Source organism: Nicotiana tomentosiformis, chromosome 3 (genome assembly GCF_000390325.3).
Source record: "Nicotiana tomentosiformis chromosome 3, ASM39032v3, whole genome shotgun sequence".
Classification (NCBI taxonomy): Eukaryota; Viridiplantae; Streptophyta; class Magnoliopsida; order Solanales; family Solanaceae; genus Nicotiana; species Nicotiana tomentosiformis.
In genome coordinates, this window is record NC_090814.1 from 91,573,854 (window position 1) to 91,645,942 (window position 72,089).

The following is a 72,089-nucleotide window of genomic DNA, read 5'->3' on the forward strand; positions in this document are numbered from 1 at the left end:
TATTCATTGATGTAGTACATAGAGCAGTAATCTTCACCCTCCAAGTTTTTTTACCTCAATACTGCCCACGCATGCGGACATGGTATTTGATCTAACTGAAATCTTCTACAACTACATGTCATTTCCCTAAGGCAAATGATGAACAACCTTCCATTGTCAATAACTGAATGTAAGTTTTCATTAGATGGCCTCACCTATATTTTTTAGAAAAGCAATATTAGTCAAGACTTTATGTAACTAATATAAAAGATTAACCCAATAGATTATTAAGTGTTTCTGTAGACAAATATGAATATGGAATAAGGAACATGTTATATTGTAACGACCCGGCCGCTCGTTTTGAGTATTACAGCTCATTCCCACATTTACTGCTTATCCTTTGTTCAATTATAAATATGTGACTTGTCGAAGAGGTTTCAGAATGAATTTGGAACACTTAGTTCCAAGATTTAAGGCTTAAGTTGAAATAGTTGATCGGATGTCGACTTATGTGTAAACGACTACGGAATAAAGTTTTGATAATTTCAATTGTTCCGTGTGGTAATTTTGGACTTAGGAGTATGTCCAGAAAATTATTTGAAAGTCCGTAGTTAAATTAGGCTTGAAATGGCGGAAATAAGAAGTTTAAGTTTGGAAGTTTGACCGGGGAGTTGACTTTTTGATATCGGGATCGTAATCCAATTCTAAAAATTTTTATAGGTCTGTTATGTCATTTATGACTTCTGTGCAAAATTTGAGATCAATCGGACTTGATTTGATAGGTATCGGCATTGAATGTAGAAGTTGAAATGTTTTAGTTTCATTAAGCTTGAATTGGGGTATGATTCGTGTTTTTAGCGTTGTTTAATGTGATTTGAGGCTTCTAATAAGTTTGTATGATATTTTGGGACTTATTGGTATAATTGGTTGAGGTCCTGAGGGCCTCGGTTGAGTTTCAGATGGTTAACGGATAGAAATTTGGACTTAAACAGCTGCTGGAAATTTTGGCCTTCTGGTTCAATCGAACATGTGGAATTTAGCTCGCATGTGCAAGCTCGCAAAAGCAAGCATGGTTGCATAGAAGCTGAATTGGCTTGGCAAGCGCAGAGGTCATAGGTGCGCACGCAGGACCGCAGAAGCGGACTCGCACCTGCGACGAGTTTATCACAGAAGCGGAAGTGAGAGGGGAGGGGCCTCTTCGCAGAAGCGGCTTGGGCAACCGCAAATGTGAGGCCGCAGAAGCAGACCTCTTGTCCACAGAAGCGAACGAAGCCACAGAAGCGGGGAGGACCTCGCATCTGCGAGACCGCGGATGCGGTTAAGTACTCCGTAGAAGCAAAAACGCTGGGCAGGCTACAAAAACATAAGGGTCCGACATTTTTGTCATTTTGGACATTTCCAACACGGGTTGAGGCGATGTTTGAGCGAGAATTCACGAAAAATCTTGAGGTAAGTCACTTGTTATCATTGTTAGTTAATAATATTAAATTATCATTGAGTATTCCCACTAGATTATATATTTTTGAGGCGTAATTTGAGGATTTGGGCGTAATTTGAGGATTTGGGCCTAGGGATTCAAAAAATAGATTTGAGGATTTGAAGGTCGAGTTGTTGTCAGAATTTGGTAAATTTGGTATGGTTGGACTCGTGGTTGAATGGGCGTTCATATTTTGTAACTTTTGTCGGGTTCCGAGATATGGTCCCCACTGACAATTTTGAGTGAAATTTCGAATTTTGTTGGAAAATTAGTAATTTCATATGGAACTCATTCCTATAAATTGTTTTGACTCAATCGAATTAATTGTGACTAGATTCGAGGTATTCGGAGGCCGATTGGCGAGGCAAAGGCATATTGAAATAGAGAATTACACGGTTTGAGATAAGCAACACTTCTAAACTTGGTTCTGAGGGTATGAATCCTTGAATTATGTGTTGTATGAATTGTATGAAGGTGACACACATGCTAGGGGACGGGCGTGTGAGCGTGCACCAAAGAAATTGTGACTTAAATAAATTTTGTGGAGTTGTAAAATTAAAGAATCATGTCAATATCCATATATCCTCCACGTGTTAGAGAAATTGAGCTGAGGATCGTATTAAATATCATGTTTAGGCTACGTACTGATATTTTGGGACCCATAGGGTCGTGTTGCTAAAATGTACATTTCATACTCAGTCATGTTCATCCATTATGAGGATATTTGTGGGATCGAGTTGCGCGCCGCAGCAGGCCATATTAGGTTTATGTATGTTATTATTATATGGATCGGGGCTACACGCCGCAGCAGGCCTTATAAGCTTTATTATTATGGGATCGGATTGCACGCCGCAGTATGCCATATCGGCTTTATATAGCTCTTGGGCTGAAGGAACCCCTCAGGAGTCTGCACATTCCCCCCCCCCTCCCCCCTAGAGTGAGCGCAAATGATGTTTATATTTGGGATAGACTTCCTAGGGCTTGGATTTGCCTTATTTATTTATTTATTTTAGGGATGGATCTTCCCTAGGCATGTAGATATAGAGATGTCATATTCCTCACATCATGCAGAGTTTATCTATTTTACTTGTACTGAGTTTAATTGTTAAACTTGGAAGCATGCCTATATTTCTATACTGTTATTTCTATACTGGACTGTACATGTTGAGCTCGTCACTACTTTCAGCCCAAAGGTTAGTCTTGTTACTTATTGAGTCGGTTGTACTCATACTGCACTCTGCACCTCTTGTGCAGTTCCAGGTACTTCCGGATACGGTGGTTCCCAGATTTGAGGATTTATCTGTTGTAGACTATCAAGGTAGTTGCTTGGTGTCCGCAGACCTTGACTCTCTTCCCTTTCAACTATTATAGTGTTCTATATTTTCAAGTCATGAGCAAGTTTAGTAGAGTCTTGTGGATCGGTACGAAGACGTCTGTACTTATCTTCGAGAGGCTGCCGAACCCTTAGGAAAATTTTACTTTATTGTATTATGTCGTACGAAATTGTTGATTCCGAAAACTAAACTTTTGTTATTATATTCTCTCACAGATGGTGAGGATACGTACTACCAGATCGTATGGTCAGCCACCAGTGCCACTTGTTAGGGCAGCGAGAGGCCGGGGCAGTGGTTGAGGTCGAGGTGTAGCTCGTATAGCAGTTGGAGCAGCACATGTAGAACCACCAGTTGCTCCAGCTCAGGAACAGGTTCCAAATATAGTTGAGCCGGCGGGACCAGCTCAGGCATCAGCTGTGCCTATTGTGATTCCAGGCCTTCAGGAGGCTCTAGCACAGATATTGACTGTTTGTACTGGCCTTGCTCAGGTGGTCAGGTGGTTTCGGTCTCAGGCCGCACCATCCACTTCTCAGACTGGGGGGGAGGGGTAATCATAGCCCAATCGCCCGTACTCCAAAGCAGGTAGTGCATGGACTAAAGATATTGGGGGCACTACCAGTCCAGCCGGTTGTAGCTGCTCAGGCCCATATGGGTCCTATTATCAATGACGAGGATCATAAGAGATTAGAGATATTTCAGAGACTCTATCCTCCATCTTTCAGTGGAACTGAGTCAGAAGATGCTCAGGATCTCTTGGACAGATGCCAGCAAATGCTTCGTACAACGTCTATTTTGGAGACCAGTGGGGTCTCATTTACTATTTTTCAGCTGACTGGAGCAGCCTTCAGATAGTGGAAGACTTATGAGAGGAGCAGACCAGTTGGTGCAGCACCACTTTCATGGTATGAGTTCTCCGTATTATTTTCTGGAGAAGTTTGTGCCACAGACCCGCAGAGAGGAACTGCGCAGGCAGTTCGAGTATTTACGACAGGAGGACTTGTCCGTGAATCAGTATGAGATGCGATTTTCAGAATTGGCTCATCATGCAGTTTGGTTGGTCCCTACTGAGAGAGAGAAGAACAGGAGGTTCATTAATGGACTCAACCATCAGTTCCGTTTTGTTATGACTCTAGGGAATGTAGCAGGTGCTAAATTCGATGAGGTGGTTGACAGTGCTCGGCAGCTAGAAATGGTTCGTACTCAAAAGCGTGAGAATAGGGAGGCCAAGAGGTCTCGTGGTCCAGGTAATTCCAGCGGTGTTCTTTCTAGGGGACAGCCTTATCACAGCAGGGGTCGACCTTATAGGCCAGCTCAGATGGCTCGTCCATCTCATCGTGGTGCATCAGCTAGCCATGGTTCATACAGTGCTCGACCGAGTCAGTCTTCTCTTGGGGAACTTCCAACTCAGAGTTCATCTTGTGCACCATCAGTTCAGGGTTCATCTGTACCAGGTTCTTCTAGTAGTTATTCCGGTTCTTGAGGTCCGCCTCAGAACTTGCCACCATTCTTCGAGAGGGATTGCTATGAGTGTGGAGAGCTGGGTCATGTGAGGAAATATTGTCCCTTCCTTTTGTGAGGTCCAGTTCAGTAGAGGAGTCAGGCTACGACTCCTGCACCAGCTGCTACGCCACCCGCCCAGGCAACTCAGGGTGGGGTTCAGGCAGTCAGAGGTCGCCCAAGAGGAGGAGGCCGATCAGGTGGCGGTCAGGCCCGATTTTATGCTATTCCTGCTAGGCCAGATGTCGTTGCTTCAGATGCAGTGATCATAGGTATTGTCTCAATACACTACAGGGAAGCTTCTATATTATTTGACCCTGGTTCCACAGGTATTCATATGTATAATCATATTTTGCTTTATATGGATATGCCCCGTGAGTCCTTAGTTTCACCTGTTCTTGTATCTATGCCGGTGGGCGATACTATTATTGTGAACCGTGTATACCGGTGTTATGTGGTAACTATTGGGGGACTAGAGACTAGTGTTGATATTTTATTGCATAGTATGGTTGATTTTTATGTAATCTTGGGTATGGATGGTTGTCTCCATGTCATGCTATTCTGGACTATCACGCAAAAATTGTGACATTGGCGATATCGGGATTGCCGAAGGTTGAGTGGAGAGGTTCTCTAGATTATGTTCCCAGCAGAGTAATTTCTTACTTGAAGGCCCAACGGATGGTTGGAAAGGGGTGTTTGTCATATTTGGCCTTTATGAGAGATGTTGATGCAGACACGCCTATTATTGATTTTGTACCGATAGTGTGAGACTTTCCGGATGTATTTCCTACAGACTTGTCGGGTATGCCACCCGACAGGGATATTGATTTTGGTATTAACTTGGTGCCGGGCACTCAGCCCATTTCTATTCCTCCGTATCGTATGGCACCAGCTGAATTGAAAGAACTGAAAGAGCAACTTCAGGAACTTCTTGATGAAGGGTTTATTAGGCCTAGTGTGTCGCCTTGGGGTGCACCAGTTCTGTTCGTGAAAAAGAAAGATGGTAATATGCGGATGTGCATTGACTACAGGCAGTTGAACAAAGTTACAATCAAGAACAAGTATCCTCTACCTCGTATTGATGATTTATTTTATCAGCTTCAGGGAGCGAGGGTGTTCTCCAAGATTGATTTGAGATCTGGGTACCACCAGTTAAAAATTCGAGACTCGGATATTCTAAAGATGACATTAAGGACTTGTTATGGTTACTATGAATTTCTCGTGATGTCTTTTGGGCTGACCAACACCCCAGCAGCATTTATGCACTTGATGAATAGTGTATTTCAGACGTATATTGATTTGTTTGTTGTAGTATTTATTGATGATATCCTGGTGTACTCACGTAGCCAGGAGGAACATGCACAATATTTGAGTATTGTACTACAGAGGCTGAGGGAGGAGAAACTTTATGCCAAATTCTCTAAGTGTGAGTTCTGGCTTAGTTTGGTGGCATTCTTAGGGCACGTGGTGTCCAATGAGGGGATTCAGGTAGATCCGACGAAGATAGAGGCAGTTTAGAGTTGGCCCAGACCATCTTCAGCAACTAGAATTCGGAGTTTTCTCGGCTTGGACGGGTATTATCGTCGCTTTGTAGAGGGCTTCTCGTCTATTGCGGCGCCTATGACTAAATTGACCCAGAAAGGTGCTCTATTCAGGTGGTCAGATGCGTGTGAAGAGAGCTTTCAGAAGCTCAAGACTACTTTGACCACAGCTCCAATTCTAGTTTGCCTTCAGCTTCAGGCTCTTATACAGTGTATTGTGATGCTTCTCAGATCGGTATTGGGTGTGTCTTAGTGCAGGAGGGTAGAGTGATTGCTTATGCTTCATGCCAGTTGAAGCCACATGAAAAGAACTACCCTGTTCATGATTTAGAGTTGGCAGCTATTGTTCATGCATTAACGATTTGTAGGCACTATCTCTACGGTGTGTCTTGTAAGGTATTTACAGATCATTGGAGTCTTTGGCATTTATTCAAATAAAAATATCTAAATTTGAGACAGCAGAGATTTTGGAGCTGCTAAAGAACTATGATATTACTATTCTGTACTATCCCGTAAAGGCCAATGTGGTGGCCGATGCCTTGAGTAGAAAGGCGGTGAGTATGGATAGCCTTGCATTCATTCCTGTTGGTGAGAGGCCTCTTGCAGTTGATGTTCAGGCCTTGGCTAACCAGTTCGTGAGATTAGATGTTTCGGAGCCCAGTCGGGTTCTAGCTTGTGTGGTTTCTCGGTCTTTCTTATATGATCGCATCAGAGAGCGCCAGTATGATGATCCCCATTTGATTGTCCTGAAGGACACAGTTCAGAACGGTACTGCCAAAGATGTTACTATTAGAGATTATGGGGTGTTAAGGATGCAGGGTCGGATTTGTGTGCCAAATTTAGATGGACTGCGTGAGTTAATTCTTGAGAAAGCACACAGATCGCGGTATTCCATTCATCCGGGTGCCGCAAAGATGTATCAAGACTTGAGACAGCACTACTAGTGGAGAAAAATGAAGAAAGATATAGTGGGGTATGTAGCTCGGTGTTTAAATTGTCAGCAGGTGAAATACTAGCATCAGAGACCGGGCGGATTACTCCAGAGACTTGAAATTCCGGAGTGGAAGTGGGAGCGTATTACCATGGACTTTGTAGTTGGACTCCCACGTCCATCATTTCAGATTGGGCACGCAGTTTACATCACAATTTTGGAAGGAAGTACAGTGAGAGTTAGGCACACAGGTACAATTGAGTACATGATTTCACTCTCAGGTAGACGAACAGTCCGAGCGCACTATTCAGATATTGGAAGATATGTTACGCTCTTGTGTTATAGATTTTGGGGGTTCTTGGGATCAGTTTCTGCCACTTGCAGAGTTTGCCTATAATAACAGCTACCAATCGAGCATTCAGATGGCTCCATACGAGGCTTTATATGGGAGACAATGTCGGTCTCCGGTAGGTTGGTTTGAACATGGTGAGGCTAGGTTATTGGGTACTGATTTAGTTCAGGATGCTTTGGAAAAGGTTAAATTGATTCAGGATCGACTTCGCATGGTGCAGCCTAGACAGAAAAGTTATGCCGACGGGAAGGTTCGCGATGTTGCTTACATGGTAGGAGAGAAGGTACTACTCCAAGTTTCACCTACGAATGGTGTTATGAGATTCGAGAAGAAGGGCAAGTTGAGCCCTAGGTATATTGGGCCTTTTGAAATACTTAAGAAGATTGGAGATGTGGCTTATGAACTTGCATTGCCGCCTAGTCTATCGGGTGTTCATCCAGTATTTTATGTATCTATGCTCCGAAAGTATGTTGTAGATCCATCTCATGTTTTGGATTTCAGTACTTTGCAGTTAGATGGTAATTTGACTTATGATGTAGAGCCGGTAGCCATTTTGGACCGGAAGGTTCCAAAGTTGAGATCAAAGGACATAGTTTCAGTGAAAGTGCAGTGGTGAGGCCAGCCAGTCGGAGAAGCTACTTGGGAGACTGAGCGGGAGATGCGGAGTAAATATCCATACCTATTTGAGACTCCAGGTTTAATTCTAAACTAGTTCGAGGACGAACGTTTATTTAAAATGGGGAGAATGTAACGACTCGTCCGGTCGTTTCGAGTATTATAGCTCGTTCCCCTATTTACTGCTTATCATGTGTTCAATTATAAATATGTGACTTGTCGGAGAGGTTTCAAAATGAATTTGGAATAATTAGTTCCAAGATTTAAGGCTTAAGTTGAAATAGTTGGCCGAATGTCGACTTATGTGTAAACGACTACGGAATAGAGTTTTGATGATTCCAATAGCTTCGTATGGTAATTTTGGACTTAGGAGTGTGTCCAAAAAATTATTTGAAGTCCGTAGTTAAATTAGGCTTGAAATGGTGGAAATAGAAAGTTTAAGTTTGGAAGTTTGATTGGGAAGTTCACTTTTTATATCGGGATCGGAATCCAGTTCTAAAAAAAATCATAGGTTTGTTATGTCATTTATAACTTGTGTGCAAAATTTGAGGTCAATCGGACTTGATTTGATAGGTTTCGGCATCGAATGTAGAAGTTGAAATTTCTTAGTTTCATTAAGCTTGAATTGGGGTATGTTCGTGTTTTTAGTGTTGTTTGATGTGATTTGAGGCTTCGACTAAGTTCGTATGATACTTTGGGACTTATTGGTACAATTGGTTGAGGTTCCGGGGGCCTCGGGTGAGTTTCGGATGGTTAACGGATCGAAATTTGGACTTAAATAGTTGCTGGAAATTTTGGCCTTCTGGTGCAATCGCATTTGCGGAATTTAGCTCGCAGGTGCGAGCTCACAAAAGCGAGCTTGGTTGCGCATAAGCGAAATTGGCTTGGCAAGGGCAGAAGTCGAAGTTGCGCATGCTGGACTGCAGAAGCAGACTCGCACCTGCGACGAGTTTATCAAAGAAGCGGAAGTGAGAGGGGAGGGGCCTCACGCAGAAGTGACTTGGGCAACCGCAAATATGAAGCCGCAAAAGCGGACCTCTTATCCACAGAAGCGAATGAAGCAATAGACGCGGGGAGGATTTTGCATCTGTGAGACTGCAGATGCAGTTAATTACTCCGCAGAAGCGGAAATGCTGGGCAGGCTACAAAAACAGAAGGCTCCGACATTTTTGTCATTTTGGACATTTCCAACACGGTTTGAGGCAATGTTTGAGCGAGAACTCACGGGAAATTTTGAGGTAAGTCACTTGTGATCATTGTTAGTCAATAATATTGAATTATCATTGAATATTCCGACTAGATTACGTGTTTTTGAGATGTAATTTGAGGATTTGGGCCTAGGGATTTGAAAAATAGATTTGAGGATTTGAAGGTCGAGTTGTTGTCAGAATTTGGTAAATTTGGTATGGTTGGACTCGTGGTTGAATAGGCATTCATATTTTATAACTTTTGTCGGGTTCTGAGACGTGGGCCCCACTGACAATTTTGAGTGGAGTTTCGGATTTTGTTGGGAAAATAGTAATTTCATATGGAGTTAATTCCTATAAATTCTTTTGACTAAATCGAATTAATTGTGACTAGATTCGAGGCGTTCGGATGCCGATTCGCGAGGCAAAGGCATATTGGAATAGAGAATTACATGGTTTGAGGTAAGTAACACTTCTAAACTTGGTTCTAAGGGTATGAATCTCTGAATTACGTATTGTATGAATTGTATGAAGGTGACGCACATGCTAGGCGAAGAGCGTGTGGGCATGCACCATAGAAATTGTGACTTAAATAAATTTTGTGGAGTTGTAAAATTAAAGAATCATGTCAATATCCACATATCCTCCACGTGTTAGAGAAATTGAGTTGAGGCTCGTATTAAAGATCATGTTTAGGCTACGTGCTGATATTTTGGTACCCATAGGGTCGTGTTGCTATTGAATTAAATGTTTTAAAAATGTACATTTCATACTGAGTCATGTTCATCTATTGTGAGGATATTTATGGGATCGAGTTGCGCACCGCAGCAAGCCATATTGGCTTTATATATGTCATTATTATATGGATCGGGGCTGCACGCCACAGCAGGCCTTATAGGCTTTATTATTATGGGATCAGACTGCACGCCGCAGTAGGCCATATCAGCTTTATATAACGCTTGGGCTGAAGGAGCCCCTCCGGAGTTTGCATCCCCCACAGTGAGCCGGATGATGTTTATATTTGGGATGGACTTTCCAGGGCATGGATTTTCCTTATTTATTTATTTATCTTAGGGATGGATCTTCCCTGGGCATGGATCTTGCTCGAAGCATTTATATTTTGGGCTGGATTGGCCATATACAGTACTGAGTGATTGAGTAATCTGAGAGTGTGAGTACACGACATACAACATATATTTTGGCATGTTGATATAGAGATGTCATATTCCTCACATCATGCAGAGTTTATCTATTTTACTTGTACTGAGTTTAACTGTTGAACTTGGAAGCATGCCTACATTTCTGTACTATTATTTCTATATTGGACTATACCTGTTGAGATCTTCACTACTTTCAGCCCAAAGGTTAGACTTGTTACTTATTGAGTTGGTTGTACTCATACTACACTCTGCACCTCGTGTGCAGATCCAGGCACTTCAGGATACGGCGGTTGCCAGACTTGAGGATTTATCTGTTGGAGACTATCAAGGTAGTTGCTTGGAGTCTGCAGACCTTCACTCTCTTCCCTTTCAGTTATTGTACTATTCTATATTTGCAAATAGTGTTCTTATCAGTCAGACTTTGTTACTATTTAGATGCTCATGTACTCGGTGACACCGGGTTTTGGGAGTGTTTTATATCAGTATTTGTAAGATTTGTATATTGAATGTAAATATTATGTTTTCAAACTTAAGAGAAATTATGGTTTATTGAGAGTGTCGGCTTGCTTAGTATTGAGATAGACGTCATCACGACATGTGGATTTTGGGTCGTGACATATATAATATAAACATACCATCATATGCTAAGATGCATCAAGATTTTCATCCAGTATAGCATTGTATTTTATGGTAAGCTTTGTAAATGTCGCGTGTGCAGTGTTTCGATTTGTGTAGTTCCACCTCCTGATCAACATTCGAATTTCTTCCACTAATTGTTGTACAGGAAGATCCCTCGTGTCGCGCCCCATTTTTCTTCGCGAAATCGGGCTTCGACACGTGACAACTCTTTTAAGGAGGTATTAAAAGAGGAGAGTCGCCACCTAACGATTTTTAAGGTGCGTTAGGGAACCTATTATGCAAATAACTCTGTTTTAGCTAGTCAACGCCACCAAAGATCGGGTAAGGGCTCAAGTTACCTCAAAGAGAAGGTGTTAGGCACTCCTCGAGGTCCACAACTGTGGGTCCCGATCGAACTTAAATTATATGGATTAGTCTATATGATCAAGTAAGCAAAGATAGTACAAAATCTAAGAATTTTATTACAAAGAGATCTTGAATAGGGAGGTGCAACTATTTTTCCGTTCTAATAGGGGGGGTCCTAAGTTTTTTAGCCTAAAGGATTACCCCGTACAACATAAATAATACTTCGCAACTCCCTTAGAATAGGGAGTTACTCATATTATTCAGCGGGCACAGACTATCATCTCCTGCTACCCGATTACTATGTTAAAGTTATTACCTAAAAGCGTTCTAATTCAATTCTAAGTCGTACCTTATATGTGTATTACCCGTCCCATACCTATGGTCCAGGAGGAATTGGACCTCTATTTTAGGGTGGTTCTAGACCTTACTTAGGCTGCTCAAAATGATAAAACTAGGCGACATTCAAAACACATATTGGACTTCAAGTATGGCAGTTAAGGGCTCAAGTTTGCCTCCGCACTTAAGCAACAAATGCACGCAAGACAAATTTCAGGTTAAGCAATTCAGAATTAAGAAACTTAAATCCCTATAGACATGATTTCTATGTGACAAGGCATCAAGGCATGCAAGAAGTTTTCAGAGGCCAAGCGTTACTTATCTCCAAATTATACAATTATTGCATGCTAATTTGAGATTTGCAGGTTTCCAGTTATTTAACCTATAGATACTCTATCTAGGTGTAAATGAATAAGTGACAATGAAACCTATTGGAGGAAAGCCTAGAATTATTCATGCTTTCTAACAATAGCATACGTGAAACAATGTTTGAGCGATTTAACATTAACAAATTATGGCGAGTAATTATATCCTATAGGCAGGATCTCTAACGTTCAACACTTAGAGCTGATTTTATATCCATACTTTAATCTTATAGGCATAACTTCTAGTGAATAACTGAAGCGAATTGAAGGAAAATCCATTGACATTTATTTCTATAGGCAGGTTTCTAATGTATTTGAAAGTAGTCATGCAGATTGAAGGAGTGTTTACTTCCTATAGGCATGTTGTCTATAAATACGTAGCAGTAGACATAGTATTTTAACTCATGATTAATGGTAAACAAGTAGTGTGTGTGTGTGCTTCTCCTAATATCATGGTTTCTATAGTGCTCATGTAATCGAACAAAGCATATAGCAAATACATTATTAAGTCCTATAGGCATGTTATCTACCCGTTGCATGTAGATATTAAACTCTACCCATTCCCTTTTTACTAACACCCCAATTGTTTGTACAAAGGTTATTACAGGCCCAATAATGAGTAAAAGTAATAAATGTTACATAACAGTGATAATAGACCCATAGCAGGCCCAAACAAACAAATATCCAGCATTGCCTGGACCTTCAATAACTCTTACACGGCGTATCCAGGCCTTCAACAAAGATCCACATTCAATATACAACTCAGGGATCCATAGAGGAGTCCAAAAATAGTTTACTTAACCACAGCACCAAGTGTTGCATCACTTGAAGCAATTAATTCAAGTACACAACACACGACAGGGGAAACAGAGTGAATAGGAACAGTTTTGAGATTAAGGGGGTGTCTAAGGACCAAGCCCTAGTATGTCAGAGTTCACAAGGGCCTCAACTGGACCCCGAGCAGTGCTCACACTAGGGAGGCCAATAATAGAACCTAGATAGCCTTGGCTTTCAGCCGGCTAAGAATAAAGGATTCAGAATAGCATAAGTAGCAAGTAAGGAAGGTAGATAGTGATGGAGGGACAGAAGTTAGGTGATACACTTATACTTAAAATAAACATAGCCAAGTTAAGCATACAAAACAACTAATCAAGCAGATCACAAGACTTTGTTCAGTAGAACTTCAACATTTAGCAAAGTAGCACATAACAAACCCATATTGGGGAAATTAGAGGGAGGAACATGTTTGTAAAGTTTGACAAAAGTTAACACAAACAAGTTGAGACCTACAAAGTCCAATTTAGGTTACGTATACATCTTAGCATCAATAAGATAGACATATTAATTCTCATCAGGAAATAGGACTATATTGAGACATGATAGGGAGCACACATTATGGCAAAACCACATATAGGAAGGGTCAGGGGAGAAACAAGTTTGCAGTCACAGATGCACAATCCAAACAAGTTAAAACCTAAGAGATTATGCTAAACATGTATCCTAGTGTCATGTTAATCAGTATTTAGACATGATGGGGGATGCGCATTGTGACCAGCCAAATAATCACTGAAAGAACAGGATATCAGATGAACCATAGACATGCTGGGGAATATATTGGCACAGAAGCAAGATCATAGAGAATGGTCTTAATACAAATTGAAACACATTGTACATGCAACACAAACATTGCAGAGATTCATAGCAGTGTGAGGTAGCAAGTTCATACCAAATAGCACATGTAGGGATTCTGGGATTGACACAATAGGCTAATTAACTAAAGAAGATCTAAGTTATGCCATAAAACAAAAAGGTTCAAACAGGGCAGAGAAAACAAGTTGAGGTAGCTGTTAAGATCTCAGTCAATCAATAATGGGGGTATGGGGATCATGCTGAGTGACACAATAGCAGGGGAACATGTCATAACTAACACAGGAAGTTCTAGCACAAGTGTGAAGCATTCATTATAAAGATTAAGGACAAAGCAAATAAGCATGTTTTAGGGAATATTCAGGCACTAATATACTGGCTAAACGAAACTTAAGAGGGTCAGATTATCCAAGTTAAACTTAGGCAATCTCAGGACTAGCAGCATTAGGAGGAAGTCAAATGCTAAAGAGAGAATAAAGTAGAATTAACAGAGTCGTGCACAAAAGGAATCCAGAAAACATATTAAGCCATGGATTCCAGAGGTGAGAACACATGTAAATCAAAGACACATAGGGATAAAATTGCAAAAGTTAAGTGGCTTACCAGTTTAGGACAACAATAAAGAACAAAAGATCCACAAAAACCCAGAAACCTCGATGCGTCAAAGTTCTCAAGAGCTTTGAAAGAACCCCGGGCAATACTCGCACCAAGAGAAAGTTCGAACAGCAAACTCTCAGTGGCCTTGGCTTTCAGCCGGCAACACAAAACACAGAACAAGATAATGAAGGAATTAATAGAGCAAAGCTTCAATTTTTTAGTGAAATTATCGATCTCTTTCTCTTTCAAAGAGGAATGGGGAAGGATTTATATAGTAGCAAAATTAGACGAATAAATAAGGAAAAAAAGTAAATAAAACCTAAAAATAAGGAAAGAAAGCATGCAAAATCGATTCAGATCAATTTAGGATAGAAAACGGGTAAGCCCTAGTTTAGACAAGGAACGCAAAATGGCCAAAATCTCGCTGAATCGAAGCCAAGGAGTCTGATAGTTAATGTATCAGGTCAGAAACATGAAAATGATACAGAATCGGAATCAAACGAACACAACGACTCAGCTTCCATAAATAATCAAGTAACCAGTACTTGTAGCGTTCAAAAGATGGTAAGTAACTCCGCGCATGCAAGAAAGGAAAGGAATCATGGATGGTTTCCATGTAATGTCGGATTAGGACTGAGATTTGAGTGAGGACGGCTAGGGTTTAGGTTTGAGAGATGAGAGCATGTGAGGATACAGAGGCGGTGGGGGTAGGGATTTGTCTCTAGGGTTTGGGGTATTGGGGATATAAGGAAAGGGTAGGTTAATTATGTGTCGTTGATCATTTAAGATCAACGGCCAAGATTGAACGGGGCAGCGGGGCGGGTTATTAAGCGGGTCGCGACCGGGTTAATTTCAGGAGTCGTTTGGATTGGGCTTTGGGGGGTCGGGCCAGAGATTTGGGGCTTGTTTGGTCTGAAAATTGACTCAAAATTTGGGCCAGCCTTTAAATAAGAAATTAAGGGAAAAAATATTTTAATAAAATAATTAAATAAATTATAAAAATATTTTTATGCAAATCAATACCTTAAAACAATAGTATAATATTATAAAAATATAAGATATTATTTTGACGCTCAATAAAATGACAAATGCAATACAATTGTAAAATATAGGCTATTATTGCGAGATTGTGCAAATAGCCTGAAAATATTAATGTAATTATAAAAAATAGAGTAAAATACTTGAATAAAATATTATAGATGCAAAAATAAGGATTTAGGTAATTGAGTCATCACAAAATAATTTGAAGGAATAATTAATAATTATTCAAGCAATTTAAATACAAAAAAAATTAATTTAAAAGCTCTAAGAATTATGGAAAATTATAGAAGATGCTTGCATAAATCTTGTAAATTAAATAATGATACAAGTTAATATTTTGAAAGCATATGCGCTTATTTGCAAAAATATGAGGGTAAAATTGGATATCAACACCTCGCATCTTTAGTTGCTGAATTTAATAACTCTGCAATATTGGAAGTCATTGTCACTGTTCTATTGACTTTTGCCTGCGCTCTACACCACATGTGATACCCAATATTAAATAAGTAATCCTTCACTTTTTCACTTATTTGTTTCATCTCTGTCATATGGTGATTAAAATCTTGAATGGTATATGCTCTTGCCGTAGCAAAAAAAGAGAGATATTATTTTCAACTTCATCTGTCACCCCATACCTCTTGTCCATCTCTCCTTTAAAGTTGCACACCCATCCCCTTGCTTTCCTCAACCTCCAACATCCCTAGACCTTTGCACATATTGTTGTCGGACTCTTTCCACTCCTTCCAACAGGGTTTTAGGTTTATGGGCAATTTAGTTTGTTCTACATATAATTTTATAGTAATTTTTTGTTCCAATCTCGTATAAGTTGGTGCAGTGAAATGCAGATATATATTAGTTTAGATACCTTGCAAGTTGCAACATTTATAGCAGCGCATGTCCCTCTCAAAAATAAGTTCAAAATCTGATTTTCAATTATTCTAGTAGATTTCCAACATACCAAATTCAGAGGTGAATTAATTTGAACTTTATGATTCAGAATTCTATTACAGCGACTTCAAATACCTGTCACTGAGTTTCAAATTTAAAATTAATACATATTTAGTGAATTTCATAATACAAATACACGGTTTAGAACAATCTTACAAGAGTAGGCGGAACTCGTTAGTTGCTTTTTAGCTTCGCCCTGACCAAACTTAAGCAATCAATATACTGTATACAAGTTTTATTTCTCTTTCTAATGACTAATTAAATATAATGTTGTTAGACTTATTACTGATGAATGGTTATAGGTTTAATAATAATTTTATACTGTATACAAAAAGTTAATAATATAATTTATATTACGTACTTGGTTGGCATACTTAAAAAGTTGTAGTCCAAATATTATTACTTGGTTAATTAGATGGCAAGTCCAGCATTAATATAATGTAGCAAAAGACCACGTTCCAAGGGGGCAAAACCATGATTATGGATTAGAAAAAACAAATATAAAGTGTACGGTTATTGGCTTTTCTTTCTTCCAACTCTGCATTTCCCAATAATTAACAAGATCTGCACAGCTTTTCTTCAACAATTTTCCTTCTTTACACTTTACTGGTCTCTGCCAAGTTAGCACAAGTGAAAACCCACTACTCCGAGTGATGGAGCAACATTGGCCAAAGGGCTTTCTATTGAATCTTCTTTTGTCAGAAAATTAAATTGAGCATATAGTGGCTTTTGAATCAGATTAATACAAGAAAAGTCTCTATTGTGGTAGCAAAGCCAGTTCAAAAACTATTGAAGGTCACGAGTCTACTAAAAAATAGCTCTTTTCCGGCTAAACAATCGACCTAACATTGTCGATTTTGGACGATTACTGACCAAAAACCGACCGAATTGGATCGTTGAAAAAATACTGGTCGACCGATTTCGGTAAGTCAATTGAATTTCAAACTCAACAAATAAGAACTCGATCGAAATAGGAATACTCAATTACAAATTGCACCATCAAGGAGTGAAACCGAAGTCTATAATGTGGCAGGATACTATTCTACCACTATACTATTGGAGCTTGTTGGTTTAAGAATTTTTTTAATACTCTTTAATCGCATTTTTGCACAAAAAATTAACCGACTGGAATCAGTCATTTTTCTGAATTAATTTTAGTTTATTTTAAATGAAAAATCGACCGAAGTTGATCGGTTTCTTGAAAAATAAACTTCTCGATACACATTACCGACTGAATCGGCCAAATAAATATTTTTCGTTAAAAAAAAATGTGAAAATTTTATATTCAAAACATCGGTTGATTTTGCATTAGGGTTTTTCGGTCGGAAAATGCATTTTTTTAGTAGTGAGAATTTGACTCCCATATTTTAGTATTGTTTTGAATTTTCTTGTAGATTCTTTAAAAATATCATCATATGCTGTTGATTCGCTGTATTTTTGGAAAGTTCGTGCAACATATCTGGTCCTTAGGGGTCTTAATTGTGTGTGGGGAGTTGGACCCATTAGGACCTGGTTTCTCGGGTGGCTTCATAATGAATTTTGATGATGAACTGAAAGCAATAGGTTTAATTTGCATTACTTTGGTATCTTTAATGCCCCTCAGAGATACAACATCAATTGGACCAGTCACTGGTACATGCACATATAGTGAACTTAATAAAATTATCGTTCTCTTTTTATGTTCACATACTATTGCTTCAAATCATTGTCACTCTTCAATATGGCTCTGATGAATTTTGTTTTTTTTATTCTGCAAAAATCATTGCTATTATGTACAAGTTATACTCATTTATAGAGAATATATTTGCCAGGGCCAACTCTTTGGACTTTTTGCCTGCAATTATAACTTATAAGCAATCTACGAAACAAACCGACACTGATATTGTGGTCTACCTTAATTTCTGTAAGCTTTATGTGGTGCATATATTAGCAGAAGTAACAAACAACCTAGATTTATTAGAGCGGGCGACATAAAAGTCAGTCTTCCAAAGCATACCTACTTGATTAATCGAAGTTAAGGAAAATGTTTTTCTAGTGTTCTTTGTTTTCTGTTATGCTTATATATTTGAAATTTACTAATTCGACTAAATTTGAATTTATATTACGTAATCAGAGGCGGACCCATGATTTGAATCAAAATCTGCTTTGTATATAGAGTAAATACTACTAATATATCACTATTTTTTAAAGATATTTTCATATATACATAAAAATTTTGTCGAACTTTACGGATGCCCCTGACCCCTCTCGATATATCATAGGTCCGCCTCTGCACATGACGTCCACTAAAAAAAAACGTTTATATCAGGATTTTCTTTATTTTCAAGCCTCGAACTCGAACCTCCGATTATTCTTTTATAGGTGTTAGAGAACATATTTTAGAGACTTAAAGTGTAAATTTAAAAGAGTCAAGGAAAAGATATTACGAAAGATAAAAATTGCAAAAGTGGAATATACATGTATGTACAACCAAGACACCCTGGCAAGATACAATATTTCGTGGGCCTGCAAGCTAGATAGAGATGTACTTTTATTTTATTTTATTTTATCTTAATTTTCTTAATAATATTAAATATTAATTCTGACAAGTTTCCCTAGGAATCTAGCTTTTTTGCTTCCTCTATTTCAGTGGCCATAACGAAAGAAAAAATAAATAAAGGAAAAAGAAAAAGTAGGGTGCGCAAAAGGGGTAGCAAAAGTTGGGCTTTTATGGGGTCAGTTTTTTTCACGGAAAACCAGGGAACAGATTTCTTGATTTTTTTTCCTTTACCCAGTTATAGTGGCAGAGCTTTTTAACTATTTTTGCAGACATATAACAAGTGTAAAGTCCATGCCTTTGGCATTTTCTGTCAACTTATATTTGGATAACAGAAATGATACCAAACTCTGCTGTTTTCCTTGTGACTGCTCCCTCAGGCTTAAAAGCTGGAATTTTTAGTCCTGTAAGTTATCAATGTTAGCTCAGAATTGTGGGGTTCTTTTGTTTTTCAGCTGAAGAAATCTTGAGCTCACTCTTTGTAAGTTTCTGTTTTCTATGAATCTTGAAGTTATAGTAAAATTTCTGCATTGTTAACTGTTTAGTGGTAGCTTTTTAAGAACGTCATTTCAGATTCTTGATACAAGATGATAAGACCATTCTTTTCCTTCTTTTTTTTTAGTTTCCAGTATTTAGCTGGACCATAAGAAGTTCTTGTCTCTTTCACTTTATCATGTTTTATGTTCTTCTACCTCTTGAAATAAACATGCAATTTGGGATCCTATCTTCTCCCTCTTCTATTATCTCTACAATTAGTTGTTTTTTGTGCAATTTCCTCATCCCCCCCCCCCCCCCCCAAAATTCCCAGTTGAGAAGCAACTTTTGTTATGATAATAAAAGAGTGGTTTATGTTTCAATCTTAAGAAGCAAATGTCCTGATGATGTTTCTTTTTTCTGTCACTTTGTTTTTAAGGGAGAGAAGATAGGTTGAGTAATGGATGGAAAGGGTGTCTCAAATTCCTGTTTGATTAAATCAGAAGGGAAAAGGGAGAGCTTATGTCCAATTTTCTTTGGTATTTCTTTGGGGTTGCTTGTCTGGAGAGTTCAGAGGGAAGAAGCAAATAATAAAAAATCTGAACTAGCATTACTTAAGCTTGAGAATGCACAGAAAAAAATTGAAGAGTTGAAGAGCTTAAGAAGGGAAGATGCTAAAGCTAATGAGAAAGTTGTTGGGATATATGCTGCACAAGAACAGTGCTGGTTCAATGAGAGGAAGAAACTTAGGCAGCAAATTGGTGCTTTTATGAATGAATTGAGAGTTCTTGAGAAGCAAAAGGATACAATTATTGCTGATTTGAATAACAAGCTGGAGGAGAGCAAAGTAATGTTGCAGTCAAAAGATAAAATCATAGAGGAAGAAGGGAAAAGGCATTATGATGTTGAAGAAAAGCTGAAAAAGGCTGAAGCTTTAGCAGAAGAATTGAGAAATAATGCAAAGTTTGATGCTCAGAGGCACTCTAATGAGATCTCAAAACACAAGACTGCATTCATTGAACTGGTGTCTAATCAACGGCAGCTTGAGGCGGAGATGGGGCGCGCCCTCAGACAAGCTGAAGCAGCGAAGCAAGAGCTTAATTCCGCACTGGAGCAAAAGGAGAAGTCGATCTTGATGACTCAAAAACTATCGATGGAGCTAGTTAAAATGCGCAAGGACTTGGACCAGAAAGATCAAATTTTGTCAGCTATGCTTAGGAAATCCAAATTGGACACAGCAGAGAAACAAATGCTTTTAAAAGAGATCAAATTATCAAAAGCCAAGAGAAAGCAAGCTGAACTAGAGATTGAGAAATGGAAATCAGCTTCAGAGTCTAGGTATGAGAGACATTCATTAAAAAGTATGCTGTACAAACGTATGAATCCAAAGTTGGAGATTGGAAAAAGCAGATCACAAAAGACAGATTATCTTATCGATGAGCAGCCTGAGTGTACAAAAGAGCCAGAACTATTTTCTCATATTTCTGATAGATTCTTTACTGAGGAGACTGAAGAAAGTAAGACTATATTACATGTTTCCTTTGTAGCTTATTTATCAATCTTGATTAAGGATGATATATTTTTTGCCTTTTCTCTTTCTGAATTTTAATATATGGAGTTGTTGTGCTGTTTATTTTATGTTGTATTCTGTATTCATTTCAATCTTTTTTGCAGTACTCACAAATGATGTTGAGGACTTAGAGAATTGGGTTCGATCAGAGGCTGAAAAATACAGTATTGCAGTTGATCAGAGGCATCATATGGAGCTTGATGCTTTTGCTGAACAATTGAGACTCAAAGATGAGAAGTTAGAAGCTTTTCGTTGGCGCCTGCTCAGTATGGAACTGGAATCAAAGAGGTTGCAGTCGCATATTGAAGTGCTGGATCATGATCTAGTTCAGCTCCGGCAAGAAAATATGAAGTTAGATGGATTGCTATTGAATCGAGAAGTAGAATTACAATCCTTCAGGCAACAACTAGCTGAAAATTTTCGCCGTCCTGATTCCCTGAAGTCCAATGCAAATGCTTGTCCAAAAGACGAGGACTTAGCCAATCATACAGTTTGGTCCAATGTAGCAGTTATAAAGACAAAACAAGGAGAGAAAGAGCAAGAAACAAAGAACCATCCTGAGGAAATATCTCAAAAGGTAAAGAATGGAAGAAAAGTTGACACCAGAACGAATAACCCCCCAAAAGACATAATTTTGACTCTACAGAATGGAGCCTCGGATATGAATGGTAATTCTAGGGCCGAACACTTCAGTATAGAGGATGCTCAGAATGGTGTATCATCAACTTCAGAAGGTGATAGTGACATTAAGAAGAAGAAATCTCTATGGAAGATGGATTTACATGCTCTTGGAGTTTCATACAAAATCAAGAGACTGAATCAGCAATTTATCATGCTCGAGAGGTTGACAGGAAAGCAAGAACGTCCTGGAAATAGTGAAAACAATGATAATGAACGATCTGGTACGAGAGGATTTAATGCATTGATGTCTTTATTGAATAAACAAGTTGCTCGTTACGAGTCCCTTCAGGGGAAAATTGATGATCTATGCAAGCGGATGGTATGTCTCAACTAAGTAGTAGTATATATTTTTGGCTTTGTCGAATATCTATTTTGTTAATGAATAATAAAGCGTAATTATCTTTTCTTTTTTTTGATAAGCAGCATGAGAATGACCTGAATGTAAATTGTGGAGGTTCAGTTACACGAAAAACGAAGGAAGAAACTAAGATGCTAGAGCAATTTCTTGAAGAAACATTTCAGCTGCAAAGATACATAGTAGCAACAGGACAGAAATTGATGGAAGTCCAAACAAGGATTGCTTCTGGATTTGTTGGAGCTGCAGAAGAGCTTGATACACCTGCAAGTTTTGATGTGAAGCGGTTTGCTGATGGTATTAGAACACATTTTAGGGAAGTACAGAGAGGACTTGAAGTTCGTATATCTCGAATTATTGGTGATCTTGAAGGAACTTTAGCCTGTGATGGCATCAACCATTTCAAGAGATAGTGCTGCGATCCAGCCTTCCAATCATGCATTGAGGCAGAATCTAAGGTAACATGGTGCAGCAACATATTTGTTGCAGCTTATTTAAAGAATGTGTTCTGTTTTTTATGGAACCAAACCATTGATCCAGTCCCAGATATACATGTAAATATCCAGCAACTATAAATTCCAATAATTCGCGTACATAGAAAATTGCTGCATCAGCTGTAGCACTATTAGTGTATCACCTATTTGGCCATTGTTACGTTTGCTTTCCATAGTTTTTTAAATGAATGAATGCCTATAGGGGTACGATTTGTGCATGGATCTCTTGGCTTTGCTTCTGTAAATATATGAGGAAAAGCAATGTACAGAGTAAAATTGCAGCACTAAAACAAACTATTCCTATACCTTTTTGGTTCATGTAATGTGTATAGGTAAAGCATTTAAATCTTGAACATATTCCAGTCTCTTTTTAACTTATTTCTCGACTAGAGGAGGTATCAAACCTTGATCCTGCAACATTACTGACTCCACGGGCGGATGTAGAATAATAGGAACGAGTTCAATTGAACCCATAACTTTCGATCGAGAGCATAAGTTTGTGCGTAAAAATCTATTAAAATGCAAAAAACATAAAACTTAAAGGTTGAACCTCTGAATTCTGACTCTTGGTAATATTCATTTCTCCGTTGCCATTTTTACGTATTCACACAAATCCAAGGGTCCTGTACAGAAGCAGAGGAAGAGAACATTTAAAAAGAATTAGTCGTCTTATATGCTATCATTTCAAATAAGAAAAGGTGCTTGAATAAGTCAAAAGAAAATTGGGAATCTTATTAGCTCAGATCGATTCTAGATTTTTATGTAATATAGCCGTCAAATTGGTTTGATTTGGTTTTCTTCCGTATCCTTGAAAAAAACAAATTTAATTTTAGGTGTAACAACAACAACAACAATCAGACATTACCCTTACCGTGGGTAGAGAGACTGTTTTCAATAGAAACTCGACTCTATCTCTCCAAGAACTATCCAACTTACTTTTGGGGTGTCTCAAACTCACAACCTCTTGGTTGAAAGTGGAGGGTGCTTACCACTAGAGCAACCCACTCTTATTTTTAGGTGTAACTACACATGTGAATTTAATTAGCACTACTTTTAGTCTTAACATGTTTCCTTATTTAACCGAACAAATCTTCACATGACTCTCATTAGACGTAGTAAGTGACCAAGAAGTGAGCATAGAAAAGGGTTTGATCATGGAAAATACTTTTTATTCCCACCCGATGTACATTAAACCAAATAATTTAGCCTTAAAGTTACATATTGAGTCCATATTACTTAACCGTGATTAACTGATGAAAGTTTATATACATGCTACTTGCCCTGTATAATTTAATTTAGGATAAATACCAAGTGCGAGTAAGTTCGTTTGGTCATTGTCGAGATTTAATGGCCTTGGACCGGGGCGGAGCTTGGTGGACGGAAGGGTTTAGCAGAACCACCTTCGCTAAAAATTACACAGTTCAATTTTTTTCCATGTATATATATTATATGTTGATTCTTCTTAGTTTTCTCGTGTGTTTACTTCTTCTTTTTTACTTTTTGAATCCCCTTGATAAAAATCCTGCTTCTGTCACTGTCTTCGACCATTCGTCAAGTCTGCATCGTAGGGGGTTGGATAATAAACTTTTTTAAAACTGGTCAAATATGTATAAGAACCATATTATCCATTTAGAAAATGGATAACTAATGAATTTAACTTTTATATTTGTAAAGCCTCAAATTGGGGGTTCCTCAAGTTTGGGAGACTAAGAAATCTCCCAAAAGTAATCATATTCAAAAAGTCATGGATAATATAAATATCCGTTTTTTTTTCGTATTAAATATAGATCTGGTCGGATAATTTATCCATTTTACAATATTTATTTTCGGCCCGTTCATATCTGACCCGACCTGGTCGTTTGTCACCCGTACATCAAGGTATCTGCTGTGACCAGTCTTTTCTTCTTGGGGTCGAGTAGAATAAATGCAGAGGGACCAAAGAATAAGAAGCATTTAATAGGTTGATCCGTGCCTGAGTTATCCAAATAGGATGTTATTCTCATATTCTTGGAGGTTGGAGCCTCTGTAAAATGTTTTTTTTTTTTTGGGTGGAAATTAAGCCTTGCGTTTATCATTTTTAAGTTACTATAATAATAACAGCCTGTTTGGATGAGAAATAAATTGTAGAGCGATTTCGTTGTGGCAACTAAGATGTGACCAAACAATAGTAATGTGAGTCAGGGTAGATGGCTAAAGTATTAAGGCTGGGAAGAGACTTCTGGTCTTTTCATGTGCAATGGGTGTCCTGAATGGCTTGGAGCATCTTCTTGTGTCTCCTCTTTTTGAAACATCTTTTATTAGGTGTGAATTTTTATAGTTGTGATTCATTTATCAAATCTTATAGAGAAAACAAAAATATCGAGATATGCTTCTTGTGCATAATAAACCTAAGAAAGATTGCAATTAAAAAGCATAGAAATGGAGTTAATTAGCTCTCTAACAACTACTAAATCCATAAAGACGACGTGTCGACGACCACAAAAAAAACATAGCAGTTGATTTAATATTTTGTGATTTTCCCTAATCCTCATCAAATATAGCTAGTTGATTTAATATTTTGTGATTTTGCCTAATCCTCATCAAATATAGCTACTAGAAATTTTATCATGGGCATCTCCGTTGATCAATACTCTTTTACACCTTGTTTTCACCAAGCATTTGAATGTTATCCTAACTTAAGTGGATGAGGTTTGTAATAAACGTGTTAATTGTACATTATGCCTCTATAATTTTAAAATAAAAAAATGACTTTCTTAGATCTTTTATGTGTAAAAAACATATCTCTTACGTGTAAAAGTAAATCTCTCATGTGTAAAACAAGAGGTAGGGTCATAAAGCAAAAAACACGTTTGTAAAGAGTCACAAAACTGGGTATGGCTTAGTTTATGTGCAAATATATATTATGGAGAGAGATGTTTTCGTATTAGGTGTTTATACCAAACCAAACTAATTCATCTTATCAGTTAAAAGATAAAGTGAAAACATACGACTTGACCAAGATCAGATAATAAATATGTATATGAAAAATATAACTTGTATTCATTGATTAGTTTACATCAAATGTGGATTAGTTGTTACTCATGTACAAAGTGATAAGTAATCAACTTCAACCTTGATTTGGTATATTACAAAGACCTCTAGATACAGGGTCTAACATGGGGACAACGAATGTAAAATTAAGATCATTTTAATTGAAGGTAATTCTTGATGAATTTAGAATTTTCTTTTAAATTTACAAAATAAAAGAAAATACACTGTCGGTGTAATATAACCTGCATTGTGACACTGATAAAAACTAACTCATCTGCAATATCATACATCAATTAGAACTTAGAAGCGCCTAGCCGGTCGCTAACGATTCAATTTGGTCTATGTTTTGAAATGCTATTTAGGTTTTTCTTTCACCGTTATACGAACCTTACCTCCGTGACCTTTTCAATTACTAATATATTATTACTTCCGTCCCAATTTATGTATTGTGTTTGACTCGACATTAAAAAAAAATTAAAATTTGCGGTCTAAACTAAATCTTGATATTCGTGTGCCTATAAATCAATTCATTAAGGTAAAGTAGGAATTTTAAAGAAAAATTATTTCTAAATAAGAAAAGGTGACATTCTTTTGGGGACTGACTAAAAAGGAAATAGTATCACGCAAGAGATACTCATACTCCCTCCGTTCACTTTTACTTGTCTATTATACTAAAAATATATTTCAACTTTTACTTGTCCACTAAACTAAATCAAGAGAAAGACAATTTTTTTTTCTTCCTGTTTTATCCTTATCATTAACTACTTATTCCCCAAATTATTTTTCAAGACTTTTGGAAATACTATCGTTATTATGGATAAAATTATAAGATACATATTTCATTTATTATTATTTAAGGGGCATGAAAAGTTCAAAATAAATAATTAAAAGTGAACCGAGGGAGTACATACTAGCTTTTCTTTGTCTCGTGTTACCTTGTTAAATTAGCCGAACGGTTTATCTTCCTTTATTACCGGCTGATCTACTAACTATCAGGGCCGTTGAAAGTCGCTATCCTTTGTGTGCTTATGACTAATTCAACATCTTAAAAAATTGGTGGGTCCACCTACTTTAAATAATCAAAATGGTCCCAACCCATTTCTCCTATTAGTGTTAAGCTACAAAAAAAAGATTCTACAATAAGAACATATCCGTTACTCTACTCGTGAATAAGAAGCGCCAGAGGAGCGTTTCAATTTGCACCTCCTCACATTTCATGCTTGACCCTTTTTTTTCCCCTACAAATATATGAATTTGAGGTATTCTAAAGAAGTTGTAGAATTCTCCATTATGTAAAATGGCATCTAATTCTACTCCAAAGCTTTCTTTATCCAAACTCCCAAACAAGCCAAGAAATAATAATATTCCTCTATCTACTCCACCAATTCATCCTTCAGTTTCAATCCCATTTCAATGGGAAGAAGCACCTGGTAAACCAATTAGATCTACACTTGATCAGTCAAAAGTAGCAAGGTGCCTAGACTTGCCACCTAGGTTGTTGAATGAAGCTAAAATTACTAATATGCCCTCGCCTACGACGGTACTGGACGGACCTTATATCGGTCGATCTTTTTCGTCGTTTCGAACAACCTATGTGGGAGAAATGGAAGTGCAGAAGAAATTAGACATGAGTAGTAATAAGAACATGAGATCATGTCAAATAGGTTCTTGTAGATGGGAAAGCTTTAAGGAAAATAGAGGAGGAGTTGTAAAGGACAATTTTGACTTTTCACCTCCTCTCAGTAGTACTTCAAGTGCTTATGATTTTGGTACACATGAAAAGAAACTCCTAAGGTTTAGAAGGAAAGGAAGTTTCTTGAGTTTCTCTCGTACAAATTCCAACCTCTTGGTAAGTGTCTTTACATCTCTTTTACTTTGGCCTAGCTAAATGATACACGTGAATAGTTTTTTGTAATCAAAGAAACGTTTAATCATATGATATTTTGGAATCATTGGTCTGGCAAACGGGTTTAATTTTATTCAAGTGTCAAATACTCTATTTAAAATTAATAATATATTATTACATTTTAATTGAAAATTATAAACAGGGAGGAATATACGAAAACTTTAAGCAGGCGATCCCATGGAGATGGAGACGGGCAAAAACGCAAAGAGCTCTCTGATCACAAGGAAATCCATATATCCTATCATTTCCACGTGTGGACTCGTAACATGGATAATTTGTGACTAATTAAGTCATGTAATCACTTTGATTATGTACTGGGTTAGTATATATGAATCTTTATTTTGGTGCAACGTATTTTGCAACTTATGTATATAGTATATAGGTGCTAGCTATACGCAACTTTTAAGTGGGAACTTATTTATTTACTGACGCAAGCAATGAAATTACCATACATGCACCCTATAAACTTTTTCATTAATTTTACTTTAATTTTCTTCTTCTTACCAAATCTTGTTTGTTGTTAATTACTCCTTTTTTTTCTATGTATGTTTTACACTTTTATGTTTAAAACATCCCAAAAGAATATTTTCTCAATGTAACTTTAAATTTCTTATTTTATCTTTTAAGAGATATTAACTCAAATATCAATAGCTTATTTTAGATCATAAATCTTTTTCTTAAATCTCATGTCCAGTCAAGCGGACCCACGGGTTACTAATGGACGTTAATGTGCTCGATTTTTTGTCAAACATGATGATGCGAAACAAAGACGTAAATCATGTCCAAAAAACAGAACTACTTTTGGCTAAAATTATTCTCAAAAGAAACGAAACCAGTAGTTTGTGTATGAATATATTAATATTATTGTCGTTATTGCCATACTGATTTGGTTTATTCTAATTATAAAATGACAAAAAAGAAAGTATTAACGCCGCAGGCTTGACGGAAACTTCAATAGGAAATGAGACATGGCTAGGAAATTACTCTGTTAATTAGGAGTTTAGGACAAGAGAGGGGAATACATGTAAAGAGAAATCAAATACCACATGGCTAGAATTTAATTAACATTAATATTAGTAATACTACTGTAGTTAGGGCATGATATAGAATTATAGGCTCTTCACAGCTCCTAAATGCGTCAGGAAGAGATTTAATCATTCCAACGTAATAACTTAAATCGATAGATACCTAAAACACTAATCTAAGGGGAATTAAAAAAGAAATTAAAAGCTAAAAGCAGCCATTGCTGCCCTTCTTTTCTTGTAATTAGCCTTAAAACAGGTTTGGCGCAGCTTCTTGGTTCTTTCAGTTAATGCCATTTCAGGTACTTTCTCTAGCATTCTTTGGTGCTCCTCTAGCATTTCTACTTCACTTGTCAGTCCCATTTCCTGCATTAAATATCATACCAAACAACCAATTAACTTAATAAACCACAAAACTAATTAAATCTTGATTACTACAAAAACATTATCCTTAACACGTACCTTAACGCTATCAATGAGAGTCTGCAAACTCTTAATCTTACGATGAGGCCATCGCATGATATTAAGTTCCCTACATCTTTTCTTCAACACTGTTAATCCAACTCTCAACTCCTTAGCTGCTTTGTTTATTGGTACATGAAAATACCTCTGAATCTCATCCAATTCTAATGCATCACTCTTCTTATGCCTTCCATTATTATTTCGCTTCATAATTAACTCCTTATTAGTACCATTGATAATTTCTCTTTCTCCACTGCTAATCATAGTGCTTGTCACATAATTTTGACATTCCTCTAAAGGAGTAAATGTCATGTTCAACGGAATTTCTTCTTGAAATGGAGGTAGTTTGACGTCTAACGTGCCCAAATCTTGACATATTTCTTCAAACTCTTTAAGATCAAAAAATGTTGGCAAATGATTGTTTTGAATATCGCTGGGAAATTGAAAGGGATCAAAGTACTCAAAGTTGAATAAGCCTCCATTGGACAGTATTCTTGAATCTTGATGTTGCCATGTTCTATTCAAAACAAGAAGAAACACAAAAGAATACATAAATTTTAGTACACAATATGTATATTAAAGACCTATATTTGGTTCTTTCTTTTCCACAACACAAATTTGCATGCACATTGATGCTTTAACATTTTTCACACAAATATAACACTAACTTGTTTTATGTTACTTACCCAAAAGGGGGAGGAGGGTGTTCTGAATATAACCAATCGAATTGATCATTTTGGTTTTCCAGCGTTAGAACATGAGAATCCATAATTGGAAAATTTTAGGGGATATGGCGGCTGAAGAGAGAGTTAAGAAATTGAAAAGGCCAGTGGGGGTATATAAATTGGGATTGGAGGGAGAATGAATGAGTGATAAATAAATTGGAGTTCGTGCGAGTGGATTATGGGAGTTACAATGTATAGAAATTATGGGTTCTAATTAATGACCACGGGTTTTACATATGAATTAGCGTAGAAAAGAAATGCGCTATTTATTGTACGTTGATATGATTAATTGTGGGACACGAATGCCTTCATCCTAAAATACATCTACATACACCACATACATATACTTATTGTGTGCTTTCTATGTGTGTTTACACTAGAAATCAATGCATGCATTTGTTATGTAAATGAGATTCACACTTCTATTGGACTCGGGGGAAAAATACAACGTAAAAAAAAAAGGTTAAATGTATATATACAGTCAGTGCGAAAAAAAAAATACATTATCGGGTCACCAAAGAAAGTGTCCTTAAAACATAGTATTTGTAAGCTTGAAATAAGACAAATTACTTGTCACAACATATAAAGATATGTGATTGTATAAAAATTCCTTATTGATGATGTATATTACTTAAATTTTATATATATATATATATATATATATATAACAACGTATATGTCGTCTATACTAAGTCTAACTTGTTAGCCTAAAAAATAACAGTATAAAATAGATAAACTGTTTTAATGGGTAAAACAAAAACTGATAGTGAATAAAATTATTAAGTTACGAGTCTATAGAAATTGTAAATCCTTACTTCTATTATGGTGATTCTAAAAACTAGACTGCCGATGATTCTTCTTAATTTGGATGGATCGTAATGAACTTATCCTAATTGGTAATTGATGTATGGATATGAGTGCACGGTCAAAAGTATTGGGATTTACGTAGATGGAAGTTACAAAAACAATTAATTAATCAAGTGTGAGGAGACTATAATTAGGAGTAATGAACACAATGAATGGACAAATGCATTCACAAAAACATTTAAGTTCATCCGTACAGCTTCGTTTTGGGGTTTTGACATGGGTTTTTCTCTAATCCAATGATCACTGATAAGCCCAACCTTTGGAGCTTAGGCCCAAACCCAGATTTTGTATTGGCATTGTTTCACAACGTGCCTACATAATTGGCAGAAAAAAATCCTAGTTATAGATCTTGGTGTGAACAACTAATTTTTAACCACACCCAAATTATATACTATTTTAGTATAAATATTTTCTTTAGGTCTAATTTTAATACATATATACATACATACATACATACATACATATATATATATATATATATATATATATATATTGTTAGTCTAGATTTAGTTAATTAATATTTTTTGTCTTAATATTTATTTGAATTCTATTAATAAAAGAAAATAAACAAAAAAAAAAGAAGAGGAAACAGCAACTACTCACGTGATTTTTTTAAAAAGTTTGTAACAATTTTAACTTCAAAAGTTATGTAACTCATCCATGACTCCTCCGTCACTTCCTTCCCCATTTCACTCACGTCTCTCACGTCTTACCTAATATTGCGCAAACGCACGCACACACCGTCGTCTGCACATACACATGATACATAATCCACAACTCACACAAGGAGCTTAGAGGGGGGAGGGGACTTTTAGCATTTTTAAGAGGGAAAAGGCATCAATTTTTTCTCCTATTTAAGGAGGAGAATGAGATTGAGAGCAAGAGGGGGGAGGAGGACAAACTCAATCTCAAATTCCATTATGTTCTCACAAAGCACACAAAGTTGGGGATTTTCTATTCAAGATTCGCACTTTAAAGTTCTCGTCGAGTCTTGGATTTTGGTTCGAAAGTGTTCTTGTTAGTTCGTTTCGTTGTCGAGGAAGTCGTTGTTGAGGTTCTTTTCCTCCCTTTTGCGTTCTTAAGTTGTTGTGAATATTCATGCCAATTGATTTTTGATAAGTCTAATGCAATTCTAACATCTCTGTCTTACATGATTTATTCATAATTTCTTTACTTTGACTTACTTGCTAAGATCCTTTCTAATCTTGAATATCCATTAGAAAATTAGTTATTCCGAAGTAGTTCGATATGAGAGATTTTGATGTAAAAGGCTAAGTGTTTTAAAGTAATATTATTTAGTGAATTTGTTATGACAAGAATTTAGTAAATATGAGCCGATGCACATGGGTTTAATTGGATGAGGTGCTATGTTATTCTGCTTCTAGTTTATCATGTTGTCTTTATTTATTTATAAATTAATTTTGTCTTGTTTTTGGTTAGTCATGAGTATTATATAATTTGATCTCAATTCTAAAGCGTTGATCAGTAGTTTTAGAAACACAAAGTTTGGATCCTCAAGTTATTTGGGCCGTTGGGTGTTGCTGGACACTTAAAAAAAATGAAGTAAATTTTGGGTTTAAGGTTAAAAACGAATTTGGACTTGATTTTAGGTTTAAAAATAATTTTGAACTCTTTAACCCTTTTAGAAAATACTAGAGCTGATCCATACTTTATATTCTTAGTCTTACCAAGTTAATCCACGTAAAAAGTAATTAAATAAAGTAGTTAAATTATACTATGTCCTCCAATAATTTCAATTCATATCTGTTTGTACTTCACAATAATCTCAAACTTAGAAATGGAACAATCATAAATACGTTAGAAAAGCTTTAGACGCATTTTAAATATTAGTCCATGTATTCATATCAGAACCTTGGATTGATATGCTTAAATAATAAAAGGATCATGTGCGTATTCCCGCGTATCGATGCCTTTAAAATTAAAATAATTATATTTTAACTATGTGTACATTTTCGTACCTTGGTTTAACATCTAAAATAAATAAATACCTTGTGTGCATACCGCATCTAGGTCAAAATAATTAATAAAATATAATAAATTAAGTGAAGTAGTAATAGACATGCCATAACCAATAAAATACAAGAATAGCCAAGAATTGATTTAAGCCGGACATGAGTTAATAAAGCGACCGTGCTAGAACTACGGGACTCGAGGGATGCCTTACACCTTCCCCTCGGTCAACATAATTCCTTACTCAGTCTTCTATTTTCGTAGACCATAAATGAGGAGTCAAATCTTCCGTTTGATAAGGGATTGAAATAAAAGGTGACTTGGAACACCAAAACTCAATTTCAAGTGGTGACTCCAAATAATAAATAATTCATTTTTAAAACGTCACTTTAATTGAAAAAACTCTTCTAACTCAACCTCGTAATAGGGTTGAGTGGGGAAAAAGAGGTGTGACAGCTCTGGCGACTCTGTTGGGGACAATTAATTAGAATTCGAGCTTTTTACATTGATTCTTGTTTGGCTTTTATCATGTTTTGGATATTATTGTGTTTGAGAGTTTAATGTGCTATTTGTCGCTTATTTACTGCTCTAATATTTATTTGAACTGTGATATAAATTGTATCCTCTCTTGCACCCCTCTGAGTTTTTTTAGGTAGTTATGTTGTGTTTGCCTACCAGCATCACAAATTTTCTGTTTTGAGATAAAACAAGTTAGCCTACCAGTTTCTGGTGAAGGATTTAGTCACACATGTTTAAGCGGGAGAGCCGTTAGCTAGCTAGTGATATTCTACTACTGGTGACTCTTGACGCTCCTCGGCTCGGGTTGTCCGCCCGGGTAAGCCAGGTCTAGATACCATCTCTTTTAGGATTTAAAAACTTAGAAGAACAAGTCACAAGCAACAGATATCCCTAGAAGGCTACGCTTTGTTTGCATCATGTGCATTGGACTTAGCGAGAATCGGCACAGGGGCCATGCCTGTCTAGGACAAGTACCTGTCACGACCCAATTCTATCTTAGGCCGTGATGGCATCCAACACCATTGTTAGGCAAGTCAACACTGATCAAACTAATGGTTTCCCATTTAAATAAAATACTAAGTGGATAGCATTTCCTCATTTGTTAAAGAGATTTAGAAATTTACGAATATGACATAATTAAACAGAAGCAAATGACTACAAATCGTAACCATATAAACAAATCCAAAAGCATAAGTCTACTAGTGTGTGCCAAGACCTGGTGTCACAAATATGTGGGCAATTTAGTAGAATATACAAAAGGACACTAGCATACTGTCTGAAATGAAATAGACAGAAAAAAATACAACATAAGGGAGATTCCAGCTGCTGCAGAACGGCTCGAAAGGCAGCTCATCGTGAAGTCTCGAGATGGAGATCAAATATGTGCACCAGACTGGTAATCAGATGCACCAGCCTCAGATCCTGTACAATTAAGTATAGAAGTGTAGCGTGAGTACATAAATAATATGTACCCAGTAAGTATCTAGTCTAACCTCGAAGAAGTAGTGACGAGGGGTCGACTTCGACACTTACTAGGGACAATAACATGATAATATGAAATTCTAATTAAGCATGATGTACAACAATAAGACTCGGAACAAGAAATAACTGAACAAGTATTCAGAAATATTTAAGAGCTTGAATCACTCCCTTCCTTTAAAACATATGATCACGCAAACAATGAATTTATACTGATTATGAAAGGAACTTTCAGTTCTATTATCACACAAGAATACCACCAAGGACGTTCGGCCCGATCCAACATAAATGTAAATTGTGCACTGTCGAGGGCCGAACGGCGCGAACCATAGATGCATCTATTACCCCGCTCGCGAATCATACATGTGACGTGGTCAAATATAAATTTATCAATAAATCATAACCCTTCATTGAATCTTTTCAAAATAAAGACAATTCGACTTGAAGCTTTTAAATCCTTAAAAATCCTCAACTCAGTTCCATTTGATACACTTAACAATTATAATCAAATAACGGTGTCCACAAGCATGGTGTAAACCTAAAACTATCCGGACATAAACAGGAATAGTAGTTACGTACGAACTCTCGTCACTTCATGCATACGTAGCCCCTACAAATAACAACACATATTAATTAAGTTCACCTATGGGGTAAGTTCTCTATTACAAGGTTAGAAAAGAGACTTACCTCGTCTCAAAGCTTACTTCCCAATTCAAGAATGCGCTCAAACCTCAAAATTTGATGCCAAACGACTCGGAACTAGCTAAACATTATATAAATCGATCAATCTATTGCTCAAAAGTTCTTATCACCACTATTAAAGTGATTACCCAACCAAAATTGCAAGATTCCTAAACTTCACCTCCGAACCCACACGCCCGGATTTCGAAAATATTTTAAGAAAGTTGTTACCCATAACCTTAGGAACATAATATATGATTTTCACTAAGTTTCATAATCATTTTCGTGGTAAAATATTATTTTTAATAAACTCTAGCCTTTTCATCTCAACCCATGATTTCTACCAATTTTCATATGAAAATCTACCCATAATATATGTACTAAACTCATATTTAGAAGAAATTACTTACCTCACCAAGCTAGGTCGAAATTCCCTCCTTAGAAGCTCTCAAATCGCCCAAGAGTGGAAGAAAATGTGATAAAAGTGGTCCTAACCCATAATAAATGAGGCTCACTACCTCCAGCGGTTTCCACACCTGCGGTCATAGGGCCGCACCTGCGCCCTCGCTTCTGCGGACAAGGGTCCGCTTCTGTGGAATTCACTGGGCTGGGTGGGACCACTTCGGCGGATGGGTACCCGCTTCTGCGGAGGATGGGCCGCATCTGCGGAACCTGGGTTGCCCTCCTTTGGCCGCTTCTACGAGGCTTGGTATGCACCTGTGAGCTCGCACCTGTGGCTGACCAAGTGCATGTGCAGTTTTGACAGATCGGGTGCATCAACTACTGCTCCAAATTCTCATCTTGATCTGAGCCTCGTCCGATTGACACTCAGGTCCCCCGGGGCCCCGCCCGAACATACCAACAAGTTTAGAATCATAAAATAGACTTGCTCAAACTCTCGGAACGCCCGAAAAAACATTAAAACTAATAATTGCACCCCAAAACCAATTGAATCAAACTTAAGAACTTTAAGTTATTCAATTTACTTCCAATGCGCCGAAACGTACTTAAACTACTCGGAATAATACCAAATTTTACGTGCAAGTCTTAAATGACATTACGGAACTATTCCCGATCTTGGAATTCTATTTGGACCTCGATATCGTCAAAACCCACTCCAAACCAAATTTAAAGAACTTTTAAAACCTTCAAGAACCAACTTTCACTATTATGCGCTGAAATGATCTCGGATCATCCAAAACCCGATCCGAACATACGCCCAAGTCCAAAATCATTATACGAACCTATTGGAACCGTAAAATCCCAATTCTGAGGTCGTTTACTCAAAATATTGACTAAAATCAAACTTGGCCTCTTAAGCTAACCTTAAGGAACCAAGTGTACCGATTTCAACCCGAACCCTTCCAAATCCCGAACTAACCATTCTCGCAAGTCATAAAACAGTAAAAGCATGTACGGGAAATCTTATTTTGGGAAATGGGGTTCTAGAAAGTAAAACGACCGGTCAAGTCGTTACATTCTCCACCTCTTAAACAAACGTTCGTCCTCGAACGAGTTTAGAATCATACCTGAAGTGCTGAATAAGTGTGGATATCTGCTCCGCATGTCCTCCTCGGACTCCCAGGTCGCCTCCTCGACTGGTTGGACTGGACCTTTACCGCGGAAATTCTCTTGGATTTCAACTGGCGATCATGTCTAGAAACAATGGCAACTGGCTCCTCCTCATAACCCAAGCTCTCATCTAGCTAAATAGTGCCGAAGTCTACCACATGTGACAAGTCGGCATGATACCTCCGGAGCATAGACACGTGAAAAACCAAATGAACCCCTGATAGGCTGGGAGGTAAAGCAAGCTCATAAGCAACCTCCCCAACCCGCCTCAATACCTCAAATGGGCCTATAAGCCTTAGGCTCAACTTGCCCTTCTTCCCAAATCTCATAATGCCCTTCATCGGCGAGACTTTCAAGAGAACCTTCTCGCCTACCATAAATGATACATCACACGCCTTCTGATCCACGTAACTCTTCTATATGGACTGTGTTGTGCGAAGTTGCTCCTGAATTAACTTTACCTTTTCCAAGGCATCCTTCACTAAATCAGTACCATATAACTTAGCCTCGCTGGGCTCAAACCACCCGATAGGAGAACGATATCGCCGACCATATAAAGCCTCAAATGGAGCCATCTCGATGCTGGACTGATAACTATTGTCGTAAGCAAACTCGGACAAAGGCAAGAACTGATCTCACTGTCCTCCAAAGTCAATCACACATGCTCTGAGCATGTCCTCCAAGATCTGGACTGTCTGCTCTGACTGCCCATCGGTCTGTGGATGAAACGCAGTGCTGAGCTCTACACGGGTCCCCAACTCACTCTATACGGCTCTCCAGAAATATAAAGTGAACTGAGGGCCTCTGTCTGATATGATAGAAACAGGCACGCCGTGCAATTGAACTATCTCCCGGATATAAATCTGGGCTAATCTCTCTGAAATATAAGTAGTTGCATCTGGAATGAAGTGTGCTGACTTGGTCAACCTATCAATAATGACCCAAACCGCATCGAACTTCTGCAAGGTCCACGGTAACCCAACTACGAAATCCATAGTAATGCGTTCCCATTTCCACTCTGGTATAGTCATCTGCTGGAGTAAGCCACCTGGCCTCTGGTGCTCATACTTAACCTACTGGCAATATAGGCACCTAGATACATACTCAACAATGTCTTTCTTCGTCCGCCATCACCAATAATGTTGTCTCAAGTCCTGATACATCTTCGTAGCACCTGGATAACTGGAATATCGAGAATTGTGTGCCTCCTCTAGGATCTTCTCCCTCAAGACATCGACATTAGGAATACATAGACGACCCTGGAGTCACATGACACCATCCTCGCCAATAGAAACCTCCCTGGAAATACCCTGTAGTATCGTCTCCCTGAGAAATTCCAAGTACGGATCATCAAACTGTCGAGCCTTGATCTTCTCCAATAGTGAAGACTGGGCAACAACACATGCAAGAACTCTGCTGGGCTCTGAAATATCCAACCTCATAGGTCTGTTGGCCAAGGACTGAATGTCCAAAGCTAGTGGCCTCTCCTCTGCTGGAATGAATGCCAAGCTACCCATGCTTTCTGCTTTCCTGCTCAAGGCATCTACGACTACATTCGCCTTGCCCGGATGATAAGGAATAGTGATATCATAGTCCTTCAGTAACTCAAGCCATTTGCGCTGCCTCAAATTGAGATCCCTTTGCTTGAACTAGTATTTCAAACTGTGGTGATCAGTGTAAACCTCACAAGGCACCCTATATAGATAATGCCTCCATATCTTAAGAGCATGAGCAATCGCGGCCAACTCCAAATCATGCACAGGATAATTCTTCTCGTGGGGCTTCAGCTGACGTGAAGCATATGCAATAACTCGCCTCTCCTGCATCAATACACAACCCAAGCCAACGCGTGAAGCGTCGCAATACACCGTATACATCCCTGAACCGGAAGGCAACACTAGAACTGGTGTTGTAGTCAAAGCTGTCTTGAGCTTCCAAAAACTCGCCTCACAATCATCGGTCCAACGGAACAGAGCACCCTTCTGGGTCAATCTAGTTAAAGGTGCTGCAATGGATGAGAAACCCTCCACAAATCGACGATAATAACCTGCTAGCCCCAAGAAACTCCTGATCTCAGTTGCCGAAGTAGGATGAGGCCAACTCTAAACCGCCTCAATCTTCTAGGGATCCACCTTAATACACTCGCCTGATACCACATGCCCCAAGAATGCCACAGAATCTAACCAAAACTCACATTTGGAGAACTTAGCATATAGCTTATATTCCCTCAAGGTCTAAAGCACCACTCTCAAATGTTGCTCATGCTCCTCCATGCTACGTGAGTAAATTATGATGTCATCAATGAAGACAATAACAAAGGAATCGATATAAGGCCTGAACACCCTGTTCATCAAATCCATAAATGTCGCTGGGGCATTAGTTAGGCCGAAAAACATCACTAGAAACTCATAATGGCCATATCTAGTACGGAAGGCAGTCTTCGGAATATCTGAGTCCCAAATCTTCAACTGATGGTATCTCGATCTCAAGTCGATCTTAGAAAACACCCTAGCACCCTGCAACTGGTCAAACAAGTCATCAATACACGGCAACGGGTACTTGTTCTTAATGGTGACTTTGTTCAACTAGCAGTAATCAATGCACATCCGCATAGTCCCATACTTTTTCTTCCCAAATAATACTGGTGCACCCCAACGTGATACACTCGTCATGACGAACCCCTTCGCTAGCAACTCCTCAAGTTGTTTCTTTAACTCCTTCAATTATTTCGGAGCCATACGATATGGTGGGATGGATATAGGCAAGTCAATACAGAAATCAACATCAAGATCTGGTGGCATGCCTGGAAGGTCATAAGGAAACACATCGGCAAACTCCCGGACTACTGGCACTGAATCAATCATCGGAGACTCTGCGGTGGTATCCCGAACATAGGCTAGATAATCTAAACAACCCTTTTCGACCTTATGTCGAGCCTTCAAAAAAGAGATAACCTGACTAGATATACTGGCAGACGAACCCTTCCACTCCAATCTAAGCAACTCTGGCATTGCTAAGGTAACAGTATTGGCATGGCAATCAAGGATGGTGCGGTATGGGGATAACCAATCCATGCCCAGGATGACCTCAAAGTCGATCATATCAAGTAACAGAAGGTCCGTTCTAGTCTCATAACCACAGAATGTGACCACATAGGACCGATAGATCCGATCCACAACCACATAATCGCCTACAGGAGTGGACACAAAAATAGGAGTACCCAAGGACTCACGAGGAATATCCAGGAAATGAGCAAACAGAGATGATACATATGAATAGGTAGACCCTGGATCAAATAATACCAAAGCATCCCTACCGCAAATAGAAATAATACCTGTGATCACGGCATCTGAGGCCACTACATCTGGTCTGGCCGAAAAAGCATAGAATCTAGCTGGAGCGCTGGCCTCTACCTGGCTGAACAATAACTGGTTGACCTCCCCCTGCCTAGCCTCTACCTCTAGGACGGCCCATACCCATATGTCCTCCACCTCTGGGCGGTCGGACGGCTGGTGTTGCAATCATGGGTTGATGACTATGCTGTACTGCCTTGCCCCGAAGTCTGGGACATGTTCTCTTCATGTGACTTGGATCCCCACACTCGTAACAACCTCTCGGTACCATAGACTACTACCCCGAAGTCTGACCCGGATGGCATGAATAGGCACTGGAAGAACCCTGGATGGCTGGTAGGCGGTATGAACTCTCCGGCATAGAACTGAAATAGGCACTGGAAGAACCCTGATGAGCTTGTGGGTGATAAGAACTCTCTGGCATAGCACTAAAATAGGGTCGCGTTGGAGCACCCCGAGGAGGTGGTGGTGCTGGATATGTGGGCCTACTAGGCTGACCTCTCCCAAACTGACCTTTGCCCCTAGTTGTGGCACCTCTAAACTCTCCAAAGAAACGGGTCCTCTTGTCCTACTCCATCTGCTCTCTACCCCTATGGCGGTAGCCCTCAATCCTCTGAGCAATCTCTACTACTAGCTGATAATCAGTGCTCATATCAACCTCCCCGGGCCATACTATCCCGAATATCGGGGTGCAACCCCGCAACAAATCTTTGCACTCTCTCTGCATCAGTAGGAAGTATCATAAGTGCGTGGCGAGACAACTCAAAGAATCTCTCCTCATAATCGGTCACTGACATTTGACCCTGCTCGAGCTGCTCGAACTGACCTCGCAACTCTTCCCTCTGAGAGGGTGGAATTTACCTATCCAAGAAAAGATGTGTAAACTAGTCCCAAGTTATGGGAGGAGAACCCGCTGGTCTACTAAGTAGATAAGACTTCCACCATCTACGGGCCTTGCCCTCCAGCTGGAAAGTAGTGAAATCCACCCCATGGGACTCCAATATCCTCATGTTGTGAAGTCTGTCCCTGCACCAGTCAATGAAGTCCTGGGGATCCTCATGCCGCTCACCCACGAAGATAGGAGGGTGTAGCCTAATCCATCTATCCAATAGGGTTTGCGAATCGCCATCCATAGCTGATCTAGGCTCAGGTGCAACCGCTGCAACTGGTTGGGCTCTGCCCATGGGCAGTGTACCCGGAGTCTGATATACTGTAGTTGTATGCCCCGGAGCCTGGGCAGTAGGGGTCTGTGCTCCCCCTCCCACCTGAGATGTGGCTGGGTCTGCTAGAAATAAACCAGCATGAGTCATAGTGTCCATGAACCGCAGCATACGGCCCATGACCTCCTGAAAACCCGATGCTGACATGAAATCTACCGGGTGCTGGCTCTGTGGCGGGCACCTCGCCCTACTCCTCAATGATGGGATACTCCACTGGATCTACTGGTGGTACTACCGGGGCAGCTCTGGGATGCCCTCGTCCTCTACCTCGGGCCGGTGCCCTCCCCCGGCCTCAGCCTCAGCCTCTAGCAACGGGGGGAGCAGCTCCTCCCGGGTCTGGAATGTCCGCCGCATGTGTCCTCACCATCTATGAGAGAAGGAGAGAAAGGGTTTTAGTATTACACCAACTGCACGGTAGGAGATGAATAAAGAGTAGTTTTCTAACACCCTATAGCCTCTCAAAGATAAGTACGAGCGTCTCCACATCGATCGGCAAGACTCAACTAGGTCTGCCTATAACTTGTGAGACCTACGTGAACCTAGTGCTCTGATACCATGTTGTCACAACCCAATTCCATCTTAGGTTGCGATGCCGCCCAACACTATTGTTAGGCAAGCCAACACTGATCAAACTAATGGTTTCCCATTTAAATAAAATACTAAGTGGATAGCATTTCCTCATTTGTTAAAGAGAAATTTGCGAATGTGACATAATTAAACGGAAGCAAACGAGTACAAATCGTAATTATGTAAACAAATCCAAAATCATAAATCTACTAGTGTGTGTGCCAAGACCTGGTGTCACAAGTATGTGGGCAATCTAGTAGAATATACAAAAGGACACTAGCCTACTGTCTGAAATAAAATAGACAGAAAAAAAAATACAACATAACTGAGACTCCAGCTACTGCAGAACGGCTCGGAAGGCAGCTCACCGTGAAGTCTCGAGATGGGGATCAAATCTGTGCACCAGACTAGTAACCAGATGCACTTGCCTCAGATCCGGTACAATTAAGTACAGAAGTGTAGCGTGAGTACATAAATAATATGTACCCAGTAAGTATCTAGTCTAACCTCGAAGAAGTAGTGACGAGGGGTCGACTCCGACACTTACTAGGGCCAATAACATGATAATATGAAATTCTAATTAAGCATGATATACAACAATAAGACTCGGAACAAGAAATAACTGAACAAGTCTTCAGAAATATTTAAGAGCTTGAATCACTCCATTCCTTTAAAACATATGATCACGCAAACAATGAATTTATACCGATTATGAAAGGAACTTCCAGTTCTATTATCACACAAGAATACCACTGAGGACGTTCGGTCTGATCCAACATAAATGTAAATTGTGCATTGTCGAGGGTCGAACGACACGAACCATAGATGCATCTATTACCCCGCTCGTGAATCATACATGTGACGCGGTCAAATATAAATTTATCAATAAATCATAACCCTTCCTTGACTCTTTTCAAAATAAAGACTATACGACTTGAAGCTTTTAAATCCTTAAAAATCCTCAACTCAGTTCCATTTGATACAGTTAATGATTATAATCAAATAACTATGTCAACAAGCATGGTGTAAACCTAAAACTATCCGGACATAAACATAAATAGTAGCTACGTACGGACTCTCGTCACTTCATGCGTACGTAGCCACAAATAACAACATATATTAATTAAGTTCAACTATGGGGTAAGTTCCCTCTTACAAGGTTAGAAAAGACTTACCTCGTCTCAAAGCTTACTTCCCAATTCAAGAATGCATTCAAACCTCCTAATTTGATGCCAAACAACTCGGAACTAGCCAAACATTATATAAATCGATCAATATATTGCTCAAAAGTTCATATCTCCACTATTAAAGTGATTACCCAACCAAAATTGCTAGATTCCTAAAATTCACCCTCGGGCCCACACGCCTGGATTCCGAAATATTTTGAAGAAAGTTGTTACCCATAACCTAAGGAACATAATATATGATTTTCACTAAGTTTCATAATCATTTTCGTGGTAAAATCTCATTTTTATTAAACCCTAGGTTTTTCATCTCAACCCATGATTTTTACCTATTTTCATGCGGAAATCTATCCATGGGATATGTACTAAACTCATATTTAGAAGAAATTATTTACCTCACCAATCTAGGTCGAAATCCCCTCCTTAGAAGCTCTCAAATCACCCAAGAGTGGAAGAAAATATGATAAAAATGGTCCTAACCCATAATAAATGAGGCTCACTGCCTCAAGCGGTTCCGCACATGCCGTCACAGGGCCCCACTTGTGCCCTCGCTTCTGCGGACAAGGGTCCGCTTCCACAGAATTCACTGGGACGGATGGGACCGTTTTTGCGAAAGATGGGCCACATTTTCGGAACCTGGGCTGCCCTCCTTTGGCCGCTTCTGCGAGGCTTGGCCCGCACCTGCGGCTGAACAAGCGCAGGTGCGGTTTCGACAAATCTGGTGCATCTGCTGCTGCTCCAAATTCTCATCTTGGTTCGAGCCTCATCTGATTGACACTCGAGGTCCCCGGGGCCCCGCTTGAACATACCCACAAGTTTGGAATCATAAAAAGTACTCACTCGAACTCTCGGAATGCCCGAAACAACATTAAAACTAAGAATCGACCCCAAAACCAATTGAATCAAACTTAAGAACTTCAAGTTCTTCAATTTACTTCCAATGCGCCGAAACATACTTAAACTACTCGAAATGGCACCAAATTTTACGTGCAATTCTTAAATGACATTACTGAACTATTACCGATCTCGAAATTTCGTTTGGACCTCGATATCATCAAAACCTGCTCCAAACCAAATTTAAAGAACTTTTAAAACCTTCAAGAACAAACTTTCACTATTAGGCACTGAAACGCTTCCGGGTCATCCAAAACTATTTCCGAACATATGCCCAAGTCTGAAATCATCATACGAACCTATTAGAACTATCAAATCCCGATTCCGAGGTCGTTTACTCAAAATGTCGACCGAAGTAAAACTTGGCCTCTTAAGCCAACCTGTTCCGATTTCAACCCGAACCCTTCCAAATCCTGAACTAGCCATTCCCGCAAGTCATAAAATAGTAAAAGCATGTACGGAAAGTCTTATATAGGGGAATAGGGTTCTAGAAAGCAAAACGACCGATCGGGTTGTTACAGTACCAATTTTTCGGAACAACATGTTCATTTTCCATGCTATATGTAACATTATTTGGTATGCTTTACTCAAATTTTGACCGACTTTAGGATAGATTAATTGAATATGGGAGATAGAAAGAGAAAAGTTTCACCAAGTTTTCAAAAAATCAACTTTTTAAAAAAATAAAATTTTAAAGGGTTCATGTCACGACCCAAAATCCAACTAGCCGTGATGGATCCTAACCCAACCCGTTAGGTAAGCCAATTTACAAATATCTGATTCAAATAATATTTAACTGACTCTATTAAACTCCCCAAGGACTGATAGTACAAATCATGAGCTTCTAAGATTAGAATTTAAAAAACTGGTATGAAATAAATACATCATCTGTTCGAAATGTACATAAACAGATTCTTATAAATCTAAGGCTACCATGAACAAGAGGCAGCTATGACCGGAACACAGGTACATCTTCAAATCCAGCTCCCGTCGATCACAATAACATCAACATCCAATATCTGCATGCAAGGTGCACAAGGGTAGTATGAGTACAATCGACCCCATGTACTCAATAAGTAACAAAGCTAACCTTAGGTTGAAAGTAGTGATATGCTGGAACACAAGTCGGGGTCCAACACCAATAGCTAACAATATTTCATAACCATATAATTTAAAGCAGCACAAGTAATAATTCAACAATAACATGCTCAACCTAATCATGATTTCTGAAAATAGCTCTGCCTTTCAAGTGTATCAGTGAAAACTCAAGTCTTTTACTGAAGTTGCCAAAAATATGAGTAAGTTTGAAATCAGTAATTTTTTCAAAATTCCTTTCAACAATAAATAAGATGTTTCATTTTCTTTCCACATAGCCAGTGGAAAATGCATCAATATGCCCATATGCCAATATGTGTGAGAAGTCATGAATGGTATGATATTGTACAACATGAGGAAAATGCATCTATATGCCTGTATGTCAAGTGTGCAAGTCAATACGATGTAACTCAATGATAAAACCATATGCATACTCTCAGAGTATCATTTCACTCCGTCCTCACAGTCACTCAGTTCTCACAGTCACTCGATCCTCCAAATCGCTCGACACTCGCACTCGACACTCGGCACTCGCACTCAGTAGGTACCTGCGCTCACTGGGGTGTGTACAGACTCCGGAGGGCTCCTTTAGTCCAAGCGTTATAATCAGCACGGACAACTCACGTGCTATAGTATCAATATCTGTATCCGCACGGACAACTCACCTGCTATAATAAGCCAATCAGGCCTGCTGCGGCGTGCATCCCGATCCCATAATAATAAGGTATATAAAGCCAATATGGCTTGCTGCAGCGTGCAACCCGATTCCATAATTATCTTCACAATCAGGCCCTCGGCCTCACTCAGTCATCAATCTCTCCAGTCTCTCGGCTCACAATCTCATGAAACTAGCCAAAAAATGATGATATGACGAATCAATAAATAGAAACAGAGACTCAGAGATGATATGAAATGAATGAACGTGACTGAGTATGAATTTACAATTTATACAAATAAATCGACTGTAAAAATGACCTCTGTGGGTCCCAATAATACCAACATTTGCCTAAGCATTATTTCTGACATGAGTCATAACTCGATAACTCTAGTACGTAGAGATTTCATGATTACAGATAAGTTCAGGTAACTACACAGTACCACAGGAATAATAGGGTCACAGTTCAAACGGTGCACGCCCACACTCCCGTCACCTAGCATGTGTGTCACCTCAATACCAAACACATATCACGAATAATCTGGGTTCATATCCTCAGCTCTAAGATTAGAAGAGTTACTTACCTCAATCTAGGCAAATTCTTTATTCCAATAAAACTTTTCCTCGTGATTCGTCCTCCGAACGCCTCGAATCTTAGTCAAAATAATTCGATACAATCAACACGAGGTATAGGAATCAATTCCATATGAAAATGCTAAATTTCACAATAAAAATCCGAAATTAATTCAAAAATCAACAGTGGGACCAACATCTCAAATCCAGGAAAAATTACGAAATCCGAACACCCGTTCTGATATGAGTTCAACCATACAAAAATTATCGAATTTCGACATCAGATTGACGTTCAAATCTTCATTTTACATTTTTGGAAGATTTTATAAAAATCTGATTTTTCTTCCATAAATTCACATATTCATGATGTAAATGAATATGGAATCATGAAATATAATCAATATAGGATAAGGAATACTTACCCCAATGCTTACCCGTGAAAATCGCCCAAATATCGCCTAAACCGAGCTCCCCAACTCTATTTTTGACAAAAATGGCCACCCCCCCCCCTTTTTATAGAGCATCTAGTGTTTTCGAGCACCACAGGGTGCGTGGGGCGCTGCCTGTGGCGCACTTTCCAGAATCCCAACAATTCCCAGCGCCAGGGCTAACGCCCCACGCTACCATGGGCGCTCGCGGCGACGGAAAATATTTTCCGACACGGAAATGGGCATAACTCTCTCATACGATGTCCGAATTCAACGATTCTTTTTGCTATGGCTCCATATTTCGATATGGATCTAATGCATCAATCAAAACCGAATTTGGATCTCATTTGATTAATGTGGTACCACTTATGCTTGAAAAAACAACGTCGGAATATTGTACATTCGATGACGAAACCTAACAAATCAAGTCCGATTGACCTCAAATTTTTGCACACAAGTCATAAATGACATAACGGACCTATTCCAAATTTTCAGAATCGGATTCCGACCCCGATATCAAAAGGCCAACTCCCTGGTAAAACTTCCAACTTTGAATTTTCCTATTTTCGCCATTTCAAGCCTAGTTTAACTACGAACTTCCAAATAATTTTCCGGACATGCTCCTAAGTCTAAAATCACCATACGGAGCTGTTGGAATCATCAAAAATCTATTCCTGGGTCATTTGCACTAAAGTCAAACTTCGGTCAACCCTTTTTCATTTAAGCTTCCAACATGAAATTCATTCTTCCGAACTAATCCCGAAACACCTGAAAAATCAAAACCGATGATTCACACACGTCATAATACTTCATATGAAGCTATTCAAGATTTCAAATAGTAGAAAGGATAGTAATTACTCAAAACGACAAGTCGGGTCGTTACATTCTCTCTCACTTAAACATACGTTCGTCCTCGAATGTGCCAAGAGTTGTTTACCACGCACATACCCGTGGGTGATCCCAAGCCACCCTATTCCATATAGGCCCGACAACACAACATAATTGAAGATCATTACTTTAACCTTAGTCCGTAAAACTTAGAGCCCAATTTCCAACATCCAAATTTTTTTACAAGACCCGAGTCTCACATCTATACACTGTATAAGTTTGAAAAAGTTATATCAAGCCATAACCATAACCCCAAATATAATTACATAACATACCACACAACTCGCATACTCGCAACACCATTCCCGATCACAGTAACTACTCAAAAATCAACCAAGTAATAGTATAAAACCCCATAAAAAAAACCTTGTTCCAAAACTTTCATATATTGCTGATAATGAAAGAAACACACGGAATCTCATGACCCCTCATCATATAAATAAGTCATGGAGCTCTCTCACCCCAACCAGAACCATAATCACTTGCTAAGCCGACTTTCAATATTATCCTTCCGAATATACTGTAATCAAACCTGATAGTACCCATTTTAGGTCCAATGACCTTATATTATTAAACACGACTATCCAACAGACAAGCCACATCAATATAACTCCAGCCACACCTGCGCAATTCGTGTACCCAAATTTGGGAGATGTCTCAAGGAAGAGAACCGTATTGCAAGTTCAACAAGCACCACCACAACTAGAATGTTACAACCAACTCCTTAAATTTTGTGAAGAGGATAACCGTAGGCGCATGTGCATAATTGTAGAGGAAGGAAATTAATGAATCAGATAAATTATCATAGAAATAAAATTTCCACACACTGCACGGACAACTCACGTGCCAATAATATGAATCACCTGGCATGGTCATAGGCCTCCAATCCCAACATATCATACAAGAGAAATTAAACAAGTACACTTGTATATGATAATGAAATAAGATTCTCATGCTCCTGGACTGGTATAAATAACATGCCATAGCGTAAGCATGTGCAAAGTCTGCTATCACACTTCAAATCGGCAATTTAACACAGAAATAGTAACTACCCCATTTATTCAGGGAATTAGCCTCTTGTAACCTCAATTGTAGCCCAGATAGTTCTCAATAAAGGTAAGAACACGAGAAACGTTATAACTTTACGCTTAACAGTCAACTCTAGGCATATCATAGCTTAAGCATTCTTTCGATGCCTGCACATTGGCTCAAACCTCACATATATGCACACTCATAGTGCGTAGCTATCACAAATAATTAACGCAACTAGTGCCTCCATTGGATTTGAATAAAATACGCACTTCAAACAGGTCATAACCTTGAAACAATATGCTTCTGAGAACTCCTAGTCTCCAAATTCATAGGACGCATAAATCATCATAACTGATCCCAACTCAAGCATTTGAATGACTAACACATCTCTCATGCACAATCATCCCACGAGGAATTCTTCCAAAAATTTTCCGTGCCACATAACAATAACTAGAATATCAATAGTCTGTCAACCAGGTGAGTACCGCAATACCGATGAACATCCGTAAGTCAAAACACTATGCACCTTCTGAAATGTGCACCCTTCTTAGGGATTACCAAGCAGTTATATTCACCTAAATATCTAAAACTGACCATGCTGTCCAAAATTCTTGACCTTCCCTTCAAGACTGAACTGCCAACTTGTAGATGTAAATCTTAATCCCACACAACACACCACATCTATCATGCCATCATGTGACAAGCACAAGAATCTCATTATGAACTCTAAGTCACCGGCAAGTTACATTACCTGGTTAGTTAGAAACCTTTCTCTTGCTTCCTTCTAGGAGGAAATCAAAATACACAACACGTTCCCTACACCGGTAAAAAAAATATCTCGTTCAAACCATGGTAGAAACTATTAAGAACACTTTGAAATCCATTTGCACATAACCAAGCCATTAGAGTTGAATCTCCCTAACTCTACCAAGCCACGCAGGTTACCAAATCCAAGAATATTGCCACCAAAACATCTGTAGAGCCCCACTACATCATAGATAACCAAAGAGCCGATCATACCATTATCATACTGGTCTAGCCTACTGCCAATCATTCTATTTTCTCCGAGTTTCTTCTGAATTATCCTCAAGTTGACACTTCTCCTTGTCAGAACTCCACAATCCTTACCCAAAGCTCACTACAAGACATCCTAACATAAAACCACATCGCCCTAAGGCCCATAAGTTATTGTATTCTTCTTAAGCACCACCATAAGTACCACAACCGAAACGCCCACTCTAAAAATACCTTACGTGTATTTAAAATTATTCTTTTGCCTTTCTTATGCTGGACTGTAGAATCCATAGTCATACCGAATTATCGCAAGTTCGACACCATTAAATGTAAATCTCAGATTCAATCCATACACAAATCCAGAAAAATTCTCGATTGTCATATATAAATCTTGAACCCATTAGAACCTTCTCGGGAGTCACCCACTTTTCTCAAATCTAAATTGCACCGCTCAAACGGGCTGAAAGACACGTGCCCCATTAGCACAACAACACTCAAAGAAGTAACCCTGCTTTAACACCACCTATCAAATTCATACTCCGTGCGCACTACATCCTTCAAATAACAACTTAATTAATCCATGATTTTCATATATTCATAAAGTGTAATATAACCCGTATCCAGGAATTTCCTTACTCGAGTCATCCCCAATCTCAACCTCAAAATTCATAACTGATCTACAAGTATGTCTCAGACCAAAACTAAAATTTAACATATAACTATGAAATCAAACTGTCAATAGTAGCCCCTAGGCTCCCCCACTTGGCTCAAAGCCATAGATCATTTCATTTAATAACTCACAACACCCATACCATAGTACTGCCATGATGTTGCAGTGAGATTCAACAAAATTCTTCAGAGGCTCATGCAACACCAACCATAAAATACCTCAATCATCCGCTAAGCTCGCATTTATTCTCTTGACAGTCAAGTCAACTTTCTCACCCAGATTCAAATTCAGATATCAACACATACACTCCGCTGGTAGAAAAGAACTCTACGCTCAACATTATAATGACCGCACATCAGTAGTTTACCTGACATCTCTCCATAACCTTTCACAGCTACAACTACTACGCCATTACTTAATCTTCCTAGATCTGAACTCACCACAAAACATGAAAAATCTACTTCATTCCACATTTAAATAACATGAAAAATATCTTTCAACACACTCATAACTCGAGACTATACGTCACATCAATATAGAAATCAAGCACCCAATATTCCTTTTCACACCCCAAACAAACTCTTTCCGTCATATTTGAACCATTTGGACACATCCCGCAGTCACATCATTCTCTTTATATGGTCATTCCACCGCTCATCGAGCTATAAATTCTACTCATAGGGATACTACCGGACGTATAAGTCCAAATGTACAAGTTCACACAACTGAAGCTACCGAGCTTAACTACAGTCTAAACCTGGCATCAAATCCTCCAGACTGGCCCATCACCAAAACATAGAATACACATCTCGAACCTCGTTCATGGAATCACAAGCTGGCGATGCACAGTTGATACCGAGTGCCCACATGCACATACAAATACGTGGAAGGAATTCAAAAGGTTATGTTTCAAACTGAATCAATTCCGCACGATAAGGAAAGAAAGATGGGAAATTATCCTAAATGCCCTATAGCCTCTCGAAGATAAGTATGGACGTCATCATACCGATCCGCAAGACACTACTAGACACTTGCTCATGACTCGTAGAACCTATTAACCTAGAGCTCTGATACCAACTTGTCACGACCATAAATCCAATTAGCCGTGATGGCACCTAACCCAACCTGTTAGGTAAGACAATTTACAAATATCTGATTCAAATAATATTTAACTGACTCTATTAAACTCCCCAAGGACTGGTAGTACAAATCATGAGTTTCTAAGATTAGAATTTAAAAAACTGGTATGAAATAAATACATCATCTGTTCGAAATGTACATAAACAGATTCTTATAAATCTAAGGCTACCATGAACAAGAGGCAGCTATGACCGGAACACAGGTACATCTTCAAATCCAGCTCTCGTCGATCGCAACAACATCAACATCTAATATCTGCATGCAAGGTGAAAAAGTGTAGTATGAGTACAACCGACCCCATGTACTCAATAAGTAACAAACCTAACCTTAGGTTGAAAGTAGTGACGAGCTGGAACACAAGTCGGGGTCCAACACCAATAGCCAACAACATTTCATAACCATATAATCTAAAGCAGCACAAGTAATAATTCAACAATAACATGCTCAACTTATTCATGATTTCTAAAAATAGCTCTACCTTTCAAGTGTATAATTGAAAACTCAAGTCTTTTACCGAAGTTGCCAAAAATATGAGTAAGTTTGAAATCAGTAATTTTTTCAAAATTCCTTTCAACAATAAATAAGATGTTTTATTTTCTTTCCACATAGCCAGTGGAAAATGCATCAATATGCCCATATGCCAATATGTGTGAGAAGTCATGAATGGCATGATATTGTACAACATGAGGAAAATGCATCTATATACATGTATATCAAGTGTGCATGTCAATGCGATTCAACTCAGTAATAAAACCATATGCATACTCTCAGAGTATCATTTCACTCAGTCCTCCCAGTCACTCAGTCCTCACAGTCACTCAGTCCTCACAGTCACTCGATCCTCCCAATCGCTCGTCACTCGCACTCGGCACTCAGTAGGTACCTGCGCTCACTGGGGTATGTACAGACTCCGGAGGGGATCCTTCAGTCCAAGTGCTATAATCTGCACGGACAACTCACGTGATATAGTATCAATATCTATATCCGCACGGATAACTAACGTGCTATAATAAGCCAATCTGGCCTGCTGCGGCGTGCAACCTGATCCCATAATAATAAGGTATATAAAGACAATATGGCTTGCTGCGGCGTGCAACCCGATCCCATAATTATCCTCACAATCAGGCCCTCGGCCTCACTCAGTCATCAATCTCTCCAGTCTCTCGGCTCACAATGTCATGAAACTAGCCAAAAAATGATGATATGACGAATCAATAAATAGAAACAGAGACTGAGAGATGATAAGAAATGAATGAACATGACTGAGTATGAATTTACAATTTAAACAAATAAGTCGACTGTAGAAATGACATATGTGGGTCCCAATAATACTAACATTTTCCTAAGCATTATTTCTGACATGCGTCATAACTCGATAACTCTAGTACGTAGAGATTTTATGATTACAGATAAGTTTAGGTAACTACACAGTACCACAAGAATAATAAGGTCACAGTTCAAACGGCGCACGCCCACACGACTGTTACCTAGCATGTGTGTCACCTCAACACCAAACACATATCACGTATAATCTGGGTTCATATCCTCAGCTCTAAGATTAGAAGAGTTACTTACCTCAATCCGAGCAAATTCTTTATTCCCATAAACCTTTTACTCATGATTCATCCTCCGAATGCCTCGAATCTTAGTCAAAATAATTTGATACAATCAACACGAGGTATAGGAATCAATTCCATATGAAAATGCTAAATTTCACAGTAAAAATTCGAAATTAATTCAAATATCAACAGTGAAACCCACATCTCAAATCCCGGAAAACCTTACGAAATCCGAACACCCGTTCCGATACGAGTTCAACCATACAAAAATTATCGAATTTCGACATCGGATTGAGCTTCAAATCTTCATTTTATATTTTTGGAAGATTTTATAAAAATCTGATTTTTCTTCCATAAATTCACATATTCATGATGTAAATGAATATGGAATCATGAAATATAATCAATATAGTATAAGAAACACTTACCCCAATGTTTACCCGTGAAAATCGCCCAAACTTTGCCTAAACCGAGTTCCCCAACTCTATTTTTGACAAAAATGGCCAAAAACCTCGATTATAGAGCCTCTGGTACTTTTGAGCGCCACGGGTAGCGTGGGGCGCTGCCTGTGGCGCACTTTCCAGAATCCCAACAATTCCCAGCGCCAGGGCTAGCGCCCCACGCTACCCTGGGCGCTCGCGGTGACGGGAAATCTTTTCCGATATAGAAATGGGCATAACTCTCTCATACGATGTCCGAATTCGACGATTCTTTTGCTATAGAAATGGGCATAAACCTTTTTCATTTAAGCTTCCAACATGAAATTCATTCTTCTGAACTAATCCTGAAATACCTGAAAAATCAAAACCGACGATACACACACGTCATAATACATCATATGAAGCTATTCAAGATTTCAAATAGTAGAAATGAGAGTAATTACTCAAAATGACAAGTCGGGTCGTTACAGTTCAGGTGTGTAAAATCACAATTTTCAAAATGATTATTTATTTATTTATTTATTTTAACCGAACTACGTGGGTCTGATTCTCACCGGATGTGAGATACGTAGGCAAACCTCATCGGTTTCGGCCCTCAATTTTCAAAAATCCAAAAATATTTTTATTTAATTCCTTCTTTAGAATTTTTTTTCTTTGAGACATCAAATTTAAAAATCCAAAAATATGTTATGTCTTCTTTAGAGGTTTTTCTTTCAGAAAAAAAAAAAGAAGAAGGGAGAGTTAGTTTATTTACTTTATTCCTGATCCCCCCTGAACTACGTAATGGTCTGATTCATACTACGTCATGATACGTAGGAAATCACCATCGGATGTGATCAAAGTCATAATTAATCTGAATAAAAAAATGAGAGAAAATTTTAAAAAAAAAAAGAGGAAAGAAAAAAAAAGCGTTAAATTCAAGAGGAAATAAACCAATAAGTCGGGATGAAGCATGAAGCCTTCCAAGCTCATTTTAGAAATGAAAATGGTATTAGATGCATGACAAATAACATGTGATTAATATATGCAAAATGCCTAACTCTAACACGTTTGTTGTTTGTCATTTGAGATAAAGTTAAACAGAGGTGGTTGGTTTGTGGTTTAAACTGGCGACTCACCCTTACAACACGAGATCAAAAGGAAAAAGTAGAATGGCAAACAATAGTGAGAATGAGTCAGATAATGATGATGTCCATGGACAATTGGTCGAACAAGGTTCGGGACTGGTTGAAGAAGTAAGAGTGTTGAAGCAATAATTGGAAGAGATATACCAAGCCTGGGTGAATGGACAGGTGTCGCGCCCCATTTTTTCTCACGAAAGCAGGCTTCGACATGTGACAACTCTTTTAAAGGAGGTATTAAAAGAGGAGAGTCACCACCTAATGATTTTAAAGGTGTGTTAGGGCACCTATTATGCAGATAACTTTGTTTGACTAGTCTATGTCACCAAAGATCGGGTAAGGGCTCAAGTTACCTCAAAGAGAAAGTGTTAGGCACTCCTCGAGGTCCACAATTGTAGGTCCCGGCTGAACTTAAGATTATGTGGATTACGATTAAGCTAGGCGATCAAATAAACAAAGGGAATTCTGAAGTCAAAGAACTTTATTACAACATGATTAATACAGATCTTAGTGCGAATATAGAAATACAACTATTTAGATATAATAACAACATATAAAGAGGAGGGGGTCCTAACTTTTTTAGCCTAAAGGATCACCCCGTGCAATATAAATAATACTTCGCAACTCCCTTAAGAAAGGGAGTTGCTCATATTATTCAGCGGGTACAAACTATCATCTCCTGCTACCCGATTACTATGTTAAAGTTGTTACCTAAAAGCGTTCTAATTCAATTATAGGTCGTACCCTATGTTTTGGACCTCTATTTGGATGGTTCTAGACTTTACTTAGGTTGCTCAAAAAATGATAAATCTAAACGACATTCAAAACATGTAGGACTGCACATAAAGATAATAAATGGCTCAAGTTGGCCTCCACATGTAAACAACAAATACACGCGAGCAAGTTCATGTTATAGGCAGTAGACAAATTTCAGAATTAAGAACCTTAAGCCTTATAGACATGGTTTCTATGTGACTATGCATTAAAACATACAAGAGGTTTCAAAGGCTAGGCGCTGCTTATCTCCAAATAATTATACGATTGTTGCATGCAGATTAGAGATTACAGATTTCCTATAGATGTTGTTTCTAGGTGATTTACACACTAAGTGACAATGAAATCTGTTGGAGAAGAGCCCATAATTATTCATGCTTTTCTGACAGTAGCATAAACGAACGGCAAACAATGTTTGGAAAATTAACATTTTTAGGCGAGTAGTAATACCCTACAGGAAGGATCTCTAACAATTGACAATTGGGACCAATTCTATTGTTATATTTTAGCCTTATAGGCATGCTTTCTAGGTGAACATGGCGATACAGTAACAAATGGAATGATTAAAATCCTATAGGCATGATTTCTAGTGGATATGCTGCAGTTATGCGAATTGGAAGAAAGTTTAGTGGTATTTGTTTCCTATAGGCAGGTTTTCTAGTAATACATAGCAATAGAAATAACTTAAACATTTGTACTCATGTTTGCAAATAACCAAATAGTGTAAGTGTGTGCCTCTCCTAATGACATGATTTCTACAGTGCACATAGAAATTGAATGGCATATATAGCAAGTAAATCATTGAATCCTATAGGCATGTTTTCTACCTTACATGCAAGCATCAGAATCTATCCATTTCCCATTTTACTAACACCCCAATTATTCATTACAAAGTTATTACATGCCCATTAATGAATATGATTACAAATATTATACAAATAATGATAGTAGGCTTATAGCAGGCCCAAAAAGGAAACATCCAACATTGCCTAGGCCTTTAACAACTCTCACGTAGCATACCCAGGAACCATATTCATCAACACAACCCAGAATCCATAGAAGAATTCAAGCCAAATCATATAACCATAGGTTGACCACATTACCCAGACATCGAACCACTTGAACCAAGCAGTTCACATATTTAGTAGACAGTAGGAAGAAAGAATTGGGTGTCAGAGATAGGTCAATAGTAGAAATAGTGGCTAAAAGACCCCAAATCTTAGTGTGTCAGAGTTCACAAGGGTCTCGAATGGACCCCGAGCAGTGCTCACACTAGGAGGTCAGTAGTAAGAGCCTTGGTGGCCTTGACGTTTTGCCGGCCAAGAATGATAGGTTCAAAATAGCATGTGTAACAAATGAGAGAGAGGACAATGATTTGAGGGGCAGAAGTTGAGGAAATATATTTATAGCTTGAAGTAGACATAGCAAAGTTGAGAACACAGAGCAACTAATCAAACATGTCACAAGACTTAGAAGCAGGTTCAGCAAGACTTAAAAGCAGGTTCAACACTTATCAAAATAACACATAGGTAGTCACATACTGAAAGAGTTAAGGGAGAAACAAGTTTGCAGGATTAACAAAGATTATCATACACAGGTGCATAATACTAAACAAGTTTAAGTAAGGTACTGACTTAGAGGTTTGAAGCCTAAAGGTCCCCATTACGCTAAGGATTCATCACTATGTCATAAGGCAGCCATGTTAACTTGTATCATGAAGTAGAAAAGTGTCAAACATGGTATGGCAACTCAAACCTAGATGACTATTCTAAAAGTTTCAAACAGTCACTAAGGATATAGGACTAAGTAACAAAGGGATATGTTGTAAGACACACTATCAGGGAAGCAAATCATAATTAATAGAAAAGGTCTTAACACAGATTAGAACACATTACATAAGCAAGACTGCCATTACAGAGATTCAGAACAAAGTGGAAAAGTAAACTCATATCAAATAGCAAACGTAGGCATTCAGGTATTGACCAGTAGACTAATTAACTAAAGAAGGTCCAAATCATTCAGATGAAGCACATTCAAATCTCAAAATTGACAGCTTTTAGGTAAAATTAAAGACTAAAGAGGTCCAAAACGAATGTAAAGCTGACAAGGTCACACACAGAAGTAGCCTAGAACACATTGGCTAAGCAAACTTGAGGGGGTCCAAATTATTCAAATTAGACATAGGCATGTTTCAGAACTAACAACATGCTAAAGAGACTTAAAACAAGTGTAACGCTAACAAAGTTGCACACAAACACATCAAGCCATGAATTTCAGAAGTGAGAATATATGCAAGTCATAGACGCATAAAAAATGAAATTGCAAAAGTCAAGTGACTTACCAGTTAAACGGATAACAATAAAGAACAAAATTCCACAAGAACCCAGAATCTTAATGCATCAAAGTTCCCAAGGGCTTCAAAGGAACCCAAGGCAATGCTCGCACCAAGAAAAGGTTGAATAATCGAATCTCAGTGGCCTTGGCTTCCATCCGGCCAAGAACCCAAGTATAGAATAAGAGAACAAGAGAACAGTAAAGTGATAACTCCAATTTTTAGTGAAAATCTAGTGATTACGGTCCCTCTCAAAGGAAAATAGGAAGGGGTTTATATAGTAGCAAAATTAAACACTTGCAAACAAGGAAAAACAGTCAATCAATCATAAAAAAGGAAAGAATAGCATGCGAAATTGATTCAGAGTCAATTTAGGAGAAGTCAAGCAAACCCTAATTGAAGTCGGATTTAAGGCAAATCGTTCACAAGCCTCAATCACGACAGAATCACTGGAGATATACCATATACAAGAGAAATTTCTCTTTTTAAGTGTATATAACCACAATCGTACCCAAAACCAATAATTAAAACCAGATCTGGCTTGCCATAAGTGAAGTGGTAACGAAAGTTACCATAAAATGAGTAATGGTAACAAGAAAAAGCAAGTAAATCCGAGTATGGACGCGTATAGGGAAGGAATAGGTAAAACTCTCCATGGTCGGCTAGGGTTTGGGTTTGGGAGATGAATGGGGGTGTGAGAGAGTTACGGGCGGTGACTTAGGAGCAATAGGATAGGGTTTGGGTTATGGGGATATAAGGGGATGGGTTGGTTTATTTATGGGCTTTTGATCATTGAAGATCAACGACCAGGATTGAATAAAAAATGGGGCGGGTTAAATGCAACGGGTCACGATCGGATTTTTAAAGGGGTCATTTGGTTGGGCTCCAGAAGAGTGAAGTAGAGTGGGCCAAAGTTTTGGGCTTGATTTTGGTCCGTTTGGCCGAAAATTAGCTCAAAATTGGGCCGGATTTTAAATAAGAGATTAAAGGAAAATAATTTAATAAGATAGTTAAACAAAAATATAAAAAAATACTACTTATGCAACTTAATAATTTAAAACAATAGTATAAGATTATAAAAAATGTAAAAAATTATTTTGACATTGAATAAAATGACAAATGCAATAAATTGCAAAATATAGGCTATTATTGCAAAATTGTGTAAATAGCCTAAAAATGCCAATATAATTATATACAACAACAACAACAACAACCCAGTATAATTCCATTAGTGGGGTCTGGGTAGGGTAGTGTGTAGGCAGACCTTACCCCTACCCTAGGATAGAGAGGCTGTTTCCGATAGACTCACGGCTCCCTCCCTCCAAGAACTCCCCACTTTACTCTTGGGGTGACTCGAACTCACAACCTCTTGGTTGGAAGTGGAGGGTGCTCACCACTAGAGCAACTCACTCTTGTCAATATAATTATATGAAGTGAAGTAAAATATTTAAAACATATGCGAATAATAATCTGGATGATTAAGTCATCACAAGAAATAATTTAAAGAAATAATTGGTGAATATTCAAGTAAATTAAATGCAAGAAAATTAATTTTAAAACTCTGAAAATTATGAAAAATTATAAAAATGCTCATATAGATCTTGTAAATTAAATAGTGATGCAGAATGATATTTTGAAAGTATACATGCTATTTTAAAAACATGAGGGCAAAAATTGGGTATCAACAACAGGCACCGCCCCCACTACCCATAGGGCCTTCGGATAATCTTTATAATGTGCTAGTTGCAACTCAAGTACCCATCTCCATAACAAGTAACCCATTGTACCAACCTGGATTCAGCCCGAGCATTAACCTTCCCATTATCCCCAGTACCTCCATTCCACGTCCTCCAACCGCACCCCTCAGAAATGACCCACCTATTGTACCTATTGTCCATACTTTCACTATCCCTCAACCGGCTCTTGCTCAAAAGTCCAATAATGATCCACAACTGAATGCTCATGATGCCCAACATTACTCTCCAGAAGTGACTTTCAAGGTTCCAGATTCATACAAGCATACTCCTCAGAACATGTTCCCAATTGAGATCGAAAAGCCCGACAAGAATATGGAACAAGAGGAAATGACCAAAAAAATGAAAATCCTAGAACAAACCATGAGAAACATATAGGGTTTAGGAGGCCACAAGAGTGTTTCGTTTAATGATCTATGCATGTTCCCCCATGTTCATTTGCCACCCGGCTTCAAGACCCCCAAGTTTGACAAGTACGATGGGCAAGGTGATCCCAATGCCCATTTGAAGAGGTATTGTAACCAATTAAGGGGAGCAGGAGGCAAATAAGTATTACTCATGGCTTATTTTGGGGAAAGTTTGACAGGAATTGCTTCAGAGTGGTTCATAGATCAAGACATCTCTCACTGGCACGTTTGGAACGACATGGCTCCAGATTTTGCCCAACAGTTTCAGTACAATATTGATATAGTGCCAGACCGCTCCTCTCTCGTCAACATAAAGAAGAAACCAACAGAAAGCTTCAGAGAATATACAATCAAGTGGAGAGAGCAAGCTGCTAGGGTCAAACCACCAATGAAAGAGGCAGAAATGATTGACTATTTTCTCCAAGCTCAGGATCCTGATTACCTCCATTACATGTTGGCTTCCATTGGCAAACCTTTTGCTCAGGTGATTAAGATTGGAGAAATAGTTGAGAATGGCATAAAGTCGGGAAACATTGTGAGTCAGGCAGCCCTTAAGGCGACTACGCAAGCACTTCAAAGCGGGTCAGGCAGTTTCGGAAATGGAAACAAGAGAGAAGAGGGAGTCATGATGGCTTCAAGCTCAAGGGAGGCTCGCATGTCATTCAACCAATCATATTTTCCACCCAAAACTTTGCAACATTACAACCCGCATTATGATGCTGCATATTCCATGGCACCGCCTCACTACGCAGTGATGAACACACAACCTTCCACACAGCCACAAAATCACACCCAAAGTCGAGCTCCACCTCCCAGAAATGTTCGTCCCTACCAAGCTCCATATAATCCCCAACATAATGCTCCCCAATACAATCCCCGACCAAGAGAGCCTCCCAAAAGAAATCAATCCACCCCTATTGGTGAACCTTATTCAAGTGTGTTCCAAAAACTAACCATGCTAGGTCTGCTGCATCCAGTGGCCCCGAACAGGCCAAACCCCAAGTCCCCCTCGCACTGAGCTGATGCTAGATGTGAATACCATTCTGGAGCAGTGGGATATAATACTGAGGACTGCTGGACTCTCAAAAGATTAGTGGAAGACCTCATTGAGGTTAAAGCAATAGTTCTTAGTGGAGAAGAGGCCCCTAATGTTCCAAATAATCACTTGCCTACTCACAATAATGGGTCGATCGTTGGAATGATCTATGATAATGAGAAGTTTGATCCGGCACTGAAAGCCATTGCAGCCATTGCCGCGACAGAAGAGAAACCTAAAACGGTCGCCAAGCCATGAGAAGTTCTCTATCAGATGGGAATATCGGTAGTCGGTCTTGTTGTCCTTTCTGTATCTGGATTATTTCAGGGTGTAATTCGGATGTTTTACCTTATTGTCTTATTTTCTGGTGTAAACCCTTCTATCTTAAAATGCAAAGAAATGAAATCAATATTTCATCGTCCCTGAATGTAACTTTTCTAAATTTTGTCCCTTTCTTATTTTATTTTCAGTTCTGTTAATGCAGATTTTAATAACATGACATGCTTGCGGACTTCATGCCGAGATCCTAAAATGTTGTCAGACTTCGAAATCATGAATCAAGAAGCAGAATATGTTGAAAATAAGGCATGTAAGAAAATAAATAGAGAATTGGAATAGTAAGCCTAAATCAAATCCAAATGAAGCCACCTTTACTTGATTGGTTTATGGAACTGAAGTCGTGATACCTGCTGAAGTTGAGATTCCTTCTCTCCGAATCATTATTGAATCAGGGATCGAGGACACTGACTGGGTCAAGTCCCGATTGGAACAGTTGAGTTTGATTGATGAAAAGCGTTTGGCGGCAGTTTATTTTGGTCAATTATACCAACAAAGAATGGCACGCGTTTACAAAAAGAAAGTGCGCCCAAGACAATTCGAGGTAGGACAACTCATTTTGAAACATATATTTCCGCATCACGAGGAAGCTAAAGGAAAATTTGCCCCGAATTAGAAGGCCCATACATTGTAACAAGAGTGCTGCCAAAGAGAGTATTATATTTGGGAGACATTGAAGGAAATGTTCCCGATACAACTGACAATGCAGACGCGGTCAAAAGGTACTATGTTTGACCCTTTACGCAGCTTTTATGCTCTCTGATTATGATGACGAAGGCTTTCATTCTCACTACCCAAATACTATTAACCCTTTGCTAACCCTTTGAGCCAGATACTTTTTCCTTGGCGACCCTCTTTGGAACCTTGTATGTAATGAGAAAGAAAAGGAAAAGAAAGGGATTGAAAAATAAAATAAAAAATGATTTTAAAAATAAAAAAATAAAAAAATATATAAAAAAAAGTCCAAAACAAGTTCATGTTTATTGAACTACGTTCGACTTGATTCTGAAAGGATACGTAGGCAGCCTCTCTCTGGGGTTCAGTCACACCAAAACAAAAATCCAAATTCCCCCAAAAGTGAAACTGGGGCAGATGTCACAATGGTTCGGTGATGATTTTGCCCGAAAAGTTCCAAAGTTGTAATTCAATCCAAATTATTTTTACCCAAATACTTTCAAGTCCTTCCTCAATTGGCGAGAATGTTCAAGAGTTGGAGGATACGATTACTAGGATCGGATGCAACCAAATTAGAGAAATAAAATGAGAGAGTCCTATTGGTGAAAACCCTCATGGGCACTATAGGGCGATGGTGAGTAGAGAAAATAAAAATGAGAGAGTCTTGTTAGTGAAAACCCGCAAAGGGCACTATAAGGCGATGGCGAGAAAAGAAATGAGAAAGATCAGCTAGTGAAAACCCGCAAAGGGCATTGTTGATCGAAAAGAGGAATCACATAGCCATGGCATCAACACAGTCCTGAGCAAGATTTTTCAGTTTCAAGTCAAAAGTTGTGATGAGTTTCTAAGAGTCGGACAGTTTACACAAATCAGGCATCCAGTCCAAAAGGCATGTCATGTTCATTGAAGTCTGCATGTACTCCCATATAAGTCCGTATTTCTGTTCCCCGAAAGGGACACCTTTTATTTTAAACTCATTCTCTATTCCATTGTTTTATATTTCTTTTAATCCCTTTCGGTCTAACTTTGTTTAAAAAATAAGGCAAAGAAATGACGGCAAGACCGATTTACAAGGTTCTCGTTTGAAGCGAGCTGATATATTCAAAAGGCGCCCAGCCTTGGCAAGGGCATCAAGTCGACCCCGACTGGCCATGATTGGCCGATGCTTTGAAATGGAAAACTTTGAAAGAAGCCAAAAGCAAAATGCCCACAAAGGCAAAATAAAGTTGAAAAAGGTTAAGTCTCACATGACCAACCGTCATGGCAAAGTTTGGAAATGCCAAAGTTACTCCGGGGTCAGAAATGGAGTTGGTATTCAGGAAATAATCAGTTGCAGTTGAGACGAAGATGAGCCAAGATCAAGAGATCGAAATAATCAAGGCCACAAACTGACCTCCATTTTAAAACTAACAATTCTTTCTTTGTTTAGAACAGGAACAGAACAGTTGTAGGAAATAGTTCATGAAAAGATGAACACCACCAAGTTAAATTCTCAAATCCTTGATTTTCTTCCAATATACATGTAATCATTTTATTTTTAGTTTTATTTTAGGGAACCAATACCCTATCTTCAACACAGGGTACTACATCCCCTGGTTGCATTACTTTCTGCCAAAATAGGGTACGACATTCCCTAGTAGTATCCTAGAGTGCCACAAGCCTCGTCTTATTGCTAATATAGGGTACTACATTCCCTGGTTGCATTCCTTTCTGCTAACATAGGGTACGACATTCCCTAGTAGCATCCTAGAGTTCCACGAGTCTCATCTTATTACCAACACAGGGTACTACATGCACTGGCTGCATTTCTTGTTGTAAACATAGGGTACGACATTCTCTAGTAGCATCCTAGAGTGCCAAGAGTCTCACCTTATTTCTTGTTACAAACATAGGGTACGACATTCCCCAGTAGCACCCCAGAGTGCCACAAGCATCATCGTATTGCCAACACAGGGTACTACATCCCTAGGTTGCATTTCTTGTTGCAAACATAGGGTACGACATTCCCTAGTGGCATCCCAGAGTGCCAAGATCCTCACCTTATTGCCAACACACGTTATTACATCCCCTGGTTGCATTTCTTGTTGCAAAATAGGGTACGACATTTCCTAGTAGCATCTCAAAGTGACAAGGCCCTCATTTTATTGCCAATATAGGGTACGTCATTCCCTAGTAGCGTCTTAAAGAGCCAAGAGCCTCACCTTATTGCCAACGCAAGGTACTACATCCCTTGATTGCATTTGTTGTTGCAAACATAGGGCACGACATTCCCTAGTAGCATCCCAGAGTGCTACGAGCTTAATCTTATTTCCAACACATGGTACTACTTCCCCTGGCTGCATTACTTTTTGCCAACATAAGGTACGACATTCCCTAGTAGTATCTTAGAGTGCCACGAGCCTCATCTTTTTGCCAACAAAGGGTACTACATCCTCTGGTTGCATTTTATTGTCAACACTGGGTACGACATCCCCTGGTTGCCTTCCTTCTTATTAACATAGGATACGACATCTCTATTATTCAAAAAAAAAAAGATACCCATATTTTTTTCAATTCTTTATTCTGCAATAGCAAAGATAGTTTAATGTGTCTTCAATAACTCACAAAAAATTTCCTAGTGCAAATTGGGACAGAAAATTTTTGTTCGTTTTGTTTGTTTTTGATGGCTTGCAGGTTTTTCTGCAAAGTACGGATTGGATGTGCAAAAATAAGATTCCAGCTGTCGCAAGAGAAAGTGGAATGTTTGATCCCAATACCAGCCGAACCAACTTTGACATAATGCATGCAGAGACATAGGGTCTCAAGATCCATCTTCTCATTATCGGATCAAGAAACAAGCTGTGAGAATATTTCTTGATTTGTTACATCGAGAGCTTGAAGTTCAGTCTAAAGTTCAATAGGGAAATCAAGTTAAGAATCAAGACAAGACTCCAGATGGCATTTAGATAGGAATTTTGTAACTCTTAGATTTTAAGAGTATGTAATTTTTCTTTTCATTTTGATGTAATAGTAGGAATCGCGGATCGGAACCTCGACGAAACTTCACTCGACTCTCCCTCTAAGCGTACTCCATCACTCTTCTTCCACTTGAACTACACGTGACCTGATTCTCCTATAACCCGGGATATGTAGGCTGCTTAAAACCAAGGCTCGATCGCATCTTTTTCTTTATCTTCTTTTCCTTTTTAAATAATAGTGGGATCAAAAATCAGTCACCTTGTTCATTTTCTTTGAATGAAAACTCTTCATGTTTTCAAGTAAAGAGGGGCATGTTGTGAACAACTAATTTTTTACCACACCCAAATTATATACTATTTTAGTGTAAATATTTTCTTTAGGTCTAATCTTAATACACACACACACACACACACACACACACACACACATATATATATATATATATATATATATATATATATATATATATATATATATACACACACTCTTATAGAACATATTTTATTTTTAGTTGTAAAGAGAAAATGAAAATTTACAAAAAATATATGATTTCTTTTAATTAGAATTTTAATAAGTAAGTTATAGAATCTTTCTTATATATAGTTAGTCTAGAGTTAGTTAATTAATATATATATATATATATATATATATAATACTTATAGAACATATTTTTTTTCTATTTGTAAAGAGAAAATGAAAATTTACAAAAAATATATGATTTCTTTTAATTAGAATTTTAATAAGTAAGTTATAGAATCTTTCTTATATATGGTTAGTCTAGAGTTAGTTAATTAATATTTTTGTCTTAATATTTATTTGAATTCTATTAATAAAAGAAAATAAACCAAAAAAAAAAGAAGAAGAAGCAACAACTACTCACGTGATTTTTTAAAAAAGTTTGTAACAATTTTAACTTCAAAAGTTATGTTACTCATCCATGACTCCTCCGTCACTTCCTTCCCCATTTCACTCACGTCTCTCACGTCTCACCTAATATTGCGTGCACACACACACGATCGTCTGCACATACACATGATACATAATCCACAACTCACACAAGGAGCTGGGGGGGGGGGGGGGGAGACGGACTTTTAGCATTTTTAAGAGGTAAAAAGCATCAATATTTCTCCTATTTAAGGAGGAGAACGAGATTGAGAGCAAGAGGGGGGAGGAGGACAAACTCAATCTCAAGTTCCATTCTGTTCTCACAAAGCACACAAAGTTGGGAATTTTCCGTTCAAGATTCGCGCTTTAAAGTTCTCGTCGAATTTTGGGTTTTGGTTCGAAAGTGTTCTTGTTAGTTCGTTTCGATGTCGAGGAAGTCGTTGTTGAGGTTCTTTTCCTCCCTTTTGCGTTCTTAAGTTGCTGTGAATACTCATGCCAATTGATTTTTGATAAGTTTAATGCAATTCTGACATCTCTGACTTACATGATTTATCCATGATTTCTTTACTTTGACTTACTTGCTAATGATTCTTTCTAATCTTGAATATCCATTAGAAAAATTAGTTGTTCCGAAGTAGTTCGATATGAGAGATTTTGATGTAAAAGGCTGAGTGTTTTAAAGTAATATTATTTAGTGAATTTGTTGTGACAAGAATTTGGTAAATATGAGCCGATGCACATGGGTTTAATTGGATGAGGTGCTATGTTATTCTACTTCTAGTTTATCATGTTTTCTTTGTTTATTTATAAATTAATTTTGTCTTGTTTTTGATTAGTCATGAGTATTATATAATTTGATCTCAATTCTAAAGCGTTGATAAGTAGTTTTAGACACACAAAGTTTGGATCCTCAAGTTATTTGGGCTGTTGGGTGTTGCTGGACACTTAAAAAAGAATGAAGTGAAGTTTGGGTCTAAGGTTAAAAACGAATTTGGACTTGATTTTAGGTTTAAAAATAATTTTGAACTCTTTAACCCCTTTAGAAAATACTAGAGTTGATCCATACTTTATATTCTTAGTCTTACCAAGTTAATCCATGTAAAACGTAATTAAATAAAGTAGTTAAACTATACCATGTCCTCCAATAATTTTAATTTAAATCTTTTTGTACTTCACAATAATCTCAAACTTAGAAATGGAACAATCATAAATATGTTAGAAAAGCTTTAGACGCATTTTAAATATTAGTCCATGTATTCATACCAGCACCTTGGATTGATATGCTTAAATAATAAAAGGATCATGTGCGTATTCCCGCGTCTCGATACCTTTAAAATTAAAATAATTGTGTTTTAACCATGTGTATATTCTCGTACCTTGGTTTAACATCCAAAATAAATAAATACCTTGTGTGCATACCACATCTAGGTCAAAATAATTAATAAAATATAATAAATTAAGTGAAGTGGTAATAGACAAGCCATAACCAATAAAATACAAGAATAGCCAAGAATTGATTTAAGTCGGACATGAGTCAATAAAGCGACCGTGCTAGAACCACGGGACTCGAGGGATGCCTCACATCTTCCCCTCGGTCAACAAAATTCCTTACTCAGTCTTCTATTTTCGTAGACCATAAATAAGGAGTCAAATCTTCCGTTTGATAAGGGATTGAAATAAAAGGTGACTTGGAACACCAAAACTCAATTCCAAGTGGCGACTCCAAATAATAAATAATCTCTTTTCAAAACGTCACTTTAATTGAAAAAACTTTTCTAACTCAACCTCGTAATAGGGTTGGGTGGAACAAAAAGAGGTGTGACAATTGGCATAGCCAATAAATGTATATCACAACAAGAATGTGTATATCACAATTTTATTTTCTTTCCTTGTGTATATCATATATTAAATTTTTTCTTCTTTATATATCTAAAATATAAAATTATAAATATAATTATTTTAATTTTATTATTGTCTCTACATCCATCTATATGACAACAAAAATAATTGTATTGCTTGTATATCATAGTATATGACATATCGAATATGTGTAGAGCAACATGGATATTACAAGTTTATTTTCCTTCTTTGTGTATATCAAAAATTTATTTTCCTTCTTTGTATATTAAAATGTATACCAAAATTTATTTATTCCTATGATTATATTTATTATTTTATATTTTAAAATTTGCTTTAAACCTGTTATATCAAAATTTTATTTTCCTTCTTTGATCAAGGACAAAATTTAAATAATTTTATTCAGAATGAATTTTGCCCTCTTAAAATCAAATCAGAACAATTTCATTTAGATTTAACATTATGTTGTCAAATTTAACATTGTATATCACAGTATACAACATGATATACACACAGGTATATATAGTAATATACATAGATGTAAACCACCTCAAACACATGTATTTTCTTTTTTACAATTAAAAAAAAAGAGGGAAAAAGAAGAAAATTGGAATCTGCCTCTTAAAAAAAAAAGAGAAGAAGAGAGAAATTCATTAGTACTAGAATTTACATCTAAGCTAGGTAAATATCGAATGGGAATCCTCATACCCGTTCAATCCAACCAAAAAAAAAAGGCAGAAGAAGAAGAGAGGAGAAAAAGAAATCTGAAATATGTTTTTCCTATTTTTTTCATCTTTGTTTTTACTTTTTGGATAGAGATATATCTTTCAGGCATCAAATTAGGATGAGAATCCTCATATTTTCCTATTATCTCTCGTCAGTTTGGGGGAATTTGGCTATGTGTACCAATTTTTTGGGGCTTAAATTGCAAAATCTATTCCTCGCATAAAATATTATCAAAACGTGTTGGTAGTTGTCATGGTGTGCCAAATTCTCTTCTTCTTTTTTTCCTTTTTTGGGTTTACGTTTTTTAATATATTTACAGTTACCTTAATGTGTACTGAAATGACATTCTTATGAAAGATGAGTGTGTAGCACGAAAAAAGGTCGTTCGAGATGATTTAGTTATATTTCATATGCCGACATCTAAATGCACCGGCTAGTACGTATAAAACCATGATGATTGGAATGTAATAATAGAAGACAATATAGATCTAAAAACACGAGAGAGAAAAAATAAGCTGAAAATACATTTATTCTCTCGGAGTGAGGGCGGATACACCTTGCCCAAACGGTATTGCCTGGTATTGTTGTATCGACTTTTTTACTATATATTGAGCATAAATATAGAAAATAACATTGCTTATTATATAATCAACTGCCTTTCTCACCCTGCTTTTTTAGTAATTCCTTCCGCCATTAGTCAAATTGGGATAGAGGGTATAAAAAGAAAGCATAGGAAATTCTGTGCTTGCAAATAGAAGATAGCAAATACCTTGCCAAACTTAGAGCCCATTTGGGCATGAAATGTTTTTCACTTTTGTTCGAATTTTTTTTTTTTTTTTCGAAATTAGTGTTTGACCATAAAATTTTCAATTTTCATTTGAAAATGAATTTTGGAATTTTTCAAAAATTTAAAAAACTCCAAAAAGTTATGTTTCAAAATTTTCACTTAAATCACTCACAAAAATTTAAAAATAACCCAAAATTATATTCATGTCCAAACACAACTCTAATTTTCAAATACTATTTTCACTTGAAAAAATTTCACGTTTTTTGAAATTTTACAATTCTTATGTCCAAATGCCCACTAATTAAAGTGGTCATAAGCTACTTGAATATTACGGTTATAAGAGCTTGTTTGGCCAAGTGTCTAGGAGGTCAAAAGTACTTTTTAAAAAATTTAAGTTGTTTGGCCAAGACGGAGAAATATTTTTGGCCAACAACAGAAGCAATTTTTCTGCTTTTGGGAAGAAGCAGAAAATTCTAGCTTCTTCCAAGAAGTAGAAACAGAAGCAAAAAATTAATTTATTCAAGACAAAATTGTAGGACCATAAGTTTATATTTTTAAAATTATCCCTTACTAATTTAAGCTTTTTCTTTTCTTTTTTGTTTCTAGTTTCTACCATTCTTTTAAAATTAGAGATATCATATATATATATATATATATATATATATATATATATATATATATATATATATATATATATATATATTGTAACTTTCCAAATCCTTTTTTGACTTTTCTTGTTTTTGAAGTTTTCTTTGTGTAATGTCTTGTAACTTTCTAAATTGTCTTCTTCTTTTTTTCACACTAAAGCAAATTATCTACATCCTTCTTTGGATTATCAATTCTCTTCCTATAAATAATCATTTATAATTTCTGCTGTTATAGGATATTAATTCCTGAATCTTTAAAACAGTTATCAAATATAATTTGTAAAAATTACCTACAAATAGGTAATAAATTTATAATTGTATCGCATAATCTATATATTATTAAAAGAAGAAGAAAAAGCATCCACATTAAGCCAACTTACAATTTTACAATAGGCCACTTGAAAACTTAGGACAAAGTTAGTTAGGTTAGGTAATAATAAGTTTCTTTTTGAATTAAAATTTTTTAAAAATTAAATTACTGACGAGCTCGAAACACACACTTAAATTATGCTCGCTAGTCAAAGATAGTATAGTATAATATAATATTGTATCCACATGGATTGGAGTTAAACAGTATTTTCTTAGTTTCTAGCTTGATTGCTATCCAGGAGAATCAACAATTGAGATTTATATGATTAATAACTAAAATTAACTAAGAATCTAAAGCTATTGACTAATGATTATCGCAACAAAGGTAAGTAAGGAAGTTATCAGTGGGAGAAACTAGGGGTTGATAGGATAGGTGCAAGATAATTATTTGGGATCTAACTCTAGATAATTCACTTCTAATGTTTAAGTGAGTCTCTCGAATTCACTCAATTATTAGTTCAAACGTTTAGTAGAAACTTCTCTCTCGATTAAGTCACAACCTCACGAGATGAACCAATTTAAGCACGTGAAGATATGCAAGAATGCGTAGTGGATTGGTCTTTAGAAGAACCTCTCTCGATTATTCTCCTAACTGGGTTTAATCAATGATTCAACTAGCCTCTTTCGATTACTAAGAATAATTAATGAACTCACCCAACAATATAATGCAAAGATATCACAAGTTATGCCTCTCTCGATTACATGAACTAGTGAATATATATGCAACAATTAAATCATCCAAAAGCGCTTCAATACATAAAACTAGAGTTATAATCCACAAACAATCATCAATACACCAAATCCATCAAACCCTAAAGAGAACTACTCCATAGATATGGAGCAATTCATCACAAATATAATAAAAGTATAGGAAAACATAAATTTAAACCAAACCCGGGTCTTGAGTGAGGAGGAATGATGAAATCTTTGTGTTTTTTCTCCTCCAACTCCTCCTTGGCTTCCTTAGGTCTAGAGTATGTCAAAAGTCTAGGAAATAATATTTTTTCATGTATTTATACCAAGTAGGGTCGGGCCCAAACGAAATCACCTTCTCCTAGCCGAAATAGAATTTTTACTCTGTAAAATTTGCACAGGCGCTCCGCATGGGGAGATGCGCCACGCGGGGCATTAGTGGAGAAATTCAAAGAGTTAATTTCTGACAGACAGCAGGAAAATGGGCAGCCACGTCGCCCAACACGCCACACTAGTGAGGTTTTCTCAGAGTACAGATTTTTTTTTGCGTTTTGACGTCCAGACTTGGTCCTCGACCCCCGAACACGATCTAGGATTAATCCCTTGAGCTTTTACTCAGATTTCAAAGCTCCAAATAACTCAAATTCATTCCATAACATCTACATAGCTCGGAATCACTTCTACAAGGCATAAAACACACAATAAGTACAAAACACTAGCGATTAAAGTTCAAACACAATAAAAGTACAGTAAATTAGAGTGCAATAAGCGACAAAAAAAGATTATAGCCTACCATCAACACCTCACACTTAAACCATTGCTCGTCCTCGAGCAATCAAACTACACTTCTATATAGACACGACCTTTTTAAACAACTCTCATAACTTATCATACCATGAATATTTAAAACACATTAAGCACTCTAACGTAACATCTTTGCCTCAAGATTTGACTCAAAAACACCACGCATTATTCACAACTCGCTCACTTACTCTAAAACAGAGGTCAACGACATTACCTTTTCTTTACGAATTAAGTGCCCTCACACAACAATAGAGAGTAGTTCCACACACAATAAAATTTAAGAACAATTAGGAACTCGAGATAGAAAGAATTCGCTCACTCTCTGAAAAAATATTTATATGCCACAAAAGACGTACCATAGGCTTGCCCATAGTGTACTACTCTACTAATTGAGCTCATTCAGTCAAGGATCAAGTAGGACTTTAATTGGTTATAATGTAGGCTGATGGGCGGGTAGGATACATTTAGATATAAGAGTTACTACACCTCCCTAAGCACTTTAATTAATACACTACATTGTTCAAAACCCCAAACTTATGTCAAACCAAAACTCCAACTTCACATCAATATACGTCAACTCCCAACTTATTTAAGCACAAATACATCAAGAGTTATCACTATCAAGGATTTTTTTTTTACAACAATACAACATTTTTTCCTTTTTCTTTTCTTATTCAATTCCAATGGCTCTTACTTTTTCAAAACAATGCACATTTCTTCTTATTTTACTAGTTCCACTCAAAAGCCAAACCAACCACCCTACACTTCAACTTTTACAAACTTCATAACAAATTTAAGTGCTCACGAGAAGTACATGATTCAAATAGATGGTCAATTCAAACAAATGATTAGGGCTTGTAATGTGGTTGCCAAAGAAACAGGATTACAGGCTCAAAGGGATTAACTAAGATACATAGCAATTAGGTGGGTAATAGCTTATAACTGGCTCAACAAAGAAATGCCTATATCACTTCCAAGACTGAATAAAACTACTATTTCGCTTTGCAAACAGACGGGGCAAGCTCTAGACATCAAATGCAATACACAGAATAACACAAAATCTCACATACACATGGCACATAACTCACTCAGGATTGGACTCATCAAGACACTTTAGTCAAAGCAGTTAAGCAAAGTTAAGATCAAACAATTTAAGGTACTTATACAAAAATAAAAAATTGAGCTTAAGCGTGACAACTAAAGCACTCACTATTCTCAAGACATAATAAAGTTAAGAGATATTGCTTTCAATACAAATCACAGCATAAGGTTTCCTACTACTCTACAAAATAAAAACTAACTACACCTGATTCAAACAAAACCCTTGAAAAAGAACTGCGACACAAAGAAAAACTAAGGAAAAATTATTACACTACCTAAAA

The 72,089-nt window shown here is 37.8% G+C and overlaps 4 protein-coding genes across 5 annotated transcripts; 3 read left to right on the forward strand and 1 right to left on the reverse strand.

Moving 5' to 3' along the window:
• The first annotated feature begins 3,652 nt into the window (after positions 1-3,652).
• LOC138908164 (uncharacterized) lies at positions 3,653-4,270 on the forward strand. The gene has a single exon (XM_070198810.1). The coding sequence runs from the start codon at positions 3,653-3,655 to the stop codon at positions 4,268-4,270; it is 618 nt and encodes a 205-aa protein (XP_070054911.1).
• A 14,401-nt stretch (positions 4,271-18,671) lies between these two features.
• Positions 18,672-22,323, forward strand: LOC104086661 (uncharacterized). 2 transcript variants are annotated; one of them, XM_033653521.2, is made up of 4 exons: positions 18,672-18,933; positions 19,441-20,518; positions 20,676-21,571; positions 21,676-22,323. In XM_033653521.2, the coding sequence occupies exons 2-4, from the start codon at positions 19,462-19,464 to the stop codon at positions 22,018-22,020; spliced, it is 2,298 nt and encodes a 765-aa protein (XP_033509412.1). In that variant the 5' UTR covers positions 18,672-18,933; positions 19,441-19,461; the 3' UTR covers positions 22,021-22,323. The 2 variants fall into 2 exon arrangements, with proteins under 2 accessions (XP_033509412.1, XP_009589274.1); XM_009590979.4 differs by having other exon boundaries at positions 18,673-19,008.
• A 4,105-nt stretch (positions 22,324-26,428) lies between these two features.
• On the forward strand, positions 26,429-27,019 carry LOC104086660 (uncharacterized protein At4g00950). The gene has a single exon (XM_009590978.4). It carries the CDS (start codon positions 26,429-26,431, stop codon positions 27,017-27,019), a length of 591 nt encoding a protein of 196 aa, XP_009589273.2.
• Positions 27,020-28,168: 1,149 nt separating this feature from the next.
• Positions 28,169-58,749, reverse strand: LOC104086662 (protein RKD4). The gene is made up of 3 exons (XM_070198811.1): positions 58,565-58,749; positions 28,522-29,038; positions 28,169-28,425 (listed from the first exon to the last, which is right to left on the reverse strand). Exons 1-3 carry the CDS (start codon positions 58,747-58,749, stop codon positions 28,261-28,263), a joined length of 867 nt encoding a protein of 288 aa, XP_070054912.1. The 3' UTR covers positions 28,169-28,260.
• Positions 58,750-72,089: the final 13,340 nt, after the last annotated feature.

Coding starts and splice junctions, on each gene's coding strand:
- LOC138908164 (XM_070198810.1), top strand. CDS start 3,653: ATGAGAGGAGCAGACCAGTTGGTGCAGCACCACTTTCATGGTATGAGT.
- LOC104086661 (XM_033653521.2), top strand. CDS start 19,462: ATGGATGGAAAGGGTGTCTCAAATTCCTGTTTGATTAAATCAGAAGGG. Junction 20,519..20,675: donor TACTGAGGAGACTGAAGAAA/GTAAGACTATAT, acceptor TCTTTTTTGCAG/TACTCACAAATGATGTTGAG. Junction 21,572..21,675: donor ATGATCTATGCAAGCGGATG/GTATGTCTCAAC, acceptor TTTGATAAGCAG/CATGAGAATGACCTGAATGT.
- LOC104086660 (XM_009590978.4), top strand. CDS start 26,429: ATGGCATCTAATTCTACTCCAAAGCTTTCTTTATCCAAACTCCCAAAC.
- LOC104086662 (XM_070198811.1), bottom strand. CDS start 58,749: ATGTTGGGCATCATGAGCATTCAGTTGTGGATCATTATTGGACTTTTG. Junction 29,039..58,564: donor AATGCTCGGGCTGAATCCAG/GTTGGTACAATG, acceptor TGTTTTGAATAG/AACATGGCAACATCAAGATT. Junction 28,426..28,521: donor CTCTCATTGATAGCGTTAAG/GTACGTGTTAAG, acceptor TATTTAATGCAG/GAAATGGGACTGACAAGTGA.